The sequence below is a fragment of the Sus scrofa genome, chromosome 2 (assembly GCF_000003025.6).
Source record: "Sus scrofa isolate TJ Tabasco breed Duroc chromosome 2, Sscrofa11.1, whole genome shotgun sequence".
NCBI classification, from domain to species: Eukaryota; Metazoa; Chordata; class Mammalia; order Artiodactyla; family Suidae; genus Sus; species Sus scrofa.
The window spans coordinates 9,401,296-9,472,517 of record NC_010444.4 but is presented as its reverse complement, the minus strand read 5'-3'; the positions used below and the strand labels follow the sequence as shown (position 1 = coordinate 9,472,517).

At 50.5% G+C, this 71,222-nt stretch overlaps 1 protein-coding gene across 1 annotated transcript; it reads left to right on the top strand.

Moving 5' to 3' along the window:
* Positions 26,693–60,576, top strand: INCENP (inner centromere protein). Its single transcript, XM_021082921.1, is given in 20 exon segments — positions 26,693–26,845; positions 31,037–31,187; positions 31,564–31,677; positions 33,060–33,520; positions 33,523–33,795; positions 40,846–40,897; positions 41,686–41,752; positions 41,836–41,935; positions 43,231–43,282; positions 43,731–43,848; positions 43,928–44,062; positions 44,498–44,509; positions 49,418–49,527; positions 49,602–49,722; positions 49,899–50,021; positions 50,870–51,087; positions 52,891–52,969; positions 53,136–53,243; positions 56,116–56,266; positions 57,720–60,576. Coding segments are annotated over 19 exon segments (2,649 nt in total). The 5' UTR covers positions 26,693–26,845; positions 31,037–31,047; the 3' UTR covers positions 57,935–60,576.

The window sequence follows — 71,222 nt, the reverse complement described above, 5'->3', positions numbered from 1 at the left end:
ATATATGTTTTAATAAAAAGATGAGTAAGTTTAAAAAAACTAAAAATAATATTTTGGAGTTTCATGGTGGCTCAGCAGGTTAAGAATCCAGCATGGTCACTGCTATAGCTCAGTAGCTGCTGTGGCAGGGGTTCAATGCCTGGCCTGGGAACTTCTGCATGACATGGGCACAGCCAAAAAAAAAAAAAAAAGCAGTATAAGTTTGATCCCATTCTGAAAAGAAAAAGATGGGTATTTATAAGTACATTTGACATCATAGAGAAACATTTAGAACGATATACACCCAATTATGAATTTACCATGCCTCTAATCTTCTATACCGCATAGATTAGTGGTACAACACAAAAATACACATTTAAAAAATATCTAGCCCTGCACCTTCCAATTCGGTAGCCACCAGCCACATGCGGTTATTTATATTGAAAATAACTAAAATTAAACGAAATAAAATCCTGTTCTTCATTCTACCCAGAGTTCAGCGCTCTGCAGTTCCACGTAGCTAGTGGCTACTTTATGGTAGGTCGCGGATGTGAATATTTCTATCAACGCAACATGTCCTAGAGGACAGCACCTGTCTAGGGGCCTCAGGGGAGAGGGGACTTTGGGGGATCATTTCTCTTCCTTTGCTAAGACATCCTCCTCATCTGGCCAGATGATTTTAATGGAATCTTTCAGAAGACCATGCTTTTGGCTAAGGACAGCCACTCGAGCTCCCCGAATGTTCTTCTTTTTCTTTTCTTATTTTCTCTGAGCCCACATGTGAAAGCTCCGGGGCCAGGGATAGAACCCGCACCACATCTTGCAAGCCAAGATGGCTGCAGTGATGACACCAGGTCCTTAACCGCTGTGCCGCAAGGGAACTCTTCAATCTACATTTTCTCCAGGCATCAACCCATCTTCATGTAAATTTCTTTATATTTGAGTAACAACTGTGATCACTTTTTTTTTTCTTTTTTTCTTTTTAGGGCCACATCCACGGCCTAGGGAGGTTCCCAGCTAGAGGTCAAACCGGAGCTGTACCCACTAGCCTACACCATGGCCACAGCAACACGGGATCCTAGCTGCGTCTGCAACCTACACCACAGCTCACGCAATACCTTAACCCACTGAGCAAGGTCAAGGATTGAATTTGCATCCTCATGGATACTAGTCAGATTCAATTCCGCTGAGCCACAATGGGAACTCCGATCACCCTTTTCTCTTTTAAATTAATTTTTTATTATTTGACAATTCCTCAAGAGATGAAAAAAGCACATTTATCAACTAGCCTCATTTCCTGCTCATGAGGGTCCTGGAGGTTTCAGGAAGTACAAAGGCAGACTTTCCGTTGTGGCGCAGTGAAAACGAACCCGACTCGTATCCATGAGGATGCGGGTTCAATCCCTGGCCTGGTTCCGTGGGTCAGGGATCCAGCATTGCCGTGAGCTGTGTGGTGTAGGCTGCAGATGCGGCTTGGATCCCGCGTTGCTGTGGCTGTGGCCTAGGCAGGCAGCTACAGCTCCGATTGGACCCCTAGCCTGGGAACTTCCATATGCCAAGTGTGTGGCCCTAAAAAAAAAAAAAAAATTAAAGTACAAAGACTCAGCCAAGTTATTTTTCCATAACCCCATCCAACGGAAGAACCATTGCTACCTGATTCGGTTCTCAAAGTTCTAAATATTTAGGTCAAAAACAAACAGCATTTCGGGGCGCTACAAACCCTTACTGTATCAGGCCAACACATGCTACTGTCATCAAAAGAGCGTTCAGGAGGTAAGAACCCACTGAAGGTTTTATTATTATTATTATTATTATTATTATTATTATTTGTATTTTCTAGAGCTGCACCTGCGGCATATAGAGGTTCCCAGGCTAGGGGTCTAATCAGAGCTGTAGCTGCCAGCCTACACCACAGCCACAGCAACTGGGGATCCGAGCCACGTCTGCGACCCACACCAGAGCTCACGGCAACGCCAGATCCTTAAGCCACTGAGCGAGGCCAGGATTCAAACCCGAAACCTCATGGTTCCCAGTCGGATTCGTTACCCACTGTGCCACATCGGGAGCTCCTGAAGGTTTATTAACCAGGGTGGAACAGATGAACCTCCACCTCGATCCATTCTCCTGGGAGAATCCAGGATCAGCCGTCCTGTGCTGTCCTCTGGCGCCCCCAAGTGGTATTTTCGGGTTTATCACGTATAGGAAAGTAAAACCCCATATTTACCCCTTGTGATGAACTAAAGGCTTTCTGCCTTGGTTTCTCTACAAGTGCATGTATCTTCTCTTTAAAGAGACGGTTCACAAAACCAGGATAACCAGATCAAGATTTCACACCAAAAAGACTATTGTGGTTCTAGAGGATCAGCACCCCACCCCACCCCCGCAAAAACGCTAGAGCTACTGTTTAGATTTTCCAATATGGTTTGTAATATTAATGCCTTCAAAAAAGTATAGATAATGATACAACAGACATTCACGTATTTAAGATTCAACTGAACATCTAAAAACCACAAATTTATTTGAAACCCCAATCCTATTTCCCTTTCCTCTTGGAGGTAAAAATTAGATTCAGAAGAGTGTTTTTCAGACCCACGCGTGCATTTATACTTGGATAATCTCTATAGGTATTAATAAACATATGTAGCATATACGGTATTGATTTGTGTGTTTCAAATTTTTTCAGAAAATTGGTGTCATTTGTATCACTCTGAAGGTCTTGTTTTTATTGGTCAACACTCTGTAAGTTATCATGTTAATAGATATGCATATATATGTGTGTATATATGTTAATATATGATTTATTCATTTTTTACTGCTGAAAATTTCCTTCTATAACTTTACCCATGTATCTATTCTCCTTAAAATGGAATAATGGTAATTAGATAGTTCATCTTTTTCTTACTAAAAGGTTTGAATTCTTTTAATATTCTGAATACTAATTTTTTGCTCAGTTACCTGATTCGAAAACTGCTTCTTTAAGTCCATGACTTACCTGTTCTCTTTGTTTATGGCACCTTTTCAAATACAAGATTTTTACATTTCAAAGTCCACTATATATATATACACACATACACACTATATACATATACACACATACACATATCATTTATGGTGTATATGTTTTGAATCTTATGAAATGCTTCTGTACCCCAAGGTCATAAGGTACTCTTCTTTAAAAAAAAAAAATTCAAAGATTTAGGGAGTTCCTGTTGTGGCTCGGTGGTAACGAACCTGACTAGGATCCATGGGGATGTGGGTTCCATCCCTGGCCTCCTGGCCTCACCCGGTGGGTTAAGGATCGGGCATTGCCATGAGCTGTGGTGTAGGTCGCAGATGCGACTTGGATCTGATGATGCTGTGGTGTAGGCCGGTGGCTACAGCTCCAATTCAACCCCTAACCTGGGAACTTCCATATGCTGCAGGTGCAACCCTATAAAGGAAAAAAAATTAAAAATTTGCTTTTTACTTTTAGATGCTCGATCCCCCTTGGTTTTATGTGTGCATTTGGTACAAGGTGGATGTGTCTCTGTCTGCATGTGTTTCTCTCTTGGCAGGGTACAGAGTATTAGAATAGCCCCAGAAGCTTTTGAGAAAAACAATTTCTGGGCCTCATCCCAGAAGTGATGAAATCTTAATCCCTGAGGGCAGAGCTGAGACATAGGGCTTAAACACACACACACACACACACACACACACACACACACACACACACACACACACACACACAAAACCTCCCTAGAATCTTCTAACAGGCAACCAGGGCTGAGAACTTCTGTTCCAATGTCAGACCAAGAGTAAATTCCTGGGGTTCTGTCTGTCATGGGGTGGCTCTTACCTCGTTAGCTATATTGGATGTGGCCAGTGCTCCGTAAAGTGATTATTTGCGGGTTTTTTTTTTTTTTTTTTGTCTTTTTGTCTTTTCTAGGGCCGCTTCACGCGGTATATGGAGATTCCCAGGCTAGGGGTCTAATTGGAGCTGTAGCCACCGCCCTACGCCAGAGCCACAGCAATACGGGATCCGAGCTGAGTCTGCAACCTACACCACAGCTCATGGCAACGCCAGATCCTTAACCCACTGAGCAAGACCAGGGGTCGAACCTGCAACCTCATGGTTCCTAGTCAGATTCGTTTCCACTGTGCCACAGAGGGAACTCCTTATTTGTGGTCTTTTTGGTAGCAGCGGTCCAGCTGCTAAATGCCTTTGGAAAAAGGTGGGCATTATTATCACAATTAAGTGATGAGGAAACTACATCTGGAAAGTTTAGTGATTTGGGGACCTGATAAAAAACCCCGCATCAGACGCGGTCATGTGCTCCATAGTCTCTAACACACTGCCTCTCCTTTTAAACCCATCACTCACTAGTGTCCCTGGACAAGGATGTTGGCAATATTTTTGATTCTGCCTACCCCATTTGGCTCCTATCGGGACTCTAAATTCAACCTCAGCAGGAGTTCCCATTGCAGCTTAGTGGGTTAAGAACCTGACTAGTATCCATGAGGATGCGGGCTTGATCCCTGGCCTTGCTCAGTGGGTTAAGGATCCAGCTTCACCAAAAGCTGTGGCATAAGTCACAGATGCGGCTCAGATTCCACGTTGCTGCAGCTGCGGTGGTGGCGTATGCTGGCAGCTGCAGCTCTGATTCAACCCCTAGCCTGGGAACTTCCATATGCCATGGGTATGGCCCTAAAAAGACTAAATAAATAAGTGAATAAATAAATTCAACCTCAGCACGGAGGGATTCCCCATACAACTTGACTTCTGTAATTCTGGAATCAGAAACATCAAATTAAGGGGGGGGGGACTGGCTAATTAACCAACAAGTTAATCTTCAAATGCCAGTTGACAATTTGTCAGGTTTACAAGAACATGTGTATTCTAACTGTGTGCCAAGGAGCAGGCAAGTTGTTCTAAAGAGTTTCAGAAGCAGATGGCAGGTTTCTGCTCTTCGGAGATACGGGGGCTCTAATGCAAATGAGACACGACTCAGGCAACTCGGTTTTAACTCATCAGGAGAGATTTTTAAGCGATATGATTTTAAAGAAGCGATTCATGTGAGCTAGGTGTTTGGACAGACCTTGGGATTTCTTTCCTACTCTGCATCTCTAGGGAATGATCAGATAAGGGCGGCCTTACGGCTGAAAAGTAAACAGAACCTTCTCCCTGGTCAAGGTAGGCAGCCTCAAGATAGCCCCCTGGTGATTGATCCTTGTTCCCTGTTATTTATTTATTTATTTTGTCTCTCTCTCTCTCTCTATTTTTATTTATTACTTTTTTAAAGGTCTGTACCTGCGGTATATAGAGGTTCCCAGGCTAGGGGTAGAATCGGAGCTGCAGCTGCCAGCCTATGCCACAGTCACAGCAACACCAGATCCAAGCCAAGTCTGCCACCTACACCACAGCTCACGGCCACGCTGGATCCTTAACCTACTGAGTGAGGCCAGGGAGCGAACCTGTGTCCTCATGGATACTCACCAAATTCGTTTCTGCTGAGCCACGATGGGAATTCCTGTCCCTGTTATTCACGCCCTTGAATCTCCTCCACGCTGAGTAGGGCTGACCTGTGTAGCCAGCTGTGTGTTGTGGACATGGTGGTGTGCGATTTCTGAGCTAAGTCATAAAGGTATTGAAGCTTCTGCTTTGCTCCTTTTTTTTTTTTTAGTTTAATTTTTTTTTTTTTTTTGGTCTTTTTGCCATTTCTTGGGCCACTCCCACGGCATGTGGAGGTTCCCAGGCTAGGGGTGGAATCAGAGCTGCAGCTGCCAGCCTACACCACAGCCACAGCAACACCAGATCCAAGCTGCATCTACAACCTACACCACAGCTCACGGCAACACCGGATCCTTAACCCACTGAGCAAGGCCAGGGACCGAACCTGCAACCCCATGGTTCCTAGGCGGATTCGTTAACCACTGCGCCACGACGGGAACTCCCTTTAGTTTAAATTTTAAATTTTATTTATGTATTTATTTATTTTCTTTTTAGGGCCACATCTGCAGCATATGGAGGTTCCCAGGCTAGGGGTGGAATCGGAGCTGCAGCTGCCGGCCTACACCACAGCCACAGTCATGCCAGATCCAAGCCCCATCTGTGACCTATGCCACAGCTTGTGGCAACACCGCAAGGGACATCTTAGAGAAGGTGAATGATTTCTTTAGTTCACAGGGTTTAGATCAGGGATAAAAAGATATCTCCGATTTCAATGCATTTTACTTGCACTATCAGGTTATTGCTATTTCAAAAACAGTCTCGTACTCTTGTCTCATTAAGAATCTATTGTTGCTCAGGCAACAACCACTGTCTATATGTATATATAAACCGTATGGGAACTTTGGTGCTGGGACAAGATATGCTCAAATAATAAAGGAAAAAAGATGATGCCTCCCAAAGAGCTGTTTGGAAATACTGAAAATGTGCTATCAGTGGTCAAGGTTGGAAATCACGAGAAAAAAATCATCCTTTTTTAAAATTATAGTTGAGGGGCGTTCCCAACGTGGCGCAGCGGAAATGAATCCGACTAGGAACCATGAGGTCCCAGGTTCCATTCCTGGCCTCGCTCACTGGGTTAAGGATCCGGCAATGCCATGAGCTGTGGTGTAGGTCGCAGATGCGGCTCAGACCTGGTGTTGCTGTGGTTGTGGTGTAGGCCAGCAGCTGTAGCTCCGATTAGACCCCTAGCCTGGAAACCTCCATATGCTGCGGGTGCAGCCCTGAGAAAAGAAAAGAAACAAATAAATAAAATAATTTTTGATTTACAACGTTCTGTCGATATCTGCTATAAAGCAAAGTGACCCAGTTATACACACACATATATATATACATTCTTTTTCTCACATTATCCTCCATCATGTTCCATCACAAGTGGCTGGATATCGTTCCCTGTGCGACACAGCAGGATCGCACTGCTTCTCCACTCCAAATGCAATAGTTTGCATTGACTAACCCCAAACTCCTCATCCATCCCACTCCCTCCACCTCCCCCTTGGCAACCACGAGTCCATTCTCTATGTCCACGAGTTTGCTTCTTTTCTGTACATATGTTCATTTGTGCCATATATTAGATTCCAGATATGTGATATCATATGGTATTTGTCTCTTTCTGACTTACTTCACTTAGTATGAGAATCTCTAGTTCCATCCACGTTGCTGCACATGGCCCTATTTTGTTCTTTTTTTATGGCTGAGTAATATGCCATTGTGTATATACACCACATCTTCTTAGTCCATTCATCTATTGATGGACATTTAGGTTGTTTCCATGTCTTGGCTATTGTGAATGGTGCTACAGTGAACTTGGGGTTGCCTGTATCTTTTTGAATGAAAATTTTGTCCTGCTTTACGCCCAGGAGTGGGCTTGCTGGATCATATGGTAGTTCTATATTTAGTTTTCCACAGTGGTTGTACCAATTTACATTCCCAGAAACAGTGAAGGAGGGTTTCCTTGTGGCCACAACCTCTCCAGCATTTGTTATTTGCTGACGTGTTGCTGATGGCTGTTCCGACCAGTGTGAGCTGTCTCATTGCAGTTTTGTACAAACCTCATTGTGGTTTTGATTTGCATTTCTCTAATAATCAGAGATGTGGAGTATTTTTTCATGTGCCTGTTGGCCTTCTGTATGTCTTCTTTGTGGAAATGTTTATGCAGGTCTTTTGCCCATTTTTCAATTGGGTTGTGGGTTTTCTTTGCTACTGAGTTGTAACTTTTTAAAAAAATGTATTTGAATCTCTCTCAAGGGTAAATTAAGAGTTCCAGCTGTGGCTCCAGGGGATCAGTGGCCTCTCTGGAGCTCCAGGACACAGGTTCGATTCTTGGCGCAGCACAGTGGGTTAAGGATCCAGCATTGCCGCAGCTGCGGCTCAGATATGATCCCTGGTCTGGAAACTCCATATGCTGTGAGGCTGCCAGAAAAGAAAATAAAAACTGAACATAAATTAAAATTGTCTAATAAAAAAGTAACCTGGCAATTCATTTATGGCCTTACAACGTAACATTTATAGGTGCATACATGGTATATGTGTGATTTAGTAAAAAGTTTTGCAACCTTTAAAGGGTTGAAAATATGAAAATATGCTAGCTAGCACTCCATGCATTCCTATCACCACGAATCTGTTTTTCCCACTTTTATAAACAGTCCCAACTTATTCCTAGAGAAAGGATCAAATTGTGGGCAAACTGACAGCCTTTCTTGGCTCCACACACAGAAAGGGAGGGGGAGGTTTAAAACAACCAAAAATAAAACAGAGCAACAAACAGAAAAATAAAGTAGTTTCTTATGGCTACTGTAACAAATTACTGCAAATTTATGGCTTAAAACAACACAAATTTGTAGTTCCCAGGGGGCAGAGAGGATTAAGGATCTAGCATGGTCCTGCTGTGGCTCAGGTTCGATCCCAGGCCTGGGAACTTCAGCGTGCTGCGGGTGCATTTAAAAAAAAAATTTTAGGAGTTCCTGTCGTGGCGCAGTGGTTAACGAATCCAACTAGGAACCATGAGGTTGCGGGTTCGGTCCCTGTCCTTGCTCAGTGGGTTCAGGATCCGGCGTTGCCGTGAGCTGCGGTGTAGGTTGCAGACGCGGCTCGGATCCCGCGTTGCTGTGGCTCTGGCGTAGGCGGCAGCTACAGCTCCGATTCAACCCCTAGCCTGGGAACCTCCATATGCCGCGGGAGCGGCCCAAGAAATAGCAACAACAACAACAACAAAAAGACAAAAGACAAAAGACAAAAATAAATAAATAAATAAAAATTTTAAAAAATTAAAAAAAATTTTAAAAAAGGATTAAAAAAACAAATGAGCAGCCCCCACCACACACAAATTTATCATCCTTTTTTTTTTTTTTTTTGCCTTTTCTAGGGCCGATCCCGTGGCATATGGAGGTTCCCAGGCTAGGGGTCTAATTGGAGCTATAGCCACTGGCGTACACCACAGCCACAGCAGTGTGGGATCTGAGCCACGTCTGCAACCTACACCAGAGCTCATGGCAACGCCAGATCCTTAACCCAGTGAGTAAGGCCAGGAATTGAACCCTCAACTTCATGGTTCCTATTGGATTCGTTTCCGCTGTGCCACGATGGGAACTCCAAATTTATCATCTTATAGTTTTGGAAGTCTGAAGTCCAAAATACGTCTCACTGGGCATTCCCTTGTGATGCAGCAGGTTAAGGATCCAGCATTGCCATTGCAGTGGCTCCAGTCACTGCTGCGGTGTGGGTTCGATCCCTGGCCTGGGAACTTCCCCATGCCAAGGTTGTGGCTAAAATACAAACAATTTTTAAATTTAAAAAATAAAAAAGGTCTCACTGAGCTAAAAATCAAAGTGTCATCAGCCCTGCCTTCATTCTGAAGACTCGAGGGGAACATCTAGGGGTCACACATCACAGCTCTCCAGGGGACAAGAGCCCAGGTGGCAGGGACAGTGGACCTATCCATTCCGTTCTCTGCAGGATTCTAGAACATTCATGAGAGTATTTTTAAAAAGCCAAAAAAGCCAAAACCCAAAAAAACGGTAGGCTGGGATTACACCATTTGCCAAAGAGCCACTGAATAAATAAGAGCAGGAATCCCATGTCTCGGTTCTTCTTTGGGAGGATCGGCCTCTCCCTTCACCACCTTCTCTGCGGGGTCCACACAGCAGCTGTCTGCACCATCAGACTAGGATGCAACCGACGTTTCACTGGTCCAGCGAGTTTATATTCACAGAAGGAAACCTCTTCTCTTTCCCACCCCCCTACCTCCCACCCCATTCAACTTTTACTGTAGTTGAGGCCTCAGGAGTGTTTCATCATTTAGAAATAGAAATTACAAATCTTCTCCCAGCAAGCTCCCGTTGTGGCTCAGTGGCAACAAATCCGATTAGTATTTGTGAGAACGTGGGTTTGATCCCTGGCCTCGCTCAGTGGGTTAAGGAACCGGTGTTGCCGTAAGCTCTGGTGTAGGTCGCAGATGTGCTCGGATCCTGCGTGGCTGTGGCTGTGGTGTAGGCCGGCAGCTGCAGCTCTGATTCGACCCCTAGCCTGGGAACTTCCATATGCCTTGGGTGCAGCCCTAAAAACAAACAAACGAAAAAACCCACCAACCTTCTCCCAGGATGTTTTTTTGGAAATTCAGCTTTAGAAGACATAGTTTCCACCCTCACTGTTTTGTCAAATAGCCTGGAAATGTCTTCCGCTTCAAGGTCTCTTGAAGGGAGCCATTCACAGGCAGGAGAGCTCTTTTGTGGGGGGTTCTGGTCACACTGCCTAGTTCCTGAAAGCAGTGGTTTCCGAGGCTGATGTGTAGGCTGGGTTCGGAGGGTGACAAGGATTTGACTGAGTTGTGCAAAATGAGAAAAATAAGAACAATGCAAGAATTGTTCCGAGGCATTTATTTTGCTGGGATGTATTCTGAGATGGCGTGCTCTATTTTTTGAGTTAAAATATCTTTTACAAGAGTAGGATCCTAAGAAGGGATAGATTTAAAATAAAAACACGCGTATTTGTTCAGTGACGTCAACGCAATGGAGAGGCCCCCAAACTTTTCATGTAACAGCTTCGTGGAATCCAAAAGTCCAGAGAAGCGTAGCTTTAATGGATTTAATCAGAGATTTAATTTGAGATAATAGATTTGATGAGATTGAATTTCCTTCTGGTGAAGAAGGTTTTGAATAATTTATATCTGTGCATTCAAAAAATCAAGCTACTTGGAAGCAACAAAGACACCCTTCAGTGAGTAAATGGATAAATAAATTGTGATACATTCTGACTATAGACTATTATTCAGCATTAAAATAAATGAGCTATCGAGCCATGAAGAAAAGTTAAATGTATATTACTAAGTGAAAGAAGCCAACATTTTTTTTTCTTTTTTCTTTTTTGCTTTTTAGGGCCACACCTGCAGCATATGGAGGTTCCCAGGCTAGAGTTTGAAGCAGAGCTGCAGCTGCCAGCCTACGCCACTGGCACAGCAGTACAGGATCCCAGCTGTGTCTGCAACCTACACCACAGCTCATGGCAACACCGGATCCTTAGCCCACTGAGCAAGGCCAGGGATCGAACCTGCAGCCTCATAGTTCCTAGTCAGATTCATTTCCGCTTCACCACAATGGGAACTCCGAAAGAAGCCAATCTGAAAGGGCTCCACATTCTAGGATTCCAACTACATGGCATTCAGTAAAGGCAAAACTTTGAGGATGCTAGGGATTGTGGGCGGGGAGGCACGAATGGAAAAAGCCCAGAGGATTCTCACTGTCTGATACTACAGTGGCAGGTACCTATCATTTTAATTTTTTTTTTTTTTTTTTGTCTTTTCGCCTTTTCTAGGGCCGCACCTGTGGCATATGGAGATTCCCAGGCTAGGGGTTGAATCAGAGCTGTAGCCACCAGCCTACACCAGAGCCACAGCAATGCAGGATCCGAGCCGCGTCTGCAACCCACATCACAGCTCACAGCAACGCCGGATCCTTAACCCGCTGAGCAAGGCCAGGGATCGAACCCGCAACCTCATGGTTCCCAGTCAGATTCGTTAACCACTGCGCCAGGATGGGAACTCCCCCATCATTTTACTTTTATCTAAAGCCATAGAATGTGCAACACCAAGAGTGAACCCTCATGTAAGCTGTAGACTTTAGGTGATAATGAGGCATCAAGGCAAGTTCATCAATTGTAACAAATATGCCATCCAGTGGGGGATGTTGGTAACTGAGAAGCTATGCGTGTACAGGGCAGGAATATGTGGGAAATCTGTATCTTCCACTCAGTTCTGCTGTGGATCTTAAGGGAGTTCCCACTGTGGCGCAGTGGAAACGAATCCAACTAGGAACCATGAGGTTGTGGGATCAATCCCTGGCCTTGCTCAGTGGGTTAAGGATCTGGTGTTGCCATGAGCTGTGGTGTAGGTCACAGACAGGCTCGGATCCTGCTTTGCTGTGGCTCTGGCATAAGCCGGCAGCTGTAGCTCCAATTCATCCCCTAGCCTGGGAACCTCCATATGCCATGGCTGCAGCCCTAAAAAACAAAAAAAATAAAATTTTTTAAAAATGCACTTAGGAGTTCCCATCGTGGCGCAGTGGTTAACGAATCCGACTAGGAACCATGAGGTTGCGGGTTCGGTCCCTGCCCTTGCTCAGTGGGTTAACGATCCGGCGTTGCCGTGAGCTGTGGGGTAGGTTGCAGACGCGGCTCGGATCCTGCGTTGCTGTGGCTCTGGCGTAGGCCGGTGGCTACAGCTCCGATTCAACCCCTAGCCTGGGAACCTCCATATGCCGCGGGAGCGGCCCAAGAAATAGCAACAACAACAACAAAAGACAAAAGACAAAAAAAAAAAAAAAAAAAAAAAATGCACTTAAAGAGTTCCCTGGTGGTGTAGTGGGTTAAGGATCCAACATTGTCATCACTGTGGCTTGGGTTCCATCCCTGGCCTGGGAACTTCCACAGGCCTCAGGCATGGCCAAATAAATAGACAAATAAAAGCACTTAAAAATAAACTCTCTTGGAGTTCCTACTGTGGTGCAACAGGATTGGCGGCATCTTGGGAGTGCTGGGACACAGGTTCAATCCCCAGTCTGGGACAGTGGGTTAAGGATCTGGTGTTGCCACAGCTTCATCTTAGGTCACAACTATGGCTGGGATCTGAGCCCTGGCCAGGGAACTCCATACGCCGCAGGGCAGCCAAAAAAAGAAAGAAAGAAAGAAAGAAAGAAAGAAAGAAAGAAAGAAAGAAAGAAAGAAAGAAAGAAAGAAAGAAAGGAAGGAAGGAAGGAAGGAAGGAAGGAAGGAAGGAAGGAAGGAAGGAAGGAAGAAAGAAAGAAAAATGTCTCTCTCTCTCTCTTTCTTTTTCTGGCCGAGGTATGCAGAGGTTTCCAGGCCAGGAATGAAACACATGCCACAGCAGTGACCCAAGCCACAGTAGTGACAACGCCAGATCCTTAACCTACTGTACCCGAGGAGAACTTTTTTTTTTTTTAAGTCAAGCTACCAAGCAAAATTAATGATGAGTGAGAACCACCATGGCAGAGCAGAAATCACTGGCCTGATCATCAAGACCAGAACATCAATCTCTTTGGCTAAAAAAACTCCAGAGACTGGAGTTCCCATCGTGGTGCAGTGGTTAACAAATCCAACTAGGAACCACGAGGTTGTGGGTTCGATCCCTGGCCTTGCTCAGTGGGTTAAGGATCTGGCGTTGCTGTGAGCTGTGGTGTAGGTCACAGACGCAGCTGGGATCCCGAGTTGCTGTGGCCCTGGTGTAGGCTGGTGGCTACGGCTCTGATTAGACCCCTGGCCTGGGAATATCCATATGCCGCGGGAGCGGCCCTTGAAAAGGCAAAAAGACAAAAAAAGAAAGGAAGGAAGGAAAGAAAAGAAAGAAGGAAAGAAAGAGAGGAAGAAAAGAAAGAAACTCCAGAGATGACATGTCATTGGGCTGAGAAAATGTGACTTTGAAGGTCTCTAGTCCTGGCCCTGCCACCAACTTGCCACATGACCTTGAACCAGAGACTCACCAGTCTGGTCAGTTTCCTTGACTGCAAAGAGCTCCTTCCAGGTCTGAAATTGTGTGACTTAACAAGTTCATGACCTCCAAGTCCAACATATTAAGACAAATAGATGGTCCCTCACGGGCGTGGGGTCAAGTCTGGGGAAATTCAGACGGATTGTAGAAAGCAACAGAACAGTGAAACAAAAACCTGAGAAACACTGGTTTTCTTATTGCCCCCGATGGCCATGACTTCTAAGTTGTTATTCCAGAGTGGCTGGAAACTAAAACAAGATTCCTGTCCCACCCCCTCTTTTTTTTTTTTTTTTCTTTCATTAACTGACTTCTAATAAGGTGAGACATCCTGCTCAAAGGGTAGTGGATCCAGAGTTCCCATCGTGGCGCAGTGGTTAACGAATCCGACTAGGAACCATGACGTTGCAGGTTCGATCCCTGGCCTTGCTCAGTGGGTTAAGGATCCGGCGTTGCCATGAGCTGCTGTGTAGGTCGCAGATGAGGCTCAGATCCTGCATTGCTGTGGCTCTGGCGTAAGCAGGTGCCTACAGCTCCGATTGGACCCCTAGCCTGGGAACCTCCATATGCCACAGAAGCAGCCCTAGAAAAGGCAAAAAAAAAAAAAAAAAAAAAAAAAGACAAAAACCAAAAAAAAAGGCAGTGGATCCAAACACAGACTGTCACTGCCTCCTAAAGGACACACAGCATAGGGCTCCTTTCTAGATGCAGAGATCACAGCTTGATGCCCCAGTGGCTGCAAGAATTGTTGGTTAATGCCAGAGGGACCTTAAGAAGCTGCCTGTGTCACTTCCTTCACTTGGCAGATGAGGGTATTGATCCGTGAAGTCACACAGAGGGGCCCAGGGCTTTTTGTTCCAAGTCCAGGGCACATCCACCCACATTACACTGAAGCTTCATCGAATCTCAGTCCAACTATTTCTGTAGACTTCCCGAGCCCTGGGGGACTCCTCTTCATTACCTGTGGAGGGAAAGAAAGACACCACTGGAATGCTGGCGGCAGGAGGATGCTTCAGACATGGCCATGCGATCTAGCAGGGCAAGCACAGAGTGAGAACGCCATGGAGCATGACGGAGGAGATGGAGTGTGCCAAGCGCCCTGGCAAAACAGCACACCCTGGCAGAGCAGCAGGGAACAGATTCTTCCCCAGAGCCTTCAGAAGGCACCAACCCTTTGGACACCATCTGGAATTTCTGGCCTCCAGAACTGTGAGATGGTGAATTTTTATCATTACTGAGCCCTAGCAAAGTCATATAGATTTTGCAGCGCTTTCTCTGTCAAATGCCTTCCAGTTGTCAAACAGACTTGGATTTTGCAGAACCAAACAGAGCTAGGGCTTCTCCAAAGAATCCAATGATTGTGCAATTGTGAAATGTGAAAAGGACGTATCAGCTTAGTGTTGCAGAGTCATTAGACGGAAGGAGCAGCGTCCAACCACTCATTCGGAAGAGGAATTTCATATACAGTATCTCCTTCAGCCAGGGGCAGAAAAGAGTGCTGCATCCTTAGGGTACAAAGAAGGCAGGACAGCCTGGATGAGATAGTCTGTAACGGAATATTCCGAGATAGACCAGAGAGGTAGCCTTAGAACACAGCAAAGAAATGGAGCTGCAGAGAGAAGCTCCTTACAGACCCTGAAATGAGGAAACCGAGGTTGCCACCTGTGATCTCCACTCTCAGGTCACCTATAAGGGACCAGAGCAGAGATAAGCAAAGGTCCCCAGGCAAGGCAAAAGGAATGTCAGGGTAGCCAACGCTTCCTATCCCAGGGCTGTACAGGGAAGGATGAGTTTTAGTCACCACCTCTAAGTAGTTCCTGTTCCAAAGGAATTGTTCTCTCGACCTGAAACAAACAGAGGGCCAGATACTTTTCCAGCAAAGATGGGTTTATTCGGGGGGTCAACAGAGAATTGCAATTTGGGATTGGCCACCATGGCGAGCTGTGTGCCAGTCCCTGCAAGGCAAAGGCGGGCAGTCGCTCTTATAGAGAGGAAAAGGGAGTTGGGAGGGCGAGTGTAAACAAAGGGTCGGAGGCTTTTCATTGGCTGAGGCTTTGCTAGAAAAGAGGAGTCTTTTTTTTCCCCTTGCTCTTGGGCTCCACTCTCCTTGCGGGGATGCGAGAGCGCCCCCTGCTGGCTTCCCACCTCTCATTACGGTATCTATTAATTTTTTACATCCCTCGGGTGCCTCCCGATACAGGAAGTACGGAGACCTTCTGTATCTACGATCCCTCTGGGAAGACTCTGTTATGAACTGGATACATCAGGCTGGCCTAGATGGCTGTGGTTAACCATTCATTCAACTCCCCAGGCCGATTCCATCAGCAAGACAACCTTCAGATCACACCGTGGCTTCTGCTGTACCTTCGGGAGGAGATGATGCCATTAGCTACCTCGCAGCTGAAAGTGGTCGCACAAGACCCTGATTCTTCACGCTAAACCCTCCAAGAGCTTCCGGGATGATTTCACTCAGTGCCCTGCTCTGAGGGAGATGGCACAGATAACACACAAGGATCTAGTTTGGTGAGTTTTATTCTCCACTGATGGAGAGGCACTCTTTCCATAAGCTCCCTTCTGCACATTTCTTAGTTCCTATAAATGTGTCTATCATTATTAGAGGGCAGCAGAAAAAAAAAAAAAAGGAGTGATTCTTTGAGACTTCACTACATGGACCACCCTCCCAAATAAGACAAATAAGGCTTCGGCGTCCAGCTACAATAGAGGAACCAGTACAGAATAAGGCAGGTAGGAGTTCCCGTGGAGGCACAGCAGAAGTGAATCTGACTAGTATCCATGAGGATGCCAGTTCGATCCCTGGCCTCACACAGTGGGTTAAGGATCCAGCATTTTGCCGTAAGCTATGGTGCAGGTTGCAGACGTGGCTGGGATCCCGCATTGCCGTGGCTGTGTGGTGACTGGCAGCTGTAGCTCGGATTCAACCCCTAGCCTGGGAACTTGCATACACCACGGGTGCAGCCCTAAAAAGCCTAAAGAAAAGAAAAGAAAGTGGGCATTGATATATGAGACCATAGGAAGAGGCAGACTGTAATCCCAGAGAGGAGGGAACATTGGGGTGGAGCCCCACAACCTCTAGTCTCCATCTCCTTGGGGTACAGCCAGCTGGAGCCCCGCTGAGCTGAGGAAGCAGATGTCAAACTAGGGGCAGCTGGATTGACTGGGATCTTCAGAGCCGGAGCAGACAACTGTGGGGTCCTCTACAAAGCAGGGAGGACGTGGAGCAAATGGAAGCGGCATCAGCTGCCTATGGGAATGTACATGGTACAACCACGCTGGAAAACTGTCCAACAGTAGCTTAGAAAGTTACACGTACGCTGGCTCTACGCCTCAACAGTTTGACTCCTAGATATTTATGCAAAAGAAGTGTAAAGAGAGACCCACCAAAAACTTGGCTATAAATGTTCATAGCAGCTTTCTTCATAAGAGCCCCATGCTGGAAATAAATGCAAATGATGAATGAATAGACAAATTGTGGTATATGCATATACTGCATGAGGTATGTATGTATATGCCTTAATACTATTCAGCCATAAAAAGAGAACCAAGCAGTTCCAGGTGTGGCGCAGTGGTTAACGAATCCGACTAGGAACCATGAGGTTGCAGGTTTGATCCCTGGCCTCACTCAGTGGGTTAAGGATCTGGCATTGTCATGAGCTGTGGTGTGGCTGGGATCTGGCGTTGCTGTGGCTATGGTGTAGGCCAGCGGCTGCAGCTCCGACTGGACCCCTAGCCTGGGAACCTCCATATGCCATGGGTACAGCCCTCACAAGACAAAAAAAAAGGAACCAATAGGGATGATTCTCAGAAATATGACGCCAAATGGGAGGAACGAGACACAAAACACACTGTGCAATACAAAACTGCAGGGGAGAAATTTCTGGAAATGTGCTGTATCTTGATCACAGGTGCACACCCTTGCCCAAATTCACTGAACTGGACATTTATAGTCATACAGGAGTCCCCTGGTGGCCTAGAGGGTTAAGGACCTGGTGTTGTCACAGCTGTGGCTCAGGTTTGAACCCTGGCCCAGGAATTTCCCTATACTGTGGGTATGGCCAGGAAAAAAATAAATAAAAATATAGTCATATAAACAGTAAGGTCTTCCTATATAGCACAGGGAACTATATTTCCTCTCCTGTAATGAACCATAATGGAAAAGAATATGAAAAATCATGTGTGTATGTATCATTGAATAATTTCACTGTACACCAGAAACGAACACAACATTGTAAATCAACTATACTTCAGTAAAAAAATTAAAAAATACAATATAGGCATTATCCTGGGGCCCTGTGGCCTAAGGATCCGGCTTTGTCACTGCAGCAGCTAGGGTCACTGCTGTGGCGCAGGTGCGATCCCTGGTCCGGGAATGTCCACATGCAGTGGATGTGGCCAAAATATAAATAAATACAATGCGAAAATATTTTTAAAATTTAAAATATATACAGTCGTATATAATTGTACCTCAATAAAGTCGATTAAAACAAAAGAACAAAGAGGGCCAGCCCCTGGCATTGGCAGCTGATCAGAGGTCCTCCAAGAGAAGCTATGCTAACTCGCACACTCCCTCCTCGAGGAGCTGTTCCAGAAGCTTCTCAGGAGGAGAGTCTACAGCGAGGATCTGACTCCCCTTCTCTCTAGTGTCGCAGTCTTGAGGAAATGATTCAACCTTTCTGAGATGGTTTGCCTCATCCCTAAAAAAGGGATAATGCTTTTTTTCCAAGAGCTGTGGAGAGGGTTCAAAGATTTATAGCAGTGTGGTTCATAACAGCAGAAATTGGGGGGGAAAAAACCCATATCCCAAATAGCCATCATAAGTAGAATGAATTAAAACACAAAATATTCATAAGTTGTACTTTTTTTCTTTTTGTCTTTTGTCTTTTTAGGGCCTCCCCCCGTTGGCATATGGAGATTCCCAGGCTAGGGTTTGAATCGGAGCTACAGCTGCTGGCCTACACCACAGCCACAGCAACACCAGATCCGAGCTGCATCTGCAACCTACACCATAGCTCACGGCAATGCCAGATCCGTAACCCACTGAGCAAGGCCAGGGATCGAACCTACATCCTTATGGATGCTAGTCAGATTTGTTTCAGCTGAGCCACAACGGGAACTCCATTTGATTTTTATTTATGTATTTATTTTTTAATGGCCACAACTGTGGCCTGTGGAAGCTGTGGCTGTGGCAACATCAGATCCTTTAAGCCACTGTACCGGGCTGGGAATCGAACCCACACCTCCACAGCGACCCAATCCACTGCAGTCAGATTCTTCACCCACTGCACAACAGGAGGATCTCCTCCTAAGTTGTACTTTTGTACAGCAGCAATAAGAATGAAGGAGTTCTCGTTGTGGCTCAGCGGTAATGAACCTGACTGGTGTCCATGAGGATGCATTCAATCCTTGGCCTTGCTCAGTGGGTTAAGGATCCAGTGTTGCCTTGAGCTGTGGTGTAGGTCCTAGACACAGCTTGGATCTCATGTTGCTGTGGCTGTGGTGGCTGCAGTTCCCATTCTACCCCTAGTCTGGGCATTGCCATATACTGAGGGTGCAGCCCTAAAAAAATTGGTTTTAAAAATGAATGAAGGAACCAGAGCCATGAACAACAGAATGAATAAATCTCACATAATATTGAACAAAAGGCGCCCAACACAAGAGCAAACTGTATAACATTTTATTTTATATTTTATTTATTTATTTATTTATTTTGTCTTTTTGCCTTTTCTAGGGCCGCTTCCCACGGCATATGGAGGTTCCCAGGCTAGGGGTCAAATCCGAGCTGTAGCCACCGGCCTACGCCAGAGCCACAGCAACGCTGGATCCAAGCCGCATCTGCAACCTACATTACAGCTCACGGCAACGTCGGATCCTTAACCCACTGAGCAAGGCCAGGGATTGAACTCACAACCTCGTGGTTCCTAGTCGGGTTTGTTAACCACTGTGCCATGACGGGAACTCCACATTTTATTTTTTTTAAGGCTAACAAAACTATAATGGTGAGAGATGCATGTTTTGGGGGTGGTAAAACTGTACAATAGTCCCCCCTTATCCATGGGGGACAAATTTCTAGACCCCCACTGGATGTCTAAAACCTCAGTACCAAACCCTATATATTTCAGGTTTTTCCCTATACATACACACCTACAATAAAGTTGAATTTATAAATTAGTCACTGTGGAGTTCCCATTGTGGCTCAGCGGAAACGAATCTGACTAGCATCCATGAGGACACAGGTTCCATCCCCGGTCTTGCTCAGTGGGTTAAGGATCTCACATTGCTGTGGCTGTGGTGTAGGCAGGCAGTTACAGCTCCGATTTGACCCCTAGCCTGGGAACCTCCATATGCTGCAGGCATGGCCCTAAAAAAGACAAAAAATAATAAGATAATATATAAATTAGGCACTGTAAGAGATTAACAACAAATAATAAAATAGAATCATTATTACCATATATGGTAATAAAAGTTATGTGAATGTAGTCCATCAGTCTGTCTGTCTCTTTCTCTCTCTCAAAAAATGTCTTATTGTACAGGAAGTTCCCGTTGTGGTTCAAAGGTAAGCAGGTTTGATCCCTGGCCTCGTTCAGTGGGTTAAGGATCCGGCACTGCCTTGAGCTGTGATGTAGGCAGTAGACGTGGCTCAGATCCCGAGTTGTTGTGACTCTGGCGTACGCTTGGCAGCTGCAGCTCTGATTCAACCCCTAGCCTGGGAACTTCATTTTGCTGTAGATGCGGCTCTAAAAAGCAAAAAAAAAAAAACAAAAACAAAAAAACCCAAAACAAAACAAAAAACAACTTTATTGGAGCTCCCGTCATGCTCAGCGGTTAGTAAACCCGACTAGCACCCATGAGGACGAGGGTTAAGGATCCAGCCTTGCCGTGAGCTGTGGCGTAGGTTGCAGATTCGGCTTGGATGCCCCATGGCTATGGCTGTGGTATAGGCCGGCGGCTGCAGCTCTGATTGGACCCCTAGCCTGGGAACCTCCATATGCTGCGGGTGCTGCCCTAAAAAGACAAAAAGGACAAAAAAAACAAAAAAACACCTTATTGTACAAATTTAATGTCCTTTCTATCTTGATGAAGCAGTCGCTGTGCGCCGTGGCCATAACCTTTGCAGTTTGAGTGACTGCAAACCTATCAGGAGTTTCTTTTTCCTTCTTCACAATTTCACAGAGAGAAGATTCATTCTTACCGTAGATTTTAGTAACCTCAGGAACTTTCACCTTAAAGAAAGCAGTTACAGCTTCTCTTTGGCATATCCATTTTTTTCTTTGTCTTTTCTTTCCATTCTTCCTTCCTTTTCTTTTCTTTTGGCCGCCCTGCAGCATACGGAGTTCCCAGGCCAGGGATCAGATCCAAGCTGCAGTTGCAGCAAATCAAATCCTTTAACCCACTGTGCTGGGCCGGGGATTATACCTGTGTCCTGGTGCTGCAGAGACCACCGATCCTGTTATGCCACAGTAAGAACTCCTTATTGGAGTTCCCGTCATGGCGCAGTGGAAATGAATCCGACTAGGAACTATGAGGTTACGGGTTCAATCCCTGGCCTTGCTCAGTGGGTTAAGGATCCAGCGTTGCCACGAGCTGTGGTATAGGTCACAGATGCATTTCGGATCTGGTGTTGCTATGGCTGTGGCGTAGGCTGGCAGCTGTAGCTCCGATTCAACCCCTAGCCTGGGACTCTCCATATGCCAATGGGTGCCGCCCTAAAAAGCAAAAACAAAAACAAAAAAACAACAAAACTCCTTATTGCCAGCATCATTCTCTGGCACTCTGGGGCCATTATTAAGTGAAATAAGTGTTACCTGAACATTAGTACTGCAATTATCTCCACAGTTGATAGGAAAACCATGTCAGTGACTAATGGGCAAGATACACTGGACAAGGGATGATTCTTGTCACCAGCTGGATGGAGCAGGTACAATTTAAAATTTGTGAATTATTTATTTCTGGAATTTTCCATCTAACATCTTTAAAGTGCATTTGACCTGGGTAACTGAAGCCGCAGAAAGTGAAACCACAGATGAGAGGAGACTGTGTGCAATACAATGATTACCATACCTTTTTTTAAAGCATTACTTTAGGGGAGATGGCACTTGGGGGAGTGTGGTTTCTAGGAGGCTGGAGAACAATGATTTTTTTTTTTAATTTTTATTATAGCTGATTTGCAATGTCCTGTCAATTTCTGCTGTACAGAAAAGTGACCCAGTTAGACATATTCTTTCTCTCACATTATCCTCCATCGCAAATGTTTATTTCTTGACCTGGGGGATGTTTTTTAAGGAATGATTATACACAAACACACACACACACACACACACACACAATAATAAGCTATATATCTCTGTTTCCTGCCCTATTTTAGATGTGCACTACATTTCACAATTAAAATCTAAAAAAGGGGAGTTCCCGGCGTGGCACAGCGTAAACAAATCCGACTAGGAACCATGAGGTTGAGGGTTTGATCCCTGGCTCGCTCAGTGGGTTAAGGATCCGGCGTTGCTGTGAGCTGTGGTGTAGGTGGCAGACAAGGCTCAGATCTGGCGTTGCTGTGGCTGTGGTGTAGGCTGGCAGCTACAGCTCCGACTTGCCCCCTAGCCTGGGAACCTCCATATGCCGCGGGTGCGGCCCTAAAAGGACAAAACAAAGAAATAAAATGTAAGAAAGGAAGGAGGGAAGGAAGGAAAGAAAGGAAAGGAAAATGAATCCCTTATTCAGGAAAATGTGAAGTGTCCAAGATGCCAGGACCCGCCCCCAGGTCCAACCACCAAGGGCAGCATGAAGCCCCCGCTAGGGTAGCCTATCCTCCACTGGTCGCCAGATCCTCGAGCACATGCCAAGAGTAACATCAGGAACCTGCAACTTTGCGCTTTGCAGCTGAGCGCTGAGGCTCCCAACCAGCAGAGTCCCACCATCTGCGCCTGCGCCACCGTGCCCGTGGCAGTCTCAGTTGCGCACGCGCAGTCTGTCTCGCTGGGCTTTACAGCTGGACGGAAGCAGGGGCTGCTGACTGCTGCCCCGGGGGTAAAGGAGCTGACAGTGGAGCTGCAGTCAGGTGTTCCCGCGACTAAGCTGCAGGTTCCTAAAGGGGTACCCTTGTTTAGTTCCAGAAATGTAGTTCTGGCATAATGGTCAGCAGGCTTCTAGAAACGCTAGACAGTAAATGCTTTAGGCTTGGTGGGCCAAGAGGCAAAATGTAGAATGTGAGTTAGGTATCTACAGAACAAGAGAGGAAACAAATACCTACAATTTAAAAAATTGATGTACTTCAGGAGTTCCCGTCGTGGCGCAGTGGTTAATGAATCCGACTAGGAACCATGAGGTTGGGGGTTCGGTCCCTGCCCTTGCTCAGTGTGTTAACGATCCGGCGTTGTAGTGAGCTGTGGTGTAGATTGCAGACGCGGCTCGGATCCCGAGTTGCTGTGGCTCTGGCATAGGCCGGTGGCCTCAGCTCCGATTGGACCCCTAGCCTGGGAACCTCCATATGCCGCAGGAAGTGGCCCTAGAAAAGTAAAAAGACAAAAACCAACAAACAAAACTGATGTACTTCAGTTGAAAGGTATAGGCCGACTCATAACCATGGAATTCTGTTTTGAGGGTAAAGGTGGGGTGTGGAGGATAATATTGCCTTGATTTGGCCCAGAGTTAGTGCTCCTCATCATTAAAACTCGATTGCCATGTTCATCTGTTAATGCAGGTCTACACTGAGATTTTTACCCACTTCCTTCTTTTCACACCATATGTCCTGCCAAATACTGATATCTGCCGTGAGCCTATGATTCCCGGGGATCATATTCAGCACCAGCAAGGCATTTATAGAATCCTATTAGATTCTTCCTCTTGGTATTTGCATTTTAGTAAATCATCACATTGCAGATTAATCACTTCCAATTGGAGATCAGGTGGAAGCTTCCAAATGGCCCAGTTGAATGGATTTTTGAAATAATGAGATTTCCTTTGTATTTGCATCAGTCTGAAAAACCAGGCTGGAAGTACAATTTGAGCTTGGAAAGGTATCCGTTGCAAATTTGTGTGGGAATGGGGATGCAGATTCTTCTTTAACATTTGACCAGACAGGAAGTGTACAAGCAACTTGGCTTTACCTGTGACTCAGACAATATTAATTGTCATCAAAATGATTTCACTGCGTTATAAATTTGCATATAAGTGTTGTTTTGCCTTGTATTTTTTTTGGTCTTTTTGCCTTTTCTAGGGCTGCTCCCTCGGCATATGGAGGTTCCCAGGCTAGGGGTCTAACCGGAGCTGTAGCCACTGGCCTACGCCAGAGCCACAGCAACACAGGATCCGAGCCACGTCTGCGACCTACACCACTGCTCATGGCAACACCAGATCCTTAACCCACTGAGCAAGGGCAGGGATCGAACCTGCACCCTCATGGTTCCTAGTCGGATTCGTTAACCACTGAGCCACGACGGGAACTCCCGTGCAGTTTATTCTTTAAAACAAACAAACCAACAAATAAAAAACCCCAGCAATACTAATACTATAGGGATGCTGGCTGGATTCTGGCCTGTAGGTAGATGAGACACTCCAAGCCCATAGGCTGGGCCAGGGACTCCCTAACTTAAAGAAGGGATGGCCGCATAGCTAACATTCCTGAGATTCTGGTTACACGTTACCCAGTTCTTCTTCCTGGTCCTGAAAATCTGTAGTCCTCTAGGCAGGCACCACGGTTCTGCCTGGTTTGGGGTTACATGGCTGCCCTTGGCTCAGCAGTCAGAGAAAAATAAATTTTTGATTTTTGTTTGTCCTTCAGACCTCAAGTTCTATCATTGACTACAGCAATACCCCAGTCCCATATCGTGTTCTTCAAACCGAGAAACACCTCCCCCACTGAGGGGTCCAAGAAAAGAAAAGACTCTCTGAGAGTTTTAAGAGAGTCAATTTCATATTCCCTTAGATATGCCCTAAATGTTCTTTCTTTTTTTGCCTTTGTTTTTTTAGGGCAGCACCTATGGCATATGGAGGTTCCCAGGCTAGGGGTTCAACCGGAACTGTAGTCACTGGCCTACGCCAGAGCCACAGCAACTCGGGATCCAAGCCGTGTCTGCAACCTACACCACAGCTCACGGCCACGCCAGATCCTTAACCCACTGAGCAAAGCCAGGGATCGAACCCCCAACCTCATGGTTCCTAGTCGCATTTGTTAACCACTGTGCCACGACGGGAACTCCTATTGATGTCTTTTTCCCTCTTCTCCCCAGCCTCTAGCAACCACCACTCTGTTTTCTGCTTTATGAATGTGACTACTTTAGATACCTCGTATAAGTGGAATCATGCTTTTTTTTTTTTTTTTTTTTTTTTTTGTGACTGGCTTATTTCATTTAGCATAATGTCCTCAAGGTACATCCAAGTTGTAGCAAGTGGCAGGTGGCAAGATTTCCTTTTTTTTCTTCCTCTTGCAGTCAAATCTGCTGCCTATGGAAGTTGCTGGTCTAGGGGTCGAATCAGAGTTGCATCTGTGGCCTATGCTGCAGCTTATGGCAACACTGGATCCTTAAGCCACGGAGTAAGGCCAGGGATCGAACTGCATCCTCATGGTGAGGTTTGCAATTGGCTGAGCCCTAACAGGTACTCCCAAAGATACAATTTTATTTATTTATTTTCTTGGCCATGCCTACTGTAAGCCGAGCTCAGAGAAAAAGAGAATGAGTTGGGTGTTCAGGCAAAGAGAAGAAAGTTTGTTATAGGGGAAAGGGAGAGGGTGACAGACCCTTGAGAAGAGCCAGCCCCCCACCCTTCTCATGGGGCCTTCTTAGACCCCGTGGATGGGAAATAGGATTCCCTGAGGCGGGGGTGGGGGGTGGGAGAAGGTTAGTTATCTTTCGCCTGCAGCTGAACTCTGATGGTCACGTAGTCGTGAGAAAGTCAGAGGTGTCTCATGGTAGGGTGGTCTCATAATCCTGAGAAAGCGGGAGGTGTGTGGTGTCCCACAGGGAAGGGGGAAGGGTCTCACAGTCTTGGGAAAGCAGGCACCAGCAGCGAAAACAGGATGTCGCCTGAGCAAGGTGGTCAGTCTCATGAGTCAGCATAAAGAGCCATTTTAACAATGGGCCCCCACGTAGCCCCTAACACCTAGAGCATGCAGAAGTTCCAAGGCCAGGGATCGAACCCATACCACAGAAATATTAATGCTAGATCCTTAACCACTAGGCCACCAGTTAAGAACCGGATTTCCTTCTTTTTAAAGGCCTAAAGATATTCCACTGTATGTACATACCACATTTTTTTTTAATCCATTCATCTATGGACATTCAGGTTGCTTCCACCTCTTGGCTCTTATAAACAATGCTGCCAATGAGCAAGGGTGTACAAATATCTCTTTGAGCTTTAACTGTCTTATTTCACAGGTGATGGCAACCCTAACTCACAGAGTAAAGTGACTATCTAAACCGGCATCTCCAAACAATGGCAATCCTGAAATTTTGGATAATTTCTTGCTGATGGAAGGCAGCTCTCTGCACTTGTAAGGTGTTTAGCAGCTAGGCTGGCCTCTAGCAACTAGATATCAACAGTACCCCTTGCTCCTTCAAACAAACCAAAATCTATTTATTTACACATTGCCAAATTGGGGGTGGGAGGGCAAAACTGCCGCAGTTGAGAACCAATACTCTAAAGAAACACGCGGGTCCAGCATAAGCAGGACCCAGACTGCTGTCACCCCAGAAATGATGGCGGGCTCTACAAAAAGCCAAACTCCAGTGCGACGTACAAAGCATTTTCTTTTTTCAACAAAGCATTTTCTCAAAAGTGGCGGCACAGGTAAGGACGTCACCCCGCAGAGCTGTCAACGTTGGGGGAAGAAAGGGCAAAGCAGAAGAGCCACCTCCCACCCTACCCTATCCCACCCCCGCAACTAGAGCACGACTTCCGGCCCTCGTCTAAGGCCGGACGCCCCGCCCAGGCCCGCGGGGCCCTCGCAGTGCACGCTGGGATTTGAAGTTCCGGCGTGCGAGATCTTACCTGCGCAACTCCCACAGCCGGCTACCTCCTCTCTAGGCCGCGCGCGGCCTCTCCCGGAAGCTGAGCGGGTTAAAGTTTCAACACTTCCTTTCCCCGCCTCTTAGTCCCGCAGATTGCCTGTCGAAGTAACCAATAGGTGGCCTGACTGTTGCTTCCTTTTACTTGATTGGCTTAGATTTTTGCAGCCGCCCAGACAAACTTGCTAGGGATTGGTCGAATCTTCAGTTTTGAAAATCGTAGAGTTGGCCCGCGCTGCACCGCCCGGTGGCTTCCCTGCAGCCGCGAGCCCTGGAGGCCTGGAGCGGTGGGACTTAGGCGGGCTAGGGTGTGTGCTGGGAAGGTCGCCGGACTTGGATCGGAGCAGCACTTCGGAGACGCCGTGCAGTCGAGTGAGTGCGCCCGGGCGGCCGGCGGGGGTGCGGGGTAGATAGCGATTTGTTACCCCTCCGGCCAGTCCCGGAGTGGGGGGCGTGACCCCCCCACTCCCCGCTGCGGCCTGGCAGGGAACGCATTACCTCTTCCAAGTGACGAGGTGACCTGCTTTGGTTCTGGGGCTTGAGACGACCCTCACCCTTCACCCGAGAGAATAACCTCATCCCCTCCCCTCCCGTGCTTAGCATCTTCTATGCCTAGGAAGCCCTTTGTTCACCTGGGCGCGCAGAAAGTGCACACCCGCCGGGTCGTGTGACGGGATTATGCCAGGTGGCATTTCTGTACAGTTAACCCTCGCTCGATACCTCTGCCATCAGCTGGGCAACATTTTAGACTGACCATTTCCGGGGGCCAGTGCTGTCCCTGATCCTGTCACTCTCCAAGCACGTTCGCTGTTCCACTGTGTCCTTCTCTGGGGAGCTCAGAGCCAGAACTGGGCGCCTGCCTTTCTGAGACTGAAATGGAGTAGGAGGCAAAGGTTTGTGGTTAAGAGCGCAGTTTAAATCCAGGCCCCACCCCTGACTCACCGGCTGACTTTGACTTAACTTATCTTTGCCTCAGTTTCCTCATCTGCATAAAGGTCTTCTTGAGGTTGTGGTGAGGAGTGAAATGATAAGCCACCCCATCGTGGAGCAGGACTCTTTAAAGAAAGCTGCTATTGTGACCTTCCTTCACTGAGATGCAGTTGCAGGGGTTAGGTGTCTGACTTCCTGCACCCTCCAAAGAACAGGCTTTGTGGCAGAGAGTGATGGGGGCTCTCGTCTGGCATATGATGTGAGAGAAGAATTGGGAGAGGAAGATGAGCTCCCTTTGCCCTTGGTGGGATGTAGGATGCTCTGGGTTTGTGCTCAGGTTCTTACAGGTGCTGAAGAGGCCTTTGCTGCTCTTCCCAGGACCCTCATTCTCACGCTGAGTCCTCCTTTCTCAGGATCACCTCTGATCTAATGAAAGTGACCCTGTTTTAAATACCCAAGCAGAGGCTGCTGAAAACAGACTTCCTCATGGAAGAAGCACTTTGTGAAAGAAGCTCTCACCCACTTTTGCCATTTTGAACAAATATTTTCAAAACAGCAAGTTGTGGGGAGTTCCCGTTGTGGCTCAGCAGGTTAAGAATCTGACTAGTAGCCATGAGGATGCGGGTTTGGCCCCTGGCCTCGCTCAGTGGGTTAAGGATCTGGCGTTGTCGCAAGGTGTGGTGTTGTAGGTCGCAGATGCGGATTGGTCCAGCATTGCCATGGCTGTGGTGTAGGCCGGAGCTGCAGCCCCTAGCCTGGAAACTTCCCTATGCCACAGGTGTGTCCCTAAAAAAAGGAAAAAACTAATAAAATCAAAAAAATTTAGCAGTTTGTTGCTTTTTGGAGCAACAAACTCTTTTGTCTTCCTAAAATGATTTTCTCTTTCCTGGCCTCAAACTGGGCTCCTACACTTAGTCAGGGCTGAGCTCGGAACAGAGGGGCTGGGGGGAGCCAGAGGGATGGCAGCAGAGAGGCTGTGCCCGTGACTGGCTCTGCCCAAGGCCTCTGTGATCCTGCCCAGCTGGCCCTGCCCTGATTAGTGCTGTCCTTGGCATCTAGGCGTAGGGCTTTGGACAAGGATGGCATGTCCTAACCTGTGTAGAATGAATGCATGTGGTGTCCCTGTGTGTGTGTGTGTTGTGGGGGAGTGGGGGAGAGTGCCTGTAAGATGTTTATTTCGAGAGTATAGTGATAATAGATGGATTAATTCATTCAACAAGTATCCCTTTTGTACCAGGCACTGTGCGGGGCTCTGGGCTTTCAAAGCTACCAGCAAGACAGACAAGGGCTTGCCCTCAGGGAACAAACGTTTAAAGGTCAGAGACGGGCAGTTAAGCAGAAACAAAGTTACCCAAGTGCCATGAGAATTGAACCTGATTGTGGCTGGGGGTCAGGTCCTCACTGAGTTGCTGAGAGCCACATGATGAGGAATGAGCTATATAAAATAGGAGACAGAAGGTTCCAGACAGAGGGCAGAGCTTGCTCAAGGGACAGAGGCTCACGTGCCCTTTCTGGTGAGGCTGCAACAGGACCTGATATTAAGTTCTACTTAAGGAGTCCCCGGAGTTCTCATCGTGGATCAGCAGTTAATGAACCCGACTAGTATCCATGAGGATGCAGGTTCGATCCCTGGCCTTGCTCAGGGGTTAAGGATCTGGCATTGCCCTGAGCTGTGGTGTAAGTCGAAGATGCGGCTCAGATCTCTTGTGGCTGTGGCTGTGGTGCAGGCCGGCAGCTATAGCTCTGATTCAGCCCCTAGCCTGGGAACCTCTCTATATGCTGCGGGCGTGGCTCTAAAAACACCAAAATAAAGGAGCTCCCATCTTAGGTGGGTGGAGGCTGAGCTGTGCATGGTTCTTGGTTTTGAAGCTGCAGTTCGGGGTGATGGGTCACTGCCAGGGCATGAGACGTGCAGTCTGTAATTGCGGCTTATGAATGTTTCCCATTCATGTGTTCTTTCATTCATTTCCCATAGTCGGGATATTTACTGATCCCCTGCTCTGACCAGAATAGATGCTTCTTCCTTGCCTGGGGTTTTGGTGATGATTTTATAACTGAGTCTTAAGGAGAATACTGGAGTTGCTAGTTTTTTTTTTTTTTTTTTTTTTTTTCTTTTTTTTTTTTATTGCTCAAATGAATTTATCACATCTGTAGTTGTATAATGATCATAACAATCCAATTGGAGTTGCTAGCCTTTTAAGAAATTAAGAGAAGACATAGAAAACACACATACAGTTAACAAAGGGGAAAAGCAGGGAGGAATAAATGAGAAGTTTGGGATTAAAATATACACACTACTGTATATAAAATATGGCATTCCCCTTGTGGCTCAGTGGGTTAGGACCCAACGTAGTCTCCGTGAGGATGGGGTTCATCCCTTGGCCTCAGTCAGTGGGTTAAGGATCTGGTGTTGGCTGCAAGCTGCCGCATAGGTCGCCCATGTGGCTCAGATCCGGTGTTGCCACGGCTGTGGTGTAGGCTGGCAGGTGCAGCTCTGATTCAACCCCTAGCCTGGGAACTTCCATGTACCGCAGGTGTGACCATAAAAAGAAAAATAAATACATAAAACAAAACAAAATAAACAGCCAACAAGGACCTACTGTAGAGCACAGGGAACTATAATCAATATCTTGTAATAACCTATAATGGAGAAGAATCTAAAAATAATACATATGCGTATAACTGAGTAACACCGCTGTATACCTGGAACTAACCCGATACTTATAAATCAATTGTATTTGAATAAACCTTTTTTTTTGGTCTTTTTGCCTTTTCTGGAGCCGCTTCTGCAGCATATGGAGGTTCCCAGGCTAGGGGTCTAACCAGAGCTGTAGCCACCGGCCTACACCACAGCCACAGCAACGCGGGATCCGAGCCGCATCTGCAACCTACACCACAGCTCACGGCAACGCCGGATCCTGAACCCACTGAGCAAGGGCAGGGACCGAACCCGCAACCTCATGGTTCCTAGTCGGATTCGTTAACCACTGAGCCACTACGGGAACTCCCTGAATAACCATTTTAAAAATTAAAAAAGAAATTAAGAGAAAACTCATTTTGTATTTTCCATCATCTGATATTTCTAGATAAGTTTTCTTAAAAAGGGGACATTGTTTATCCCTCCCCTCGTGCACTCCCTCGTCCGTTTCTAGGGCATTTCATCTCAAGGGGTGGGGGGCTCCTTAGAGAAGAACCCGTCTCTGGATCCCCACTTTCTTACCCGCTCCTTTGGAAGGCAGAACCTCTTCCATTCACTGGCCTCCTGAAGAGGCAGTTGGATTCGATGTTCTTTGGCCTGGGGTCAGCTCGTGTGCACCTCAGGGTGGCCGTGGCCTGGCCCTCCCTCACCCTGGGGGGGTCAGGGGGGACCCCATAGGCAAGTGAGCAGAGGCCTGTGTTTGGGCAGGTCCTGCCTGATGGGACCACAGTTCCTCCTGATCCGGGAAGGCAGGTGGCCGTGCCCTGTCATTTAAGCCCCAGAGAAGGCCATTTGTAAGGAGGGCCATTGATACCAAAATTGGCTGGGCAGAGTGGACTTCTGGGGACAGTGTGCTGGGGGTTGGGGTGGGGAGGGGGAGACGTTTGAAGATTCAAGCCCTGAGCGCCCCCGTCCCTCGTCTCTGCTTTCTCCAGACAGAGCCACCATGGGGACCACAGCCCCAGGGCCCATTCACCTGCTGGAGCTGTGTGACCAAAAGCTGCTGGAGTTTGTCTGCAACGTGGACAATAAGGACTTGGTGTGGCTGGAGGAGATTGAGGAGGAGGCCGAGCGCATGTTCACCAGGTACGGGCAGGGGGCGCCAGCGGGAGGCCTTGGGGACCCAGCAGCCCCACTTCCCCACTGGACAAGCAAGACAGGCTGCCTGCTGAGTGCCCAGTATGCTGGGGACTAGGGTGACGGGAAGAGGAGGACAGGTGTTGGGCTGCGCCTCGGAGGGTGGGGCTGCCTGGCAACCTTGCTCCCCTGCCATGTCTCTGGCACGAAGCTCCGAGTGCCCAGCGGTGACTCCAGTATGGCCTTGGAGAGCTTGCTTGGTGCTGGTCACCCCAGCTTGACCTGTCACTGCCGGGAAAGAGGCAGGTGTCGTTCAGGGTCGGGGCGGGGGGCCAGTAGTTTCCCGGCAGCCTCAGTCAACCGTCCCCCTCTGTGTACCAAACAGAGAATTCAGCAAAGAGCCCGAGTTGATGCCCAAAACACCTTCTCAGAAGAACCGACGGAAGAAGAGACGGATTTCTTACGTTCAGGACGAAAACCGAGACCCCATCCGGAAAAGGTAGGAAGGGCCGGAGGCTACCTCCAGCCAGGGGAGCGTCAGGTGGGCAGGTGGGCCTAGAGGCTTGGTGCCCGCAGGGAGGGTTGGATTGGCAGGTGTTCTTTGGGAGCAGGAGCAGTGGTGGCTCCCCTTTGTGCCTCGCTGATGGGGAGGGAAGCATGGTCAAAGCCTGTGGAGTCCAGAGCTTGTGTGGAGTGGGAGGTGGCATGTTTGATCTGGGCCTCGGAGGGTGGAAGGGTTTCCCGAGGTGGAAGAAGAGAGAATCCGACCTCTGCTTGAGGGAGAGCGACCAGCGGTGTCAGCTGGGGACTGTTCCCCAACCCTAGTTGCTGTGCTCGTTATAACTGCCATAATCACGACCCTGGGCTGCATGCAGGGTACCAGGGCAGAGAAGGTGGGTCTTGGGGTCAGGTGGTCCTGGGCCCACACGTCAGCTCTGCCCCCTTAGTGCCTGTATGTCCTTGGGTGCTTTTCTATCTCTCTGAACCTCGGTTTTCTCAAATCTCAAGTGTGGATAATAGGGAGTTCCTACCGTGGTGCAGTGGGTTAAGAATCCGACTGCAGCGCTTGTGTTGCTGCCAAGGTGCAGGTTCGATCCCCGGCCCACCACAGTGGGTTAAAGGATCTGGTGTTGCCACAGCTGTGGTATAGGTCACAGCTGTGGCTCAGGTTCAGTCCCTGGCCCGGGGACCTCCACAGGCCGTGGGGGCAGCCATAAAAAATGAATGAATAGGAGTTCCCGTCGTGGTGCAGTGGTTAACGAATCCGACTAGGAACCATGAGATTGTGGGTTCGATCCCTGGCCTCGCTCAGTGGGTTAAGGATCCGCGTTGCCGTGAGCTGTGGTATAGGTTGCAGATGCGGCTCAGATCTGGCGTTGCTGTGGCTCTGGTGTAGGCCAGTGGCTACAGCTCCAATTCGACCCCTAGCCTGGGAACCTCCACATGCCACAGGAGCGGCCCTAGAAAAGGCAAAAAGACCAAAAAAAAAAAAAAAAAAAGAATGAATAAAATAAAGTGAGGATCGTGGTCCCTGCCTCTCAGGACCATCTTGTGGATGAAGCGACAGTGTGAGTGAAGCCTCCAGCAGGGTGCTTGGCAACAAGTGACCTCCGTCAGCGGGAGGTTTATATGAAGTTAATCTTCCCAGCAGTTCCGGGAGGACTGATGTTATCCTAATTTCTGGGTAGGGAGACTGAGGCTCACAGGGGACCTGCCGGGGCCTCACGGCTAGAGGGGGGCAGAGCCTGCTTCTTAGTCCCCTGCTTCAGGCTCCATGCCAGCCGGCAACTTTTGGGGGGGAGGCCAGTGCCTCCAGCCGAATCTTGGGAGCCTCCCTGCCCCTCTGGGGCATCTCAGCTTCTGCTCTGCCTCCTCTGGCAGGTTGTCCCGCAGAAAGACTCGGAGCAGCCAGCTGAGCTCCTGGCACCTCCGCAGCAAGGACAAGGTGGAGAAGCTGGCCACGGTGGTGGCAGAAAACGGCTCCGTCCTGCGGCGGGTGACCCGTGCTACGGCCGCCGCTGCCACTGCCACTGCGGCAGTGACGGCGATGGCCCCTGAGTCTCCCACGACGCTGACCAAGAAGCCCAGGGATAGCCTGGCCCCATGCCCGCTGGTGCCCATGGTGGAGATAGGTGCCAGCGAGCGCCAGAGTGCCGAGCAGCACCTCAGCCAGCTCCACACTGCCCAGGCCCCGGCCTCCACGGATGAGGACTCAACGCCCAAGAAGTCAGAGGCCAGCAGACCGGAGCCCGTCACCGTGAGCTCCCTGATGACCACACCCCAGGGCCCCAAGGGCCGAGGGGTCGGAGCAGGGCGCTCCGCCTCCAAGCTCCGGATCGCGGTGGCTCCCCGGGCCCGCAGGACTCGCCTGGCTCTCCAGCCTCCCCGTGGCAGGAGCGGGTGCTGGCGCCCATCCTGCCAGATAATTTCTCCACGCCCACGGGCTCCCGCGTGGACCGGCGGTCAGTGCGGCGCAGCCTGATCACCCCGGGCTCCCAGGTCTTGCCGGCCCAGCAGTCCGCCCAGGTTTCCAAAGAGCAGAGCACCGTCCGAAGATCAAGCCGAAAGATTGCCAAGAAGGCCACCAAAGAGCCGGCTGCTTCTGCCCGCATCATCTGTGAGTCTGGGGTCAAGGGTGTGGTGGGTGGTCCTTTGTGCCTGGCTCAGCCGGAGGGCCTCTGGGCCCCATCTCGCAAGGAGCTGTCCGCAGAACTTTCTGCCGCGACGTAAATGTTCCAGATCTGTGCCGTCTTTTTTTTTTTTTGTATTTTTTTTTTTTTTAGGGCCGCACCAACCGCATATGGAGGTTCCCAGGCTAGGGGTCGAATCGGAGCTATAGCTGCCGGCCTATGCCAGGGCCACAGCAATGCCAGATCTGAGCTGCGTCTGCGACCTATACCACAGCTCACAGCAACACCAGATCCTTAGCCCACGGAGGAGGCAGGGATCGAACCCGCCACCTCATGGTTCCTAGTCGGATTCGTTTCCGATGCGCCAAGATGGGAACTCCCTGTGCCTTCTTATATGCTCGTCACCAGCGGCTTCTTTCCCTCCTTTTCGGCCACAGCGCTTGGAAGTTCCCGGGCCAGGGATAGGATCTGAGCTGTAGCTATGACCTGTGCCACAGTGTGACAATGCTGGATCCTTAACCCACTGTGCTGGGCTGGAGCTCAAACCCGTGCCTCACAGAGACAAAACCGGGTCCTTAACCTGTTGTGCCGCAGTGGGAACTCCCCCCTTGTGGCTGTTGAGCCCTCAAAATGTGACTAGTTTTGATTCGGGAACTGGATTTTTAGTGGTATTACGTTTGACGTAGTTCAGACTGAAACTGCCCCACGTAGCTTGTGGCCACCACGTCGGACAGGCCAGATATGGTCCAACGCTCTTGCTTTACAAATGAGGACACTGAGGTCCAGGGCCGTTGGCCACTGTGTCCCTATGGTTGGTGCCCTGCTGAGCTGGAACCTGGGCCTTTTCGCCAGGGCCGGCCTGCTCCCCTTCCCTCCTGAAGAGGCTCACTCGAAGTCACTGTGTTTGTGGGCCGCCTCCTGTTACCGTAACTGGCCTGGAGATCCTGCGCTGAAGAGATAGGAATTCTCACCACAGTGTACGCGTTCCGGGAGGGACAGATCGCTGGGTCTGAGTGCCCGCTCGGCCCTTTACCGGCACCTTGACCTTGGGCAGGTTACAGGAATTCCTTTATGGGTTACAGTTTCTCATCTGTCAGCCGGGTAACAATAGCATCACCTCAAAGAGTCGCGGGGCTTTCTTATTAACCCATGTAGTGCCTGCCATGTAGGGAATGTTAGCTGGGTTTTTTTGTTTTTTTGTTTGTTTGTTTGTTTGGCTATGCCTGCAGCATATGGAAGTTCCCAGGCCTGGATCGGACTTGCATCAGCAGTGACCTGAGCCACTGCAGTGACAAGGCCAGGTCCTTAACCCACTGTGCCGCAAGGAAACTCTCTAACATTAGCTGTTTTCATCATCCTCTGATCCCAGCTCCAGGGATCCTTGTCCCAGTGGGAGCAGGTGTCATGAGCCCAGAGAGAGACAGGCAGCTCTAAGAGTCAGGGCGGTCTGCATGGAGGAGGTGGGGTCTGAGCCGGGAGGATTTCGAAGGCTGCCTGGGCTTTTGCCAGGTGGCAGAAATGTGGGGAAGGGTATCCCCAGCAGAGGGAACAGCTTGTACGGAGGCCCCGAGGCCTGAGATAGCAAGTCTTAGGATATCTGGGGCTTATGTGTCATACAAGGGGCTTGGGCTTGGGCTGACATGGAGGATGGGGCTTCTTGATGGCTGTTGGAAAGTTCCAGCACTGTGTGGAAAATGGCCCAGAAGAAGGGCGGGAACAAGGCAGGGAGGCCAGGTAGGAGGCTGCAGGGTCCAGCCAGAGGAGGACAAGGCAGTGGGATCAGTGGAGAGGACAGGCCAGGTTTTGCTTGAATTAAACTAAGGCTTAAGGAGGCCACTGGTCTGTACATCAGGAAGCAGAAGCTTGAGCCCTCGTGGTTCGTCCTTTCCGGAATGGTGGGCCGCCTGCTGAGGAGGCCTGGTAGAAAGCCACGGGGTGGGCCGTCAGGCAGGTGAGGGCACCTTACCTGGTCCAGTCTCTTCCCTGCCTGGGGAGGGGCTCACTCCCAGGCCTGGGGCCCCGGATCACACACTCTGGGCCTCGTGCAGACATGCAGTCTGGCACCCTGTCCATTTTTAGATTCTCGGAAGGGCGGGGTGGTTCTGACCTGCCTTGGAGAGTTCCTCGGGCCGGAATCTGATCCTGGGCAGAGCCCAGGGGGCAGGCAAGCCTAGAGCGCTAGAGGGAGGGTGGGGGGGAGACTCTAAAGGCCCTCCCAAGCCTCAGGATCAGACTTCTGGAAGCTCTATGCTTTTCCATTTGCTCCTCCCCCACGACCCCACCCTGCACTGGGTGGGGGGGGCTTCTGGTTTGATTTGCCTTTGACCCTGTGGAAGGAAGGCAGACCAGCAAAGCTGGTAGTTAAGCCCTGGAGTCACACAGAGCCTGGGCAACCTGGGCTCACCCTTCTCCAAACCTCAGTTTCCCCATCTGTTAAATGGGTAGAACCCTGCCTTGAATGTGGGCAGAGGACCCATCTTAGTGCTCAGCTGTGGTACAGCTCAGTTGGTCTAGATCAAAACAAAACAAGAGGCTCAAACCCCTGGAGGCCCGTGTCCCTGGAGCTCAGTGGAGTGTGGCCCGGCTGACCCTGTGGGGGGCGCCTGAGGGTGTGAAGCAGGGAGGGGAGAGGCTGCCGCCTGGAGGCCTTGGCTGATGCCCAGGCCTTGACTGGGCGGGCAGATCGGAGGTGGGGCGTTTTGGTCCCCCTAGAAGCAGCCCTTGGTGTAAGGATTTGAGGTAGCTTGTTCCTGCGCGAGGGGAAGGAAGCCTGGCAGCGGAGGAGCAGAGAGAGAGGGCCGCCAGTGACACTGGGGAGCCTCTGGAGCAGGGTGGTACCCTGGGGCAACGGGCTGCTGGATGGAGGCATTAACACACACAGGTACGCACTCCTGGTGGGATGCACACTTGGCCAAACAGAGCCACTGGGCAGAGCAGTGTGGCTGCAGCCCTGAGGGCAGGTGGGCTCTGAAGTGGTCAGGCGGCCCAGGGCCACTGCCTCGGGGTTTCCTGAGGGCCCTGCTGGACAGGCCAGGCTCCTCCTTGGGTGCCCCAGCCACCTCTGGATCTGGGAACAGGCCCTTGTCTCCTCCAGACCTCCTCCCTGCCACCAGGCCCTCCTGAGGCCCGCGTGGCATGCAGATGGCAATTAACATTCCAGAGAAGTCTTTGCTCGGTGGAATCATTGTGCAGTCACATGGGCGTCTTCTCACCCTTCTGCCTCCTCATCCGAGCCCTGAGCTGGGATGGGAGGCGGGGGGCAGGAGGGGTGAGGGGCCGTGTCTCCGGGCTACAGAGCCTGGCCCGGTACCGCCCCTCCCACTCCCCCAGGCCTGCCCACCTCACCCCAGGAGGGTCCTTGCTTCCAGCCTCCCCTCTTTCCCTTGCACCCCAGCTGCCTCTCAGCCTCATTTCTGGCCAGGCTGCTATGGTTCAGATGTGGCAGCCCAGCCCCCGCTCTTCTGTACCCAGCAAAGCCTCCTGGCCTTGGCAGTTGCTGTTCCTTCTGCCTAGACTGGTACCTCTCAACTTTTAGACTCAGCCCCTTCTTTCAGACTTCAAAATTATCGAGGCCCGCAAAGAGCTCTTAATTATGAAGGCTCTCTATCTATTGATTGTTAGTTACTGTTTTAGACATTAAAATGGGAGTTCCCGTCTTGGCTCAGCAGTAACGAATCTGACTAGTATCCATGAGGATGTGGGTTCAATCCCGGGCCTTGCTCAGTGGGTTGGGGATCCAGTGTTGCTGTGAGCTGTGGTGTAGGCTACAGACGTGGCTCAGATCTGGCATTGCTATGGTTGTAGAGTAGGCTGGCAGCTGTAATTCCAATTCAACCCCTAGCCTGGGAGCTTCCGTATGCTTGGGTACGGCCCTAAAAAGACAAAAAAGAAAAAAAAAGAAATTAAAATGAAGAGTCACAATTCTTAACATTAGTTATTTTATGTTTTATATTAATACCAAATACTATTTTGATATCGAAAATTAAAAAAAAAATTTTTTTTTGGCATGCAAAAATTCCCAGGCCACGGATCGAACCTGAGCCACAGCAGTGACAGTGCTGGGTCCTTAATCCACTAGGCCATCAGGGAACTCCAAACACTGAAGATATTGTTTAAGACTTTAATATAAAAATAACAAACCTCAGAGTTCTTGTCATAGCACAGCAGAAGCTAATCTGACTAGGAACCATGAGGTTGCAGGTTTGATCCCTGGCCTCGCTTAGTGGGTTGGGGATCCGGTGTTGCCCTGAGTTGTGGTATAGGTCGCAGATGCGGCTCAGATCTGATGTTGCTATGGCTCTGGCATAGGCTGGCAGCTACAGCTCTAATTAGACCCCTAGCCTGGGAACCTCCATATGGCACGGGTGTGGCCCTAAACAAAAACAAAAACCAAACATGGGAGTTCCCTGGTAGTCTATTGGTTAGGACTCAGCACTTTCACCACTGCAACCTGGGTTCAGACCCTGGTCTGGGAACTGAGCTCACACATCAAACCTTTGCACGCCTTGTCCAAAAACCTATTACCTGTTAAAGTTAGTTTGTTTTTTTTTTTTTTTTGATCTTTTTGGGGCTGCACATGCAGTGTATGGAAATTCCCAGGCTAGAGGTCAGATCCAAGCTGTAGCTGCTGGCCTACACCACAGCCACAGCAACACCACACCCAAGCCATGTCTGCAACCTACACTGCTGCTCATGGCAATGCCAGATCCTCTAACCCACTAGCAAGGCCAGGGATCAAACCTGCATCTTCACGGGTTCTAGTCAGGTTCTTAACCCACCGAGCCACACCAGGAACTCCTAGATTTTTTTTTTTTTTTAAGAAAAAAATCACTGCTGTCCAAACAAAAATGTAGGAGGAGACTGGCCTTATTCTACATTTTGTAGATCCCATTTCTGTGTGGCTTGAAAGAAGACAGCTGGGTTCTACATTCAGTCTGTTGCATTGTGTTGTTTGGATTAAAATTTGTGAAGATCTGGCCTCACACAGTGAGGTAGTTGGAAAAGGGAAGAACACTTTAAAAGCCTTTTCAGATAATCGTGCACATTCTTCTTTTCTTTCAGATAATTGGTGCACCCTCACGAATACACTGAGTTAGACACATCTTCCGATGTCAACACTCTTTGTCTTTTTTTTTTTTTTTTTTTTTTTTTTGGGGCCGAACCCATGGCATATGGAGGTTCCGAGGCTAGGGGTTCAATCGGAGCTGTAGCCACTGGCCTGCACCACAGCCACAGCAGCGCCAGATCCAAGCCACATCTGCAACCTACACCACAGCTCACGGCAACGCCGGATCCTTAACACACTGAGCGAGGCCAAGAATCGAACCTGCGTCCTCATGAATACTAGTTGGGTTCATTAAGCCCTGAGCCACGATGGGAACTCCAAGATGTCAACTCGCTTCATTAAATATTTTTTTAAAAAGGGCACATTTGCTTTCTGATCTCATCAGAAATGTCTTCAGGTTTTAGGAAGCTATGAAGCTCATGGCAGTGGATACATGTTTTCCAAAATGCTATTTTTGCCTTTGTGGACAGGTCAATTTTTTATTCTTGGCAGTGAATACTGTTCTTTGTGGGGTTTTTTTTTCTTTTTTTTTTTTTTAAGCAGCAGGCTCACTCTGTTCATTTTTAAGATGTCTTCCAACTCTCCATCCTTGATTAGCCATAGTTTATTAGTTATTCTTTGACTTAAAAACAGCATTCCATTAAGAGGCAGGGGTGGGGGAACAGGGAGTTCCCTGGTGGCTTGACAGGTTAAGGATCTGGCATTGTCACTGCTGTGGCTCGGCTTACTGCTGTGGTATGGGTTCGATCCCTGGCCTGGGGAAGTTCCTCATGCCAAGGGTGCGGCCAAAAAGTAAATAATAAATAAATAAAATAGGAGTTCCCATTTTAGCTCATCAGGTTAAGAACCTGACATAGTCTCTCTGAGGATGTGAGTTCCATTCCTGGCCTCGCTCAATAGGTCAAGGATCTGACGTTGCCTTGAGCTGCATCATAGGTTCACAGATGCAGCTCGGATCTGGCACTGCTGTGGCTGTGGCGTGGCGACAGCTGCAGCTCTGATCCAGCCCCAACCTGGGAACTTCCATATGCCGCGGGTGCGGCTGTAAAAAGAAAACATATAATAACAAATGGAAAGGGGGGCCCGCTCAGCCAAGACGTCAGACCTCATGCTTTTCAGAGACTTGGCGATGCAGCCAAAGGGCATTTCACCCACCTCCCGCGTGATCACACAGTGTAATAGAAAGACGTGCTTAGGTTCAGAGTTAATAAAATGAATAGTTTCCACTCCCAGGACGTGCTTAGGTGAAACCGGACGTTTCCGACCTGAGCGTGGGGTGCGCTTCAGTTTCACACCTTGTTTGCAAGGCCCGTCTCAACACTGAGAAGGGAAAGCGACACTTTGGCACGAGGTGAAAACGCTCAGGACTTGGCGTGTCCCTGGCCGGGTCTTGGGCTGGAGGAGCCGGGAGTTCACTTGTGAACCCCTGGCCCCCGGCTTCCTCCTCCCTCCCCCTCCCCGAGGGCCACCTCCTTAGACCAGCTCAGCTCCCCCTCGTAGGCTTTCTAAGGCCTCTGCTCTCTTCTGTCGTGGCACCTACCCCGCGTGGTTTCAGGCTCATCCGAGGATTTCTGGACCAAGTAGCGGCCCGGTCTGGTTGGCTCTCCATTGGGTCTCCAGGGCCCGGAACATAGTAGGCCCTTTGGGAGTGTTTGTTGAATGAGTCAGCTGCTTTGTGTCGGCCCCGGGCTTCCCGAGATACTCCCAGCCCAGGGAGGGAGCCAGGGTGTGCCGTCCAGTGGGGATGTTACCAGCTGGGAAGGCGCAGGAGACAAGGACGCTAGGAGTGCAGACCGCAGGGACCCAGGGAGGAGGGAAGAGTCTGCAGGTGGGAGGGGCTGTGGAGTGAAGGGGGAGGGGGCTGTGGAGGAGACGCGGCCGGGCCCCCACCCGAGCCTGGCTCCCTGCACCTCTTGGAGCGGCACCTGGCTGGTTCTGAGGCATCTTTTGTTCCTTGGTTTTTTTCTGTCAGGCCACAGTTACCTGGAGAGGCTCCTGAATGTTGAGGTGCCCCAGAAAGTCAGGTGAGTTCGGTTCCAGGACTTGGGAAGCTGTCCAGGGGAGCCCCCCAGATGGAGGCCTTCCTTCCCCATCGGGGCTGCCCCCAGGCTGCCCACTGCTGCAGCCCTGCCCCTACCCCAACCTCACTAGGCAGTGAGGACACAGATGTCAGGCCTTCCCAAATGGCTGGTCAGCATCACTCATCAGCCCTGGCCCAGCCTTGACCCCTCCAAACCTTACCCAGGGGCCTGGGCTCCATAGGTTGGTAAATCCATAGGCCTGTGGATAAGCCAGTACAGCCACAAGGAGCCACCTCAAATTGGGGTGGGTGGCATAGGGGTTGGGATCGCCCCCTGCTCCAGCTTTACACCCCAGCCCTGCTTTGGGCTAGCACTGCTTTTCTTGGAGGCCATGTCCTGCCGTCACCCTATCCCCTCTCCCACCCCTGGTACCCTTGCTTTGGAGCAGAGAGTCAGTGCCTGGGATGGGGCGATGGGGGTGACTGGGTCGGCCCTCTGGCTTTGCTGGCCCCATGGTAAGTGGAGAACAGGCCTTAAAAGAGATGTGGCTCATCCAGGCCCAAGCGGTGGAGGCAGAGCTGGGGAATGGCAGATACCCGGAGTTGAGGCCTGATGGCGTATACGTGAAGGCAAATTCAGAAGCTGCCTGTCCCGGGCTGCCGGCGGCTATGGGTTCGAGGCCCAGGCCAGGCATCTGTGTGGATCCCTCCTGGATCGCTGCGTGGGGGAGGGGCTCCCGTGGGGAGGCTTGGGCTGGGCGGGTCCCACAGTGTCCCCTGCTCTGCTTCCAGCCCCAAGGCAAAGGAGTCCAGCGAGGAAGCTGAGCCTGAGGTGGTGGCCCAGCCGGAGGTAAGGCGGGCAGGCCAGGGAGGGGCGGGCTCAAGGCCTGCCTGTCCCGGGTGCAGACCCCTGAAGCCTTGGTGCTTCCCTTAGGTCCCCAGAACAATGACAGCACCTTGCGGCTCCACAGTGCCACCAAGATCGCCATCAGCACGCCCGGCTCGCAGCCTGCAGCAGGCACGCCCTCCGAAGGGCAGCAGGGTGAGTCTTTCTGGCCTGCTGGTGTGGACACCCAGGGCCGTGCGGGCCTTAGCAGCCCAGCCTGACTTTCTTTTGGGGGAGGGGGAGCCCGATTTTCTGGGCTGTGAGGCCGAAGGGAAATGAGACCCAGGGTGCAGAGATCTTGGAGTTTGCAGGTTTCACCTTCCAACCAGTGGCCGAGGCCAGTGGGTGCAGGAAGCTGGGGAAACACCTGAATTGGGACACCCGCTGTCACGGCCTTGAGCCTCCCTCCGCAGGGAGCGGGAGGAACTCCATGCTGGGCGGTAAATACCAGGACTCGCGTTCTGGTGTTTTGTCTCTGCCGCTGGCTCACTGCTCACCAGTGTGGGTTCTGTCTCAACAGGGTGGGAGAGCCAGGGCTCTGGGGCCCAGCCCACATTCCCTGATGGGAAGAGCACCGTAGCTGTGAGATCCTGAGCACTGCTCCCCCGACAGGGTTAGGGACCACGGCCGGGCCAGCCCCACAGAGCCCAGGGGGCTGCTGGACCCTTTGGAGTAAAGAGTGGGGAAGAGCCGGGGGGTGGGATGCGGAGCCATGGCACTGAAACAAGATGTACTGACCTGCACCCCACCTGTCAGCCCTGCTCAGGAGCCCCACCCCTGTGCCAGCCCCAGCTGAATGGGGCTGGGAGGAGTGGGATTTTTTTTTTTTTTTTTCCTAGGGCCGCACCCACGGCATGTGGAGGTTCCCAGGCTAGGGGTCTAAGCGGAGCTGTAGCCTCCAGCCTATGCCAGAGCCACAGCAACTCGGGATCCGAGCCACATCTGAGACCTACACCACAGCTCACGGCAACGCCGGATTCTTAACCCACTGAGCAAGGCCAGGGATTGAACCCGCAACCTCATGGTTCCTAGTCGGATTCATTAACCACTGCGCCACAATGGGAACTCCAGGAGTGGGATTTTGCAGTCAGTCTAGGGGTCTCTGAGAGCTTGCAGCATCCACGGGATTCTACTCTGGAAGGGGCACCACCTCCTCTCGGTGTTAGAGGTGGGTGGGACGTGGTGGGGCCACCTCGATGACACTGTCCTGCCATTCTCGTCACTGGCCAGCCGTAGAGGCGAGGGGTCTGTGGGCTGGGGATGGTGTGCTGGCTCTGCACATCCATGGATTTGTAAGGCCAGCTGGTGCCAGAGCTGATGCTTCTGCTCCTGGCCACCCTGGGGTCGGCCAGGGAGAGAGCCTCACCCTTACCATAGCTGCTGCTGTGGGCGACCTCCCCGACCCCTCCACGGCCCCCCCTGCTGCCTCACTGAGACTGCTCTCTTCACAGAGGCCAGGACCGACCAAGCAGATGGCCCCAAGGAGCCACCCCAGAGTGTCAGGTTTGCATCCGGGAAGGGGTGTGCAGGCCACTAGCCTGAGGGGCCCAGATGGGCGTGAGCCTTGGGTCCTCTCTAGGGGAGGGTGGGCGTGGGCTCAGGGGCCTGTGTTTCATCTCAGCAGGGGTGGGGCCTGGCGCTCGGATTAAGGAGGGCAGTGGCTCGATGCTGTAGGATGAGCCTGGCCTGGGACCCAGCCACCAGATCCCAGGCCTGATCCTTCTTCGTCCTCCTGGCTCTGTGACCTTGAACGGGTCCTTTCCCTTGCTCTGACCGGGCAGCAGAGGGTCGGTCAGGGAGACCCCCCACCTCTGCAGTACCTTTCAGTCTGGAGGCCCGGGAGCTGGGCCCGGTTCTGGTCTCAGGGGTGGCCTTTCCTGGGGTCTGGCGGGGGCGCTGGTGAGGACACCAGGGCCGGCCCCGCGACGCCGCTGCCGCTGTGCCTTGGCAGGAGGAAGCGCAGCTACAAGCAGGCGGTGAGCGAGCTGGATGAGGAGCAGCAGCTGGAGGATGAGGAGCTGCAGCCGCCCAGGAGCAAGACCCCGTCCCCGCCCTGTCCTGCCAGCAAGGTGAGTGGGCCTCTGCCCTCCCTCGGCACCCCCGCCCCCGCCCCCAAGTTTCCTGACCCCAGTCCTCGCCCGTCTGCAGGTGGTGCGGCCCCTCCGGACCTTCCTGCACACCGTGCAGAGGAACCAGATGCTCATGACCCCGACCTCGACCCCACACAGCAGCATCATGAAATCCTTCATTAAGCGCAACACCCCCCTGCGCGTGGACCCCAAGGTGAGGGCGGCGTGGCCGAAGGCTGCCATCTGTCCCCGGGCCGCTGGGACCAGTTGGGTCTGGGCCAGAGCAGGGGTGGCCAGGCATCGGTCAAGGACCAGCTCAAGCCTCTGTGGCCATGGGCTGCCTTAACATGGGGGGACAGTCCTGACCTGTTGGACCCTGGGTTGGGAAGTCGCAGCACTGGCCTTGGTGGCCACTGTCCATTCACACACGGCCCCCTTTCCCTCCCGGTGGCTCTAGTAGTTAAGGTGAGGGACACACATGGACACTGACTTACTGGGGCTGGGTGACACTTGGGGGGGTGGGGGGAGCTTCTGATGAGAGGGTACAGGCCCCAAGCAGGCTCGTGGGCCAGGAGGGTGGCCTGCTTTCCAGAATGTTCCCCACGTGGCATTAACTCTCGGCTCATTCCTTGTCTCCTCTCCTCCACAGAGCAGCTTCGTTGTAAGTAAAGCCTTCCCTTACACTTGTGACCTGGCCCCTCCACTTACCTGCTGTCGCCCTGTTCTGTGAAACTGACAGCACCTGTAGAAGCACTAACATAGGCGGGAGTGTTACGGGGGTGTGGGGGGGTGGTGGCATCTTGCACTGTTCCCCTCCAGCCACCTCCCTCCCACCTCCCCGCTGCTGGGCTCCTGCTCAGGGTCTGGGGCTTCGAAGAGAACAGACATCTGATCCCGAGCCACTGAGATGGACTAGGTCACAGATCTGCATTGCTGCCTTGAGGCAGCGGTGGGGGAAGGGCAGTGGGGGACAAGGAGGTCTGGGTCTGCCAGGGGACACTGGAACTGCCAGTGGCATCCCCCGGAAAGAAGGCCACAGAAGCTGTTCTCTCTCAGATACCCCAGAGCTGGGCTGGACACCAGTCGCGTGCGGGGAGCTGCGGGGAGCTGGGACCTGCTTGGCTCATGGTCCCGCTCCCAGGGCTCCTGGGGAGCTGGAGGGCTGAGCCCCCTCAGCCCTTTGGTGTCCCGTGGCGCTTTGAAGGACCTCCTACTAGGAGGGCTTCTGCCTCCAGCTGAGGGTCTTAGGCCCCAGCAGCACTGCCGTGGGCAGATCAGGGGTGTCCCAGCAGCTGGTCAGGCAGGCCCTGAACTTGCCTTTCCTATGAGGAGGTTGGTCCCCTCTAGGTGGACAGGGCGATGGCATGCCATCCGGTATGCCAGCCAGCAGCCTGTCTGTGTGGTCGTTATGCACCTATTTTTGTGCCAGAGATGCCCACAGCAGCGAGCCAGCCTTGGGCTTCTTCCTCCTGTAAGGGACTACCTGTTCCTCGCAGACTGGAGCCTCTCAGGGCTCACGGGGGTGACAGAGAGGGGCCCTTTCCTGCTCTGGGGAGCCCAGGTCCCTGCAGGGGCCTCTGGTGGGTGAGACAGTCCTCAGGAGACCAGGGGAGCGAGGCAGGTCGTTGGGGCTTTAGACTGGTTGCCTGACCTTCGGGCCCAGGTTTCCTCGGTACCTAATGTGGTGCCAGGTCCATTCGCGGAGATTGGATGAACCAGAGGCGAATGTGTGTCTGGCACCCAGCACAGGGCTTGGCATGCAGGGCTTGCTGGACGGCAGAGAGCCTGCGCCTTTGAGGCCCCTGGAGGCAGAAGAGGCTGCACAAGCTTTTGGGTTCCTCCTGCCCCCCGCTTTGGCCTTGACAGTGGCCTGTGGGGAGCAGCTCACCTTCCAGGGTTGGGGTAGCGAGGAAGCACAGATTCTGTGACATGAACGACTCTCATCTTCTGTAAAATTCACAGTGCAACAAGATAAATTTTCTGACCTGGGCTTAGAAATACTAGCACTCAGGCTTCAGGACGAAAACCTGTTTTGCAGAGTTCCTGTTGTGGCTCAGCCGGTTAAGAACCCAGCTAGGATCCACGAGGATGCGGGTTCGTTCCCTGGCCTCGCTCAGTGGGTTAAGGATCCGGTGTTGCCGGGAGCTGTGGTGTCGGTCTCAGACGTGGCTCAGATCCCGCATTGCTGTGGCTGTGGTGTAGGCCGGCGGGTTCAGCTCCGATTCACCCTCTAGCCTGGGAACCTCCATATGCCACGGGAGCAGCCCTAGAAAAGGCACAAAAGACCCCCCCCCCAAAAAAAAAGCTTGTATTAAAAAAATATATAGTAAAATGTATGTTAAGAATTTATACAGTAGGAGTTCCAGTCGTGGCTCAGTGGTTAACGAATCTGACTGGGAACCACGAGTTTGCGGGGTCGATCCCTGGCCTTGCTCAGTGGGTGAAGGATCTGGCGTTGCCGTGGGTGGTGGTGTAGGTTGCAGACGCAGCTCGGATCCCAAGTTGCTGTGGCCGTGGTGTAGGCCGGCAACTACAGCTCCAACTCGACCCCTAGCCTGGGAACCTCCATAGGCTGTGGGAGCGGCCCAAGAAAAATAGCAAAAATACAAAAAAAAAAAAAAAAAAAATTATACAGTAAAATCTCTCCTTCGTGACAGTAATAGCTTTATGGAACCGCTTCCACAGTTGGGATCCAGAACCGTTCCATCACCCCCCTAAACTCTGCTCTACCCCTAGCTAACCCCTGTTCTCTGTCACTGTAGTTTTGTCTTCGAGAGTGTCGTGTGACTAGAATCCTACAACAGGTGACTTCTCGAGACTGGCTTCTCTCATGAGGCCTTTGAACTCAACCTCCGTCGTTCCATTTGAAGTCAGTTCCTTGTAGATATCTTAGAGCTTCTCCATCTATTAGATAGTCAGGGTGGCTTTTTGTTTGTTTTTTTCTTTTTAAAATCTAACGATGTCTTTTATTTGATATATTTAGTGATATGTTTGGATATAATTCTACTGTTTTATTATTGTCAGCTATTCCCTTTGGGTTTGTTTGTTTGTTTGTTTCCCTTTATTATCTTTGGGGGGGAGGTCCCTTGGATTTTTTTTTTTTTTTTTTTTTTTTTTTTGTCTTTTGAGGGACGCACCCACGGCATATGGTGGTTCCCAGGCTAGGAGTCTAATCGGAGCTGTAGCCACCAGCCTACACCACAGCCACAGCATCGCCAAATCTGAGCCGTGTCTGTGACCCACACCACAGCTCACAGCAACACTGGATCCTTAACCCAGTGAGTGAGGCCAGGGATGGAACCTGCAACCTCATGGTTCCTAGTCGGAAATTTCCATTTGGTTCTTGTTTAGCTCTTCTACTTGCTGAGATTTCCTATTTTTCCAAGCTGTTTTAAGAAGCCCTCTGATTATTTGGGGGGTTTTGGCTGCACTCACGGCAATGTTTCCGGGCCAGGGATTGAACCCAGGCCATAGCAGCAACCCAAGCCGCTGCAGTGACAATGCTTAATCCTCTAAGCCACATGGGAGCTCCTTATGATTACTTACTGACTCATTTTTTTGTCATAGCTACATTAAAGTCTTTGTCAAATCATTCCCACATAGCATCTTGGCATTGGTGTCAGCTCGTTGCTAGTTTGCTGATGCTTCAAAGTCTGGTATCCTTTCCATCTGCCTGCGGCTGTCTACCTTGCAGAGGCCTCAAATAGCTGCTCTGTGCATTCGCGTAGATTTTATAGCCACATCTAGTGGGAGAGACGGTGGCATGTCTTCTGCATCTCACCCGTAACCAGACCCCTTCTCACCATCCTTAGGATGGTATTACCTTGGGGCCGTATTTTCAGGTGGGAAATCTGCTTAAAGAGCCATGAGTGGCCAAGGAGAAACAGTAACTAGTGCAAGGAGGGAGGGGCCGATGGGTGGGAGTCTGATGAAAACCAGTTTGGGGTGAGGGCTGGGGGCTCTGGTCTGGGTCCCAGCCTCCACCCTCATCCCCTGACTATTAGGGGTAAAGCACCAGTCTTGTCCTTGGCCAGGGATAGCTGGGAGCCCACTGCTATGGCCATGCCCCTGGGTCCTTCTGGGCCTGCGGAGGCAGGAGGTCCCAGCATGAATCTGCTTTAAAAAGCATCTAGTACTTTTAAAAGTTGTCTTTGAGGAGTTCCTGTCATGGGTCAATGGCTAACGAACCCAACTAGTATCCATGAGGAAGCGGGTTTGATCTCTGGCCTCGCTCAGTGGGTTAAGGATCCAGCATTGCCGTGAGCTGCAGTGTAGGTCACAGACATGGATCGATCTGGCATTGCTGTGGCTGTGGTGCAGGCTGGCAGCTACAGATCTAATTCGACCCCTAGCCTGGGAACATCCGTATGCCACGGGTGCTGCCCTAAAAAGACAGAGGACAAAAAAAAAAAAAAAAAAAAATGAAAAGTTGTCTTTGAAATGATTATGTAGTCATATCACAGGAAGTTTGGGAAATAAAGAGAAAAAAATAGCATACCTAACCTACCTCATCAGCCTACCTCTGTTAGCATTTGGCAATATTTTCTTTTTCTTAATTTTTTTTTAACTATTAGGAAGTAGTTGATGCACACAAAAGAGTGTGTGTACACCCATAGCATAAAAGTTATAAAGCATAATAATAATAAATTAACATGTGTATCCACCTACCCCTTTAAATAGAACATTGACAGTAACTTTTTTTTTTCTTCTGCTTTTTAGGGCCACACCCGCAGCACATGGAGGTTCCCAGACTAGGGGTCCAATTGGAGCTACAGCTGCCAGCCTGTGCCACAGCCACACCAGATCTGAGCCATGTCTGACCTGCACCACAGCTCACGGCATTGGCAGAGCCTTAACCCTCTGAGCAAGGCCAGGGATCAAACCCGCAACCTCATGGTTCTCAGTCGGATTCATTTCCTCTGCGTTATGATGGGAACTCCAACAGTAACTTTCAAAGCTGCCTTTCTGTTCCTTCTCCATCTTGTTCTTCATTCCTTTTCTTTTTTTTTTTTTTTTTTTTTTTTTTGTCTTTTGTCTTTTGTTGTTGTTGCTATTTCTTGGGCCGCTCCCGTGGCATATGGAGGTTCCCAGGCTAGGGGTTGAATCGGAGCTGTAGCCACCGGCCTACGCCAGAGCCACAGCAACGCGGGATCCGAGCCGCGTCTGCAACCTACACCACAGCTCACGGCAACGCCGGATCATTAACCCACTGAGCAAGGGCAGGGACCGAACCCGCAACCTCCTGGTTCCTGGTCGGATTCGTTAACCACTGCGCCACGACGGGAACTCCTTCATTCCTTTTCTAAATACACTTTCCACATAGTTCTAATCAGAGGACACCTCCGATCTTGCCCACCACTTGGCAGGGCTCAGGTGATGGCACTCATGACTCAGGTCCTGGGAGGCCTTTGGGTTCTTCCCCTGGAGGAGAGCCTGAAGCCCAGGCCACCAACTCGGTGGGAAAGGCGTCGCCTGATTGGGGTGACTGCCTGTAAGAAGCAGTCTGGTGCTGCCTCTAGTGGCTTTGGGGGCCGTCCTGGCTCACACACACCCACATCCCGACCCCCAGGAGAAGGAGCGGCAGCGCCTGGAGAACCTGCGGCGGAAGGAGGAGGCCGAGCAGCTCCGCAGGCAGAAGGTGGAGGAGGACAAGCGGCGGCGGCTGGAGGAGGTGAAGCTGTAAGTGCCTGGCTCCCAGCCGCCCCCTCACCCCCCAGCCTCGCTGGAGCCCCCGTGACCTCCTGTGCCCGCAGGAAGCGTGAGGAGCGCCTCCGCAAGGTGCTGCAGGCCCGGGAGCGGGTGGAGCAGATGAAGGAGGAGAAGAAGAAGCAGATCGAGCAGAAGTTTGCTCAGATCGACGAGAAGACAGAAAAGGTGCTGGCTCGGGCTGTGGGCTCGGGCTGTGGGCGGTGCTTTCAGGGGGCGGAGCCCCGGCGGCCCCGCCCACCCCACTTTCCGCGGGAGATTCCGGCTTGACGCCCCCGCACCCCTCTCTTGTCGGTCCACGGGCCCTGGGGTCCGTTCTGAGCATCCGTGGGTGGGCTCCGCAGGCCAAGGAGGAGCGGCTGGCCGAGGAGAAGGCCAAGAAGAAGGCAGCGGCCAAGAAGATGGAGGAGGTGGAGGCGCGCAGGAAGCAGGAGGAGGAGGCGCGGCGGCTCAGGTGGCTGCAGCAGGTGCGCTCGATCGCAGGGCTCAGGCGTCGGGGAAGAGGCGGGGAAGGACCGCGCTGCCTCCGTGCCCTGGGGACCGCTGAGCACACCCCCACCCCGTTGGGTTGATCCGGGTGGATCTTGTGGCCTCAAGCTCAGAAGGCTACGGAGGTGGAGATGGTGACACGTGACCTGCCTCCTGTTGTCTGTAGAGGCAGAGGTCTGAGGGTCGAGGGTGGGGGCTTGCGTCAGATGCCTAATCTCAGTTCTGCCATTTATTAGCTGTGTGACCCCAGGTGGGTTCCTTGACCTCTCTGTGCTCTGGTTCCCTCAGGTAACAGTGGTATCTAGCTGATAGGGTTGGTGTGAGGATTAAATGTTCTGCCTATACAATTACAGACCTACCTCTTCCTGGGAACTGTCAGTTTTATGAGTGTAGGGAACACACATTTGTCGTTAGGGAGTTGTAATACCAATGGCTAAAATTTATCAAGTACTGACTTCGTGCCAGGCACTGTTCTCAGTGCGTCGTGTGTATAGTCGCCGCCGCCTCGTGAGGTGTGAGCATTGTTGTTGTCCCCATTTTACCAGCGAGGGCAAAACCGAGGCCAGAGGGCGTCTGTGACGTGTCCAGTGTCACCCCGCTCGTGGGTCTGGCTCCACCCTGTACCCTTAACTATCAAATGTGCTGCAGCAAAAGAAGTTGTCCCAAGGTGCCCGTCAGGCCGGTCACAGGGGTCCCTGTGGGTGGAGCCTTGGTGGGGTGTCCCTGGGCTCAGTCCCTGCTGTTCCGGACCCGCCTGGGAGGGACAGGGCCTCCGGCCTCCAGCTCAGGCGGGCCTCCGGGCCCTGACCTTGCTCTCTGCTCACAGGAGGAGGAGGAGCGGCGCCACCAGGAGCTGCTGCAGAAGAGGAAGGAGGAGGAGCAGGAGCGGCTGCGGAAGGCGGCCGAGGCCAAGAGGCTGGCGGAGCAGCGCGAGCAGGAGCGGCAGCTGGCGGAGCAGCGCGAGCAGGAGAGAAAGAGGGAGCAGGAGCGGCAGCTGGCGGAGCAGGAGCGGCGGCGGGAGCAGGAGCGGCTCCAGGCCGAGAGGTGAGGGGTCCTTGGCTGTGAGGCGGGCGGCCCACCCTCCAAGTGGCTGCAGGCATCCTGCTGTGTGTGGATGAGAGACAGATGTCATTGTCACCTGGAGAGGCTCCCACCTTCACTGGGGGGGTCTAGAAAAGAAGAACGGGCTTTTTTTCTTGGCTCCAAACCAGGCAGACCCCCTGGCGAGGTGTGTTGCCTACTGGAGAGTCGAGGGGTAAATGGCAGAGTCACTTGGGAGTTTGTGTTGGTTCTGCTTCCAGCCGGGTGATCCGACCCCTTTGGTGCGTTTTGTCCTCAGCTGACTGGGGGCGGGGGGGTCAGAGGACTGGCTGGCATTCCTCAGCATCCACTGTGGGCCTTGGGGGGGAGAGTCCACCACGCACTGCGGTTCACTGCAGGGCCTTTGGCCTCCTTGGCGCCTGCCCACATGTGCCTCTCTGGTACTGATGCTGGCTCTGGCTGCCAACCCCCCTCAACATTCCCGACTGCCCCCCATTGGGAATCATGGCAGATGAGCCCTCTCAGAGTCAGTGGCCTCTGCATTAGGCGAGAATTCCACATTTAGGGAGTTCCTGTCGTGGCTCAGTGGTTAATGAGGCCGACTAGGAACCATGAGGGTGCAGTTTTGACCCCTGGCCTCTCTCAGGGGTTAAGCATCTGGCGTTGCCGTGAGCTGTGGTGTAGGTTGCAGACAAGGCTTGGATCTGGAGTTGCTGTGGCTGTGACTTAGGCCGGCAGCTGTAGCTACGATTTGACCCTGAGCCTGAGAACTTCCACATGCCATGGGTGTGGCCCTAAAAAGACAAAAAAAAAGTTTCACATTTAGTTCCACAGGTGTCTATCCAGGGCTGACCCTGTACCTGGCTGTGCTGGGTCCTAGGGCTGCCAAGGAAGATAAGCCACAGTCGCTGCTGGCCAGGAGGTACACGGGGTCCTCTGCCTACATGTAGACATAGAGAACTCTGCCCCTGCAGGTGTAGACATGTGGGTGGATCCAGGCCTTTTGCAGTGGAGAAGTGGGGGTAACAGCCGCAGGGCACGCTGCGTGGGGGCCACCCATCTCCCAGTGTTTATTGATCGGCACAGAGGTGTCCCTGGTCCTGAGAGCAGAGTCAGAGACAGGAGTCTGGGAGGGGGACCGAGAGTGGCGGCGGCTGAGGTTTGAGAATTGGCGGCCTGTCAAGCAGCACCAGGGGCTTGGAGGGGCGATGATGTGATGGTCGTAGTGATTGGCAGCTTGGGCGGATACCAAGCTTCACGCTTTCCCCACGTTTCCTTGTTTAATCCTCTCAAAGGCCCCTATGCTGTGGGTACCAGCAGCTCCACTTCCCAGAGCAGGAAGCGGGTTCAGAGAGGTCCCGTGACTTATTCAGGGTCCCGAGCTAGTAAGCGGAGGGGCTCCAAAGCCTATCAACAGCCCTTCCTGCTTCGTGTCAGGCTTGGGGCCAGGGGTTGCCCTGCGGGTTGGAGATTGTTGGTAACTCAGATGACCTCTTTTCATTCACACGGCGACTCTGGAAGAAAGGTGTGATCCCCATTATGCAGCAGATGAGACTGAGGCACAGAGACCTAAGTTGCATGGAAGGATGGGGCCAGGTTTGGCGGACCTCAAAACTGAGCGTTCCCCGCACTCTTGGGTGGGCACTCCTGGTCCCTTGGGCACAAGCGCTTCTGCTGGCTGGGGGCAGGCGTGCCCGTTCTGCCTTTCCATCTTCCGGGGCCTGTGCCGGGGGCCTGGCTTCCCCACCAGGGACGGAACAGGGCCAGGGCTCAGCTTCCCTCTGACAGGCTTTGCTCCGTCCTCAGGGAGCTGCAGGAGAAGGAGAGGGCCCTGCGGCTGCAGAAGGAGCGGCTGCAGAAGGAGCTGGAGGAGAAGAAGAAAAAGGTAAAGGGAGGGGCATGTGGCCCCCACAGGGTCCGCCTGAGCTCAGGGCAGGGAGGCCTGGTCCAGCGGCCCTGGTGCAGGAGCTGCCCTGCCCGCCTTTGCTGCCTGGGGTTGGCATGGGGGAGGAGAGCGCACCCACAGGCTCTGTCACCATCCGCCGTCCCAGGAAGAGCAGCAGCGCCTGGCTGAGCAGCGGCTGCAGGAGGAGCAGGAGAAGAAAGCCAGGGAGGCCGCAGCGGCCAGCAAGAGCCTGAACGTGACCGTGGACGTGCAGGTGAGGCCCAGGCATCAGGGCGGACAGGGCGCCCCCCAGTCTTCCCAGTAGCTGGAGGCACAGGCTGCGTATAGTAGGACCTTACTGAAGAGGAGGGATACGGTCACCCCAGTTGTGTTTTTTGTTTTTCGTGTTTCATTTTCTTTTTGTTTTTTGGCCTTTTTAGGGCTGCACCCACGGCATATGGAGGTTCCCAGGCTAGGGGTCTAATCGGAGCTGTAGCCACTGGCCTATGCCATAGCCACAGCAACATGGAATCCGAGCCGTATCTGCGACCTACACCACAGCTCACAGCAACGCCAGATCCTTAACCCACTGAACGAGGCCAGGGATGGAACCCGCAACCTCATGGTTCCTAGTTGGATTCGTTTCCGCTGAGCCACGACAGGAACTCTATTCTTCCTGTTTTTTAAATTTTTTTTTTTTTTACTATTTTTGGTAGGTATATTCTTCCTTATTCTGAAAGTAGAATGTTGTTGTTCAAAAAAAAAAAAAAAGAAAAAAGATACTGAAGTTTATAAAAGAGTACAAAAAGTAAAAAAAAGGTACCGTCGGAAGCAAACTCAATAAGTCCAGTGTATATCTTCTTTTTTCTTTAAACAAAGGTACATATGTTCCAAGACAACACTCCGTTCTCGCTGCAGGTGGCAGCAGATGTTCTAGCAGGAAATCCAGATGTTTAAACAGGAACAGAATCGTCATGGCCTCAGGCACAACCAACAGTTTCCTTTTTGCCAGATTTTTTTTCTTTCCTTTTTTTTTTTTTTTTTTTTTTTTTTTTAAGGCCATGCCTGCAGCGTGTGGAAGTTCCCAAGCTTGGGGTCGAATTGAAGCTACAGCTGCCGGCCTCCACCACAGCCACAGCCATGTTAGATCCCAGCCACATCAGTGACCTACACCACAGCTCTCACGGCAACGCCAGATCCTTAACCCCCTGAGCGAGGCCAGGGATCGAATTGCATCCTCATGGTTCCTAGTCAGGTTCCTTTACTGCTGAGCCACAGAGGGAACTCCCCTTTGCCAGATTTCTTAATTCCAACTGATGCAAGGGAGCCTTTCCCAAGGCCTTCGCTTTTAGCTCCTCCAGTTTCTTCTGCTCCTGCTTGAATGCCTCATCCTCCTTGTCCATCTCCTCGGCCTGTTTCTTGGGCTGCTTCAGGGGCTTCTTCTTGCCCCCTTCACAGCCCAACGTGGTGCCTACCGCCTGGTGTATATCTGTCTATATTTTTACGTTTATAAACATTTTATACACACATAGACTCCCTCTCACACACATATATAGGGTTTTGTGGGTTTGTTTTATTGTTTTTTTTTTTTTTCTTTTTGCCATTTCCTGGGCCACTCCCACAGCATATGGAGCTTCCCAGGCTAGGGGTCGAATCGGAGCTGTAGCCACCGGCCTACACCAGAGCCACAGCAACGCGGGATCCGAGCCGCGTCTGCAACCTACACCACAGCTCACGGCAACACCAGATCCTTAACCCACTGAGTAAGGCCAGGGACCGAACCTGCAACCCATGGTTCCTAGTCGGATTCGTTAACCACTGAGCCACGACGGGAACTCCATATATAGGGTTTTAAGTGGGCACAGACTTCTGCCATAGTCTGTTTGTGTTGCTGCAGTAAACTGCCCTAGACTGGGGGGCTTCAAGGACAGACATGTATTTCTCACAGTTCTGGAGGCCGGGTAGTCCAGGGTCAACACTGGCCGACTCGGTCTGATGAGGGCTGTCCTCCCGGTGGATAGACAGCTGTCTTCTCTGCGTCCTCGTGTGGCTGAAGAGGAGCGAGCTCGCTGGGGTCTCTTTCCTAAGGGTGCTAATCCCGCCGATAAGGGCAGAGCCCTCGTGACCTACACACCTTCCCAAAGACGCCACCTCCAGATCACATCACACTGGGGGTTAGGATTTAACCCAGGAATTTGGGGGGGGAATACAAGCATTTAGTCTGTAACACATGCACTTGTTTTTTGGCAGCTCGATTTTCTTTTTTGCTCCTTTTTTTCCCCCCTTTCATTTAATGTACTGTAGATGTGTGTCTATTTTATCACTTAAAAATCTCTTACTTTGGATGGCTGTGTTCTGATTAGTTGGACCAGAATTTCTTTAACCAGGCCCTGTGGACAAGCATTTAGTCTGTTTCCAGTTTAGTGCTGTCACAAAATATAGTATCAGGAAGGGTTTTCATTGCTACAGTAGTTTAAGATATTGAAAATTTAGAAGTTAGCCGAACCCAATGGTTACATTACAAACGGTGGCGTTCCCAGTGGAATGTCCTGCAGTGGTTCAAAGATCACACACTGACACACTCACCTGGAAGAATGTTAACAACATACCTTCACTTGAAAAAGGAAGGTACAGCGTCAGTTGTGTATGTGGTGTAATATTTTTATTTTTATCTTTTGGCCACCCCATAGCATATAGAAGTTCTCAGGCCAGGCATCAGATCTGAGCAGCTGCGGTGTAATTTTTTTTTTTTTTTTTAATTAAAAAGTGACCCCCTGGAGTTTCCAATGTGGCTTGGTGGAAAGAAACCCGACTAGTATCCATGAGGATGAGGGTTCAATCCCTGGCCTCGCTCAGTGGGTTAAGGATCCGGCGTTGCCATGAGCTGTGGTGTAGGTCGCAGACGCAGCTTGGATCTAGCATTGCTGTGGCTGTGGTGCAGGCCGGCAGTTGCAGCTCTGAGTCGACCCCTAGCCTAGGAACTTCCATATGCCGTGTGTACGGCCCTAAAGGGACAGAAAAAAGAGGTGACGCCTGAACTTGTTTATTTTTCCCATGAAATGAGGGAAGGTGGCCAGAGCCCTCAGCGGCGGTGGGAGATGCCCACAGCAGAGGGGGCAGCTGACAGCTGCGTTCCTCTTTTCCAGTCTCCAGCTTGTACCTCGTATCAAATGACTCCCCAGGGGCACAGGGGGCCCCCCAAGATCAACCCGGATAACTATGGGATGGATCTGAACAGCGACGACTCCACCGATGATGAGGCCCATCCCCGGAAGCCCATCCCCAACTGGGCCAGAGGTGAGCAGGGCCGGAGCCCCCCAGGAGAGCCGGGTGCTCACTTGTGACTTCAAGGGCCCTGGGGGCGCCGTGGCTTGGCAGCTGCAGGTGTCAAGAGCAAGTTGTGCCTGTGAACTGGCAGCTTGAGTTGTTGGCCGACAAGTCTGCCTCTGGGGACAAGGCTGCACCTGGGGAAGAAGGGTGGGTGCCCCGTGGCCAGTGCGCTCCGCCGGGGACCAGATCCACAACGTTGGGTACCTCCATTCTCAAGAGATGCGTTAGATGGCGGCTACCCAGGGGCAGGTGTGGTGCTGAGTGTGCCAGCTTGGGTGCCCCCCATCCCTGAGTCCTGGCCGGCAGGCCGCATGGACCCAAATGTGCACCCTGGGGTGGGAATAGAGCTACAGTGGTACTGGAGTGTCAGCAGCGCACAAAGAGCCAGGGCAAGGGGCTCAGCCAGCCGCGGGAGGGATGGGGATGGGGGGGTACTTGAGCGGGTGGCACCCCGAATTTACAGGCCCAGCATCCAGATAGTAGTGTGGGTAAGGGCAAAGGTGCCACCTCAGGCCTGGGCGCCAGGCCTGCTGGGAGTGCCCCAACGCGGGTGCACACAGGATGGGGGGAAGGGGGGGTGCTTTACAGAGTTGGCCAAGCTGGGGGAGGGGCGGGCTGCAGCCTCTCTCCCCAGCAGAAGGGCCTAGAATCCCGCAGGGGATCTGCGCTCTGCAGAAGACAGGGGTGAGTTCCAGTTCACCTGAACCCCCAGAGTAACCAGAATCTGTGTCTCCTTAACATCCAGAGGTGGCAGCGGGGCAGGGGTCAGCATGGCCTAGGAGCCAGACTAGTTACCACTGGCCTTCACCAGCCACCTTCAGCTTGCTCGGTTTTCCCTTCTGTGGAATGGGGGTGCTAGGAGCACCCCACTGAGAAGAGCTGTTGAGGATGGAGTGAGTTAGTGTCTAGAAGGCCTGGTGCAGGGCCAGCGCTGGGCCCACGTGCCGCCTCCTGACCCCCCAGGGTCCTCCTTGGCATTGCTGGCCGGGCTGTGGGTCACCCTCGGTCCCAGCCTGCCCCGGGCACGCTGGGCCTGTGGAGCTGAGGACATAAGCAGCCCCTCAAAGCGGTTGAGGACAGCGTTGTGTGCTCCAGTCCTGGAGCCGGACTTGTCTTCAAAGCCGGGCTCTGCCAGTCACTAGCTGTGTGCCTTGGGGCAGATGTCTCGCTGTAAGTGGGCAAGATTAAGGGGCCTGCCTCTGTGGTGATTGCGGGGACAGAGCAGCCATGCAACGGGGGGTTAATCAAGAGCCTGGCTCTCTCAAGCCGCCGGAGCACGGCTGGCTGTAGGAGCGCAGTGAGAGCGACGGCAGCTTTGGGGGTGGGGCTCTGTGTGTGTAGGGGGGTGTGGGCAGCAGGGTTGGGGAGGCTCAGGGGGAGCCCCAAGGCAGTGACCCAGCCTTTCCTGTCCCCCCCGCAGGCACCCACCTCAGCCAGGCCATCATCCACCAGTACTACCACCCCCCGAACCTTCTGGAGCTCTTCGGAACCATCCTCCCGCTGGACCTGGAGGACATCTTTAAGAAGAGCAAGCCCCGCTACCATAAGCGCACCAGCTCCGCCGTGTGGAACTCGCCGCCCCTCCAAGGCGCCAGGCTCCCCGGCAGCCTGGCCTACAGCCTGAAGAAGTACTGAGGCCAGGGGCCCTCTCGGCGGGCTCGGCCTGTGTCTGTGTCTGTCTGTCCGTGTCTCTGTTGGTGTGGTGCCCTCCTGCCTGGGGTCCTGTCGCTGAGGGTTTGGGCCCGTGTATATAGGCGTCTTGTGTGCTGCGAGTGGAAAGCGACCCGGGCCTGTCGGGAGGCTGAGCTTGGTGGGTGTTTGGGCAGAACCAGGCCCAGCCCCGTCTGGTCTGCTGACAGCACTGTGTACATAGACTGATGATTCAGCTGCGTTTTAGCCTCTAGTGTTTGAGAGCTAGATTAATAAAGTCTGTTCCTTCAAGCCGCCTGTGGGTATCATGAGACTGGGCTTCTCGGCAGGGAGCCCTGGACCCTGGGCCTGTCTCAGGCCGCTGGCTGGGCTGCTCCTTCTCCTGGGGTGTGTGTCCAGGTCACCCGCATCCCACCCCCAGAGATGCCCACGTAGTGGGTGATTCTGATGCCAACCCGGGCAATGCTGAGAAACACTTCAATTACTTTGGTGTTGGAACAAGGAATGACACGTCCTGTTTTTCTGGGGAGCTCCCTGCTGGTAAGGGCCTGTTCAAGGGTGAGACCTGGGGTGGAAGTCAGGAAAATGGGGCCCTGCCACTTGAGAACTTTCTTCCACCCCTCCACGCCTCAGGCGCCACCCTTGCTGCACAGATGGTAAGGGACTTTATTTGTTTTTATTTTTTTTATGGCCACACCTATGGCAGATGGAAGTTCCTGAGCCAGGGACTGAACCACAGCTCCAAATACCCTGCAGCCACAACGCTGGATCCTTTCATCCACTATGTATGCCAGGCAGGGGATCAAACCTGCCCTCCACAGTGACTCAAGATGCTGCAGTCAGATTCTTTTTTTTTTTTTTTTTATCTTTTTACGGTCCCACCGTGGCATATGGAGGTTCCCAGGCTAGGGGCTGAATTGGAGTTGAAGCTGCCGGCCTACACCACAGCCACAGCCATGCAGGATCCAAACCATGTCTGCAACCTACACCACGGCTCACAGCAACACCAGATCCTTAACCCACTGAGCAAGGCCAGGGATCGAACCCGCAACCTCACGGTTCCTAGTCGGGTTCATTAACTACTGAGCCACAACGGGAACTCCTGCAGTGAGATTCTTAACTCAAGGCACCGCGGCGGGAACTCTGGTGAAAGGACTTTAGAATGTGGGTGTGCTGGTGAGGCAGGAGATCTGGGCTGGAAAGGGGATGGCTCTTGAAACTACCTCGGGGCCAGTACGGGCAAACAGTTCAGATATTTTCCCGCAAAGCCAGGCAGCTGCTACCTAAACACATAGTGTCTGTGGCAGCAGGCCCTGCCTGATAGCTGCCAATGGTGTTCTGAATGGCCTCTGGGCCAGATCAAGCCACAGTCTGTTTTTATAAAGTTTTAGGGTTTGTTTTTTATTTTTGTTTTTGTGGGATTTTTTTTTTTTTTTTTTTTTTTTTTTTTGGTCTTTTAAGGCCACACTGGCAGCATAGCCTAGCCTGCAGTTCCCAGGCTAGGGATTACATCTGAGCTGTAACCACTGGCCTACACCACAGCAACACCAGATCTGAGCCGTGTCTTCAACCTATGCCACAGCTCACGGTAACATGGGATCCTTAACCCACTGAGCGAGGCCAGGGATGGAACCTGCGTCCTCGGGGATCCTAGTCAGATTCATTTCCGCTGAGCCAGGACAGGAACTCCTGTTTTTATAAAATTTTATTGGAACTCACCCTGCAGGAACAAGTGCTTGTCCCCAGCCACTCTGCAGGGGCAAAGGAGTTGCAACAGAGGCCTAATTTTTCACAAAGCTGAGACTATTTGCTATGAACCTTTACAGAAAATGATTGCTGGCCCTGTTAGGACAAAATCAAGACCTAACACAAGGCTGAATACATTTTAAAATGAAATAGTGAATACCCACAACAGGTTGATCTAGAAAATTCCACCTGTGCAAAGAAAAACATTTTACAGTTCATGCAAATACAGTCTATTTAAATTTGTTCCCATATGTTCTCTGGCTAGAACATGTTGTGTTGTCAACTGGTGAGTTGTCTGCCTAAAGCCATAATGGCACAATATTACTTCTCATAAACATATTTATGTCAGGTGAGACTGTTCAACCAAAAAGGTAGTTGCAGTTGCTTTCCGTCTTTAGTAGCCCTTGATGTTATCTGTGCTTCTCATTTTAACCATTTGAATAGACATGTAGTGAATTCTTATCCTGGTTTGTTGTTTCGTTTGGCTGCACCCACGGCATGGGGAAGTTCCCGGGCTGGGAATTGAACCCACACTTCAGCAGTAACCAGAGCCACAGCAGTGACAATGCTGGATCCTTCACTGCTCGGCCACCAGGGAACTCCTCTCACCGTGGCTTTAATTTGTGTTTCCCTAATGGCTCAGGCTGGAACATCTCGCGGGCTTACTTGCCGCCTGTGTGTCTTTGGTGCAGCATTTGTTCATTGTGAAGTTTGGGTTGTTTGTTTTCCTGCTGTTGAGAATCTCTATGTATTATGGATACAGATCTGTTGTCAGATGTGTACTTTGAACATTTTCTTCTAGTCTACAACGTGCCTTTTCATTCATGTAACAGTTTCGTTTTGTTTTTTTATCATAGAGCAAAAGATTTAATTTTGATGAAGTCCAGTTTGTTTGTTTTCCTTTTTTCTTTTTACGGCCACAGCTGTGGTGAATGGAAGTCCCCAGGCTAGTGGCAGGGAGGGGGGAATCAGAGCTGCAGCTACAGGCCACAGCCACAGCCACACGGGATCCAAGCCTCGTCTTCAACCTACACTAGAGCTCGCAGCAATGCCGGATCCCCAACCCACTGAGTGAGGCCAAGGATTGAACCCGAATCCTCATGGATACTAGTCAGATTCGTTGCCACTGTGCCACAGCGGGAAGTCTGCAGTTGGTTTTTCTGTGTTGACCTTGTGTCTTGTGATACAACTAAAGCAGTGCTTAGAGGGAAATTTATAGCACTAAATTCCCCTATGTTAGAAAAAGTCTCAAATCAGTGAGCCTAGTTTCTCCTTTAGGAACCTAGAAAAAGAAGAACAAACAGAAATAGAAGCAGAAGAAGGGAGTAGCAAAGGTAGAGCAGATATCAATGACATTGGAAAAAGAAAAATAATAGAGAAATCTTAGTTAAACCAAAAGCTGGTTCTTTAAGAAGAATTTTTGTAAACTTCGTCTAGATGAATAAGAAAAATAAACAAAATAACCAATGTCAGGAACGAGAGGAGACACCACTACAGATTCTACAGATGCTAAAACTACAAGGAGAGGTTATGAACAACTTACTATAATGTGACAGTTTGGATGAAATGAACAGGAATTAATTGGAAGATACAAATTCATTCACTCAAGATAAAATATAAAACCTAAATAGCCCCGTGTATGAAAGAATTTTCATTTGTAGTGATAAACGTTCAAGGAAGAAATAACACCGATTTTCCACAACCTCTTCTGGGAACTGCTCCATCTATGAGGCCACCATTGCTCTGATCCCCAAACCAGACAAAGTCACTGCAAGAAAGGAAAACCAGACAATTACTCTCCATGAACATCACAAAAATTCTTTTTAGCAGATGAAATCCAACAAATGATGTTTTGTTTTGTTTTTTGTCTTTTTAGGGCCGCACCTGAGGCATGTGGAAGTTCCCAGTCTAGGGGTTGAATCGGAGCTGTAGCTGCCGGCCTATGTCACAGCAATGTTGGATCCTTAACCCACTGAGCAAGGCCAGGGATTGAACCTGCGTCCCTCATGGATGCCAGTCAGATTTGCTTGCCCTGAGTCACAATGGGAACTCCCTAACGAATGCTTCTTATATAAAAAGGTTACATCTTAACCAAATAGGGTTTATCCCAGCATTGCAAAGTAGGTTTAACATTTGAAAGACAATTAATGTGATTCCCCATATTAATACAAGAGGGAAGGGACTTCCCACTGTGGCTCAGGAGGTTATGAACCCAACTTTGTATCGTGAGGATGGGGGTTCAATCCCTGGCTTTGCTCAGTGGGTTAAGGATCCGATATTGCTGCAAGCTGCAGCATAGGTCACAGATGCAGCTCGGATCTGGCATTGTTGTGGCTGTGGTGCAGGCTCTCAGCTGCAGCTCTGATTTGACCCCTAGCCTGGGAACTTTCATATGCTGCAGGTGTAGGCCACCCCCCCCCCCCCGCCGGCCAAAAAAAAAAAAAGAACAGGAGAGAAAGCCTGTGATTAAATTCATACATACAGAGTTGGACAATTTAACACTAATTCATGATAATAGTGTTGAGCAAATCATTTAAAGGGAATTTCCTCAGTTTGAAAAGGCACTTCTACCAGAAAATCATCAGCAAACATGATGAATGACTGGAGGTATTTCTCCTACTAGCAGGTCCAACACAAGGGTGTCCGCAGTCATTACTGCTGAACATTTTATTGTAGGTTCTGACTGGTGCAAGAGGGCCAGAAAGAAAAAAAGGTACTTAAAAGGAGGAGTTAAAATTACATTCAGGGAGTTCCTCTTGTGGCTCAGCAGGTGAAGATATTAAAAATTTTCTAGCCTTACTCACACCATATATCAAATTAATTCTTGAACCATCCTAGGCCTAAATGTAAAAGTGAGAAACATAAAACTAGAAAAAAAAAAATGGGACAAAAATCTTAGGGTCTCTGTGTTGGCACAGATTTCTTTCTTTCTTTTCCTTTCCTTTCCTTTCCTATGTCACCGAGCCCAGGACATAGTGAAGTTCTAGGTCATTGCAGTGACAACGCATGGATATTAGTTGAGTTCTTAACCCTGCACCAGCAGGGAACTCCGGGCACAGATATCTTACGTATGACACCAAAAGTATGAACTCGAAAAAGGAGTTCCCATTGTGGCTCAGTGGGTTAAGAACTCAACTAGTATCCATGAGGATGCTGGTTTGATCCCTGGCCTCCCTCAGTGGGTTAAGGATGCAGGGTTGCCACAAGCTGTGGCGTGACTGGCCGTGGTGTAGGCTGGCAGCTGTAGCTCCAATTTGACCCCTAGCCTGGGAACTTCCGTATGCCATGGGTGCAGCCCTAAAAAGACAAAAAAGGAAGGAGGGAAGGGAAAGAAAATGGGAAGAAAGGATCAATCAAAAATTTAAAATTTTTGCTCTTTCTAAGCCCCTGCTACTAAGCATTTCCCTGCCCCCAAGGGCGGGGTGGTACAAAGGACCTATCCAACCTTATTCCTGGGAACAGTGCTGGGAACGATCTGATGAAGGGACAGGTTCGAGGCTCCCCCTGCTTCAGTAGGATCCATCCACGTGTGCCAATCCCACCCCTCAGAGTAGCGCCCCCTTTCTCCTGCCCTCCGCCCGTCTTACCTCCCCGACACTCTTCTCTGGTCAGACCCTGGCTGACCCTGCATAGCTGCCCCGTGAGGCTTTCCCCGTCTCCCCCGGGTAAACAAAGGTATAGCTTCTTTCTGGCTCCATCTGGGATGGTCATGCCATGAGCACCCCCTGCAGCTCAGTCTGCTGAGCACCAGTGAACACTGGGTGAGCTCTGCTTGGGCCAGAGCCACAGGCTGGGCTTCCATGATGCCCGCATTCCTCCAGAAGGTTTAGGAAACAAAGGGGAGCAGGCACAAAGGGAAGCTGGCCATGACCTGCCTTCCAAAGGTTTGCAAATTCCACCCAGATCCCAAGTCACTGTCCTGTCTGAGCCGCTTGGAGCTCAATGCTAAGCATCCATAGGGCTGTCAGCAGCACCCAGAACTAGGGACACCAAGTGCCTCGTGGCCTGAGGCACCTTCTTTGTATCCTTACCGAGGAAGACAACCTTAGCTGTCCCCAACTGGCAAAGTAGAACCACTCCAACCAAATCACCACCAGTCATTTTGAAATTTCTCAAACCAAGCAATCTGTCCCCATGCTAGAAGGCCCACCCCAATCAAAATATTGCTGTGATTCATATCAAAGAGGGAGGAACCTAATTTTTAGGCTTCCGTGGGAGATGCTATATCACACAGCAGTCGGTCTGCAGGGCAGCCCAGCCGCCAGCCCAGGGGTCCCTCTAGCAGAAGGGCCCTGGCTGCCCCCCGCCCCCCGCCCCCGTGGGACCACGGGGCTCTTGGCAGTCAGGGCAAGGAAGGCGTGTTCTCACTAAGTTTATTTCCCATCATTTTCTGTTTCCTAGGACCTTGAGGCTTCAGCTCCTGAAAAGCTGTACCTCGTCCCCCCATCCATGTGGGAGAGTGACTCAGCTCAGGACGATCTGATTTGCTGGGGGTGGGTGGGGGGAGAAGGGGTCTCAGCTTCAGAGATGAGAGCTGAGGCTGAGAAGAACCTAGAAATCCTTCCGCCAGGCCTGGTACAAGTTCACGAACGTGCAAATCACTGTGGTTACCGTATTGGACCAGTCTCCCTCCAGGGCTCACCCTCTACTCGGAGGGCAGCCCATCAAATTGATCTTGAACCCGGTATAGTAACAGGATACTTGAACTTGTTCAGCAGGTCAAGGGATTGCAGCTTACTTCAGTCCTTCCATTCGAATCCAGTGTGTCGTATCGTGTAGCAGGCTGAGTAACGGTCCCCCCAAGAGGTCCCTAATTCCAGGAACCTATGGCTACATTATCCTACACAGTAAAGGGACTTTGCCGATGTGATTAGGTTAAGGATCTTGGGGTGGGAGATTTTCCTGGATTATCCAGGTACCCAAGAGACTTCACAAGAGGGGAACAGGAGCATCACGGTCAGAGAGAGATGCACAGACAGAAGAAGAGGTCAGGGATGATGGAAGGGGCTGCACCGCTGGCTTTGAAGATGGAGCACAGAGCCACAAGCCAAGGAATGCAGGTAGCGTCTAGACTCTGGAAGGCAAGGAAGTAAATCCTCCGCTAGAGCCTCTGGCAGGAACAGAAGGCTGCCGACCCTGGATTTTTAACCCAGTGAAAGCGAGGTCAGACTTCTGACCTCCAGATAATAATGTCATGTTGCTAAGCTGCTTCGTTTGTTTTGTGACCATCTGTTTGTTACAGGGGCAACAGGAAACTAAAACCCGGGAGAAGCGCTGAGTATCAGTTATAGAATGTTAGAAAAATTCCCTGGGGCTGGATCACATCGGGCCTGGGATCCAGGACGGAGCACCATCTCACCATCACCTACGGGTTTTCTCTCTCCTTAACTCAGATTCAGCGGGTACATCAGTGAGAGCTCAGTCTGGGAGACCGCTCAGTCCTTAACCATGAGCATCCGGCCCAAAGATGCTCACCTCACCTGCCTGCAGCTGGTGGAGGAAGCGGAACCTCTCCGGGATGGCTGGAAGGGACACAGACACCCTCTGGTCCTTCTCCTGCAACCCCCACCTGTTCCACAGAAGCTCAGCATCCTTTCCAGGCCTCCCTACCCCTCTGTGCCTGTAGCCTTCAACCTCGGTCAAAGCTTGTCTGTCTGCGCTTCCAGGAGTGCAGGCATTTATGAGCAAATGAATGTGACAAGACCCATGAACAGAATGAGCTGTTTCATCCCCTTGACCTTCCTCTTCCGCCCAATCCACTCTTCTCCCACACTGGCTGTTAAGTGAAAGGCCACAGTGACGGCCTCCTTCCTTTATCATAAACTGCGTGGACATCTCCATCCCAAACGTCAAACTTGTGGGACACAAGTTCTTCCGGGAGTGATATTTCTATGGGCCTCAGGGTCAGTGGCAATGCTGGGTGCCCTCCTAGAAAAGGCTTTGCCCCCTGCCCTCAACTAAAGGGCGCTACGTGCTTCTAACCTCCAGGGTTTCTGGGTTTCCTCCACATTTTTTTTTTTTCCTTTTTTTGGCTGCACTTGCAACATAGGGGATTTCCAAGGCCGGGGATTGAATCTGAGCCGCAGCTGCGACCTACACCATAGCTCTAGCAACGCCAGATCCTTAACCCGCTGCACCACAGTGGGAACTCCTCCCCCCTCGTTTCATAGTAAATCTGGTACCCAGAGAGAACGTATAGGATGCAGTGCAAGTCAGATCACACTGGAGTTCCCTTTCCTTTGCTGATGGTTCTTTTCTTTTCTTTTTCTTTTTTTTCTGTCTTTTTGCCATTTCTAGGGCTGCTCCCGCGGCATATGGAGGTTCCCAGGCTAGGGGTCCAGAGCCACAGCAACTCGGGATCCTGGCCGCGTCTGCGACCCACACCACAGCTCACGGCCACTCCGGATCCTTAACCCACTGAGCAAGGCCAGGGATCGAACCCGCAACCTCATGGTTCCTAGTCAGATTCGTTAACCTCTGAGCCACGACGGGAACTCCTGATGGTTCTTTTCTTGAACCTGGACATCTCCTCTTGGTTCCTTTGACTCTTCCTGATCATCTCCAACCCGGACTCGCCCAGGAACGCATTTCCTTTATCAGTCGTCCTTTGACTGGGGCCTCCCTGCAGTCATGGCCATTCCCGCACAAACCTCTTGCTGAACACATGTTTCATGCCAGGCCCTGTTCTTGGCCCTTTGAACACATCTGTGAAGAAAACAGAAACATCCCTGCCATCATGATGCTTGTATTTAATGGAGGGGAGCAAAATAATAAACCAGATAAAGAGGTAAAAATTTAACTATATTAGAAGGTGATAAATACCACAGGGAAAAATAAGGCAGGAGGTAGGGGAGTGGTGTGGTTTGAATTAGGATGACCAGCACCTGCAACTACTGTAATATTGTAAATCAGCTATACTTTAACTTTAAAAACTAGGATTCCAGGAGTTCCCGTCGTGGCACAGTGGTTGATGAATCCGACTAGGAACCATGAGGTTGCGGGTTCGATCCCTGCCCTTGCTCAGTGGGTTAACAATCCGGCGTTGCTGTGAGCTGTGGTGTAGGTTGCAGACGCGGCTCGGATCCCACGTTGCTGTGGCTCTGGGGTAGGCTGGCGGCTACAGCTCCGATTCGACCCCTAGCCTGGGAACCTCCGTCTGCTGCGGGAGCAGCCCTAGAAATGGCAAAGGGACAAAATAAAATAAAATAAAATAAAATAAAATAAAAACTAGGATTCCAGGAAAGGTCTCACAGAGGAGGTAACATTCCAGCCCAAATAAAGGCATGAGGCATCTGGGAGATGAGCATTGCAGGTGGAAGGATGCTCCAGGGTCTAGTAATAGAGTCTCTTTAGTTTTTACATAAACATGTGTTGCCATAAATTAGTCTAGGGACCAATATTCCAGAAAGCAACGAATTACGTTCCGTTGCCACCGTACGTGAGATGCTCCAAGGCTGTGGTTCTCAAATATAATTTGGGTCGGGATCACCTAAGCATCTTGATGAAACTGATAGTTGGGTTCACCCCTGGGGTTTCTCATCAGTAGATATGAGGTAAAATTGAAGAAGTTGCATTTCAAACAAATTCCCAGATGATGCTGGTGTGGGGGACCATATTTTGAGGAGCAATGATCTAAGGCAACCTGCTGTCTCCCCAAGATGCGCCCTGAGAGTCACTGTGTTCCACCTCAAGGCCAAGGTTGGGACTTGGCCAATTTGAATGGACTAAAGAAACCACTCCTGGAGTTCCCGTCGTGGCGCAGCAGAAATGAATCTGACTAGGAACCGTGAGGTCATGGGTTCAGTCCCTGGCCTTGCTCAGTGGGTTAAGGATCTGGCATTGCTGTGAGCTGTGGTGTAGGCTGGCGGCTGTAGCTCCGGTTAGACCCCTAGCCTGGGAACTTCCATGTGCCATGGGTGACGCCCTAAAAAGCGAAAAGAAAAGCAATCACTCCTACTTATCAACATATTTGAACCTCAGCAAAGTGCTGATGGAACGTTCTTCTCCATTCTGAGGGCTTTTGCCTGGTCAAGTGGGAGATTATATTTTATTAAAGACCCTGTCATCTCTTTCCTTCCCAAGAAATGATGCAGTGTTGGTTTAAACCTCATTTATTTTACTAAGATGTATCCAAGCTTAACCACGTCACCTCTTTTCATTTTCCTTAACTCTTTTCAGGCTACACATCTCGGAAACAGAAAGCTTGATAATTTTCCTCTTTCCTTGCTGACTTAAGCAAGCACAGTCTCTGCTCAATCAATGGTAGATTAATACAATCAAATTGCAGACTAATAAATTCTGCAACTCATCAGTTCTGCCACCTGCAGGTGGCACCATTTCACCATTTCAGTCTGAGGTCTCCCTGAACACTTGCAATATACCATTGGTCGCTAGGGGCGCCTTTCTCTTCTACTTGTGGATGCAAGCGACTGCAAGGAAGTGAACGTTTCGCTTGGGTTTGTATTCGTTCAAAACTGACCAGCTCTTCTCTGGACGAAAGAAGGCGACACGTAAACATGCCAGGTGCATTTAACGGCTGTCTCTTCAGATTCCACACCCGCGGAGCAGGAGATGAGACATGGAGGGTTCTATGAGCTGATGCAATAATGGCATTTCTGATGTTGTCCTACCTTCTTCCTCTGTTATGACACTGACAAGAGATGTGTGACAGAGCCACACTTCAAGGCAAGAGTTGATGAACAAGGTGAAGGAAACCATCTCGGATGCCCAGTGGCCATTTCTGTGTCCTGTACCTTCTTCAGAAGCTCACAGCTTGCAGCAAGAGGTCTGAGCTGCATCCACGCAGGACGGTGGCTGGCAGGTGGCCTGTGGGAGCAGCAGGTGCATTAACCCACACGTTTGGTGGTGAACCTCAGGGCATAAATCATGTAGGGACAACTGTGCACAGCGGCAAAGGAAGAAGTAATACATGGCTTTAAGGAGTTTATAACATATGTTAGTGCTTTGGAGCTGCTGTCGTGGCTCAGCAGAAACGAATCCAATTAGTGTCCATGAGGACGCAGGTCCAATCCCTGGCCTTGATCAGTTGGTTAAGGATCCGGCATTGCCGTGAGCTGTGGTGTAGGTTGCAGACATGGCTTGGATCTTGTATGGCTGTGGCTGTGGTGTAGGCCAGCAGCTACAGCTCTGATTCGACCCCTAGCCTGGGAACTTCCATATGCTGTGGGTTTGGCCCTAAGAAGCAAAAACATATGTGTGTGTGTATGTGTGTGTTTCAAGTACCAGTAGAGATGCTTACAACTTTGGATAAAGACCCAGCGTATAACTTTTTGATACTTCTTAAATGTGTGACATAAAATGTTAGTGTTAAGTGCATCTTTTAATGAGCAAAGGACTGTCTTTGACTTTGTATATCCATGTATAATGTTATTTATTACTAAAATGAGTCAATTTTATTCATTTCTCCTCTTTATAGATGTAATTTCTCAAAACACTTATGAAATTGTGGTAGTGATACGACTACTTTTTAATTCTTTTGAGCTATAGGTTAAGTACATTGTTTGACATTGTATTGGATCACTCAATTCATTCTTTTTTTTTTCTTTCTTTCTTTTTTTTATATCTTTTTAGGGCCACACCTATGACATATGAAGGTTCCCAGGCTAGGGATCTAATTGGAGCTGCAGCTACCGGCCTACACCACAGCCACAGCAACACCAAATCCAAGCCACGTCTTCGGCCTACACCACAGCTCATGGCAATGCTGGATCCCCAACCCACTGAGTGAGGCCAGGGGTCAAACCCGCATCCTCATGGATACTAGTTGGGTTTGTTACCATTAAGCCACAACGGGAACTCCTCAAATTCATTCTTAATGATTTATTATCCAGGCTAAATTAGGTCCTCCTTTGATTTTACTAAAAGCAAGAAATTATAATCCACTTTTTATAGAAAAAAATTTCTGTACCACAAATTTTTTTTTTTTTTTTTTTACATCTGGAGACTTGTATATCAGAGTCATTGCTCTGTATGAAGAGGCTGGTGGATGACAGTATGTCTTCCTTCTTCTCCTACTCCTTCTCCTTCTTCTTCTCCTCCTTCTTCTTCTTGGCCACACCCATGGCCTGTGGAAGTTCCTGGGCCAGGGACTGAACCTACATCACAGCTGCAACCCTGAGCCACAGCAATGACAACGCCAGATTCTTAACCCGCTGAGCCACACAGGAACTCCGACAGTGTCTTCTGTCTTTGGTAAATTGGAGCACGCGTGATTGTGAAAGAGGATGAAGAAACGAGGGCTGGTGTAACCACATGCACATATATGGCAGAAGAATATGTCACTGTTACCATCTAAAAGTGATCCCTTAAAAGTTTTCATCCCCCTGGTATGTGTTGACCCATCAGAAGACCAAAATCGCTGGAGTAGCCCAGGGATTTCGACCTCAACCAGAAATGACACATGGGACCAGAATACACTGCTGAAGATGGGAATGCGGAGACCCTGTGTTCCTCGAGGTGGGGAATGTCAACCCCTGTCCTCCACCCTCCCAAGCCCTACATCCAATACTCAGTGTTTAGGATATTAAAAATCACAATAAGAAGTCACTTTGACATGATCATAAGTCAAAACAGGAAGCAATCTCCTCTTAGCTGATAGAAATTCCAGTGGAACCGGAGCCAAATTCTGAAGCACGCTTTGTTAACGTGTGAGATTAAAAAAAAAAAAAATTCCACGTTGGGAGAGTTAGACTCGGTTCGCTGTTTGACTTTGGGAATGAGATGAGTTACTCCGTTTGACTTAGTACGGAATATTTTTTCCCTTTTTGTTACATAGGCGTCAGAGCTGACATTTATGGCCAGACACTGTGCAGCACCTCGGATTCAACCTCTAGCCTGGGAACTTCCATATGCTGCAGGTGTGTCCGTAAAAAGAGAGAGGAAAAAAAAAAAAAAGCACTACCATGTAGCCCTGGGAACTATGTCTGGTCACTTATGATGGAGCATGATAATGTGAGAAAAAAGAATGTATACATGTATGTGTAACTGGGTCACCATGCTATACAGGAGAAAATTGACAGAACACTGTAAATCAGCTAAAATGGAAAAAATAAAAATCATATATCTTAAAAAAGAAGCTCAGCAAGAGCTAAACAAGGAAAAACAAAACAAACGAACAAAAAAAAAAAAGTCCACCTTTCCAAAATTGATATATAAATGTAGTGCACTTGAAACCTGAATTACTTTGGAGTTTAATCAGGAACTAAATGGAATTATTTTAAATTCACATGGAAAAAATATATATGTATATTCACATATATATATATGAAAATAAACAAGAAGATTAGGAAGAACACTGAGGGATCACTTGCTGTGTCAGATAATGAAACTTACTAAAAAAATGTCATCTTGACCCAGATTAGTGTTGGCACAGAAATGACAATTCTGCTGTGGAAGACAATAGCTCAGAAGTGGACCCATAGATTAAGAGAGCACAACATACAGCGTAAAATACATCACAATTCAGTTCCCATTGTGCCTTAGCAGGTTATGAACCCAGCTAGTACTC